Source organism: Rattus rattus, chromosome 6 (genome assembly GCF_011064425.1).
Source record: "Rattus rattus isolate New Zealand chromosome 6, Rrattus_CSIRO_v1, whole genome shotgun sequence".
NCBI lineage: Eukaryota > Metazoa > Chordata > Mammalia > Rodentia > Muridae > Rattus > Rattus rattus.
In genome coordinates, this window is record NC_046159.1 from 124,904,363 (window position 1) to 124,960,830 (window position 56,468).

General features: G+C 36.5%; 1 pseudogene; it reads left to right on the plus strand.

Annotated features, from left to right (window-relative positions):
• Positions 1-1,076: 1,076 nt before the first annotated feature.
• On the plus strand, positions 1,077-45,443 carry LOC116904446 (annotated as a pseudogene).
• Positions 45,444-56,468: the final 11,025 nt, after the last annotated feature.

The following is a 56,468-nucleotide window of genomic DNA, read 5'->3' on the forward strand; positions in this document are numbered from 1 at the left end:
TTCTATTCAGAAAACCTGAGTAGCAGTTCAACTGTTAGTGTAACCTTAGAAAGAGAATTGTTATATCTCATTCAAAGTTCTGTGTGAGGTCAAGTAAAATAATCCATTGTAAAGGATAATCTTATCTATTTATTTCACTCAATAATGAAAAGTACATGTACATTATCAAGATAACAAAATATTCTGAATGAAAAGTATTGACTCATGTCTAGGCCTTGAAGTTTTGGCTGGGCCCAGTAACTTGTATTGAGTAAATTTTCCTAATAGTTTGCTAGACTGGCTGCTCTGAAATGTTCTTGAATTGATTTTGGCAACAAAAGGCAGAATGATAAAAAATGTGTTACTACCCTAAAACTTCTCTGTGAGACCTAAGGCCAGTCACTTAACCTCTGTAGGATAAGATTTTCATTTGAAGGAGCCTGAAGGGCTTGAAGATGACCTAATTCCTTCAAGTCATTGTTGGTATTGAAGTCTGGAAAGGCATACTCAGAGTTATCTCCAGACTCAGCATTTCCTCTCTGGATGTGGCTGAGAGCCCATACCTGGCTTCCCTGTCCAGTTCATCTTCACTTTCTATCAGGATTCTGACTTGTTTGTGCCTGGCTTAAAGAAATATGAGTAAATATTGAATCAGTTGAAAGTGTCCTTAAGCCAACCACTCTTTCCTTTTCTTGTTTTTCCTGTTTGTAGGACAGGTCTGTTATAAAGCATGTGTAGAGGTGAGAGGGTATTAGCAGTCTTGAGAAGCTATGATTTGAAAGATCTCAAGAAATAACTATTGTGTGTCTGAGAGGACCGTGATTTCTCAACCACCACAGTATTTTCAATTCAAATTCTTTTTCATGCTTGCATTGTATGTGTAGAACAAATATCCACACAGATACACACATGGACACATACACAGACAGACAGACAGACAGACAGACAGACTCTAATAGGCAGACAGATACAGGCACAGAGACAGACATACAGACAGACAGACACAGACAAAATCAGGCACAAATATAGACACAGACAGACAGACACACAAGAGACACAGACACACAACTAATGAGGTAGACCAGTAACCTGTAGACATGGAGGCACAGAAAGTGTTCCCATTAAGCAGTCTGCTGGCAGAAGCTCTCTTCTACAGAGGTGAGTTCTCTTTTTATTAAGGCTTTCCATTAATTGAATAAGGCACACTCCTATAATGAATATTCTGATTCATTCACATGTTAAAATTCAGGATTTCGCAGCAAAAACTTACATTCTCAGGTAAGTGGGAGGTAGAAATTTGGCTGAACAACTGAGTGAAAGCCTGCCACAAAGTCAAAATAAAAAAAGGGGTGTGGGGAGGATAAGAAAGGTACACAAAGACAAGCTCAAAGACCTCCGTCTCTCCCAACCCTCCATTCCCAATAAGGTGACACAGGAGAACACGCACAAGTAGAACAAGCGAGTAACAAATACAGTCAGAAACAGCAAGAATCGTGTTTGCTCAGATACCCAGGAACTGAGATCTAGTCAAGCTGGTACTATTACCACACAGCCTTCCTTTGATTGAGTGTTTTCTCTGGGATTCTGTTCTTTGTCCTTCAGCTACCTCTGAGGTATCTTTACCATAGGACAAGTGGGACTTTTTAATGTATATTGTTGCTTCTCAAAATCTTTCCATAACTCCAGTTTATAGTGTCCTGAATATTTACCCCTTAGAGGCTTTCAATTCCTTTTACCTTGAGTACCCTGCAAACAGCAAATTATTTTCCTCTTTCGTCTGCTGCTCTGTTTAATGATAACGTCATTCAACTTAGAAACCTTAGCGTCAAGTAGGTATTTTTCCTTCTTTTCTCTATTGAAAGTCAAACTCATTAACTGAGAGAAATTTATTATCTTCCTTATAGAAGTCAGGTCATGTTCTTCATATTGTACACACAATAACGAAGAGTACATAATACACACAATCGCCCAAATAATTTTAGCTGTGATAAATGCCAAGAAGGAAATAAACAGGGTGCTAGAAGATTGGAAAACTGAGGAATATCTTGCACTATGGAAGGATCAGGCCAATCTGGGAAGGCGATCCTGGAGTGAGCCAGACAGAGTAAAGAGTGGTGGAGAGAATAAGAGCAGAGGCGCTAGACTGACAGAGCAGATGCTAAAGATGCTTATCCACGGGTGAGGAGAATTTATTTTCACAATGACTCTTGGTTAGCATAACAGAGGTGGATACTACATTGCTGTATAAATTAATTATGTATTATATTATAATCATTTTATATTATTGTATAACCAGGGCTTGACAACTGCCTGTTCCATAAATGAATTCTTATGTGAACTGAGAAAATGGTGGTCAGAGAGAGTTTCTAGAGTTTAAATTCACTTATGATAAGTGGGCCAAGTGAGGACTTTGCTCTCTTCAGGTAACCTTGAAAACCACTGCCTGCAGCTGACATTTTACTGTTCTACCAGGAGTCAAAGAACCACCAATAAACTTCTAAAATATGTATAAATCCTGGCAAAGCACAGCGCAATGTTCTGATTTTGCTAGACTAGGAATTCCTTTTCAGTGTTTGGTTTAAACTGTCTTGATCACTTTGGAATATATTCACACTAAATAACCCTGGAGATTGATTAAAAGATTAAGCTTTTACTCTCTTAATTAATCTCAGCATTCACTTATTGCTTTATCTACTAAATGTAATGTAATTTGCTCAATCTACCAAAATATTTGCTTTAATCTAAATATGAAGAGGTTATGAATTTAAGAATTTATCTAGAGTTCAGAATTAACTTGATGGACTCTCCTCCTTCACCAACCCTGTAGAAAAAAGGGGGATCTAGTAGTTTATAATATAGCAAATCATGAAGATGAATCAAAATTTGCAGACTCCAAGAGGATTTTTTTCCCACATACCATGAATAACATTTACCATACAAAGAATCAGTTTATTTATAAGAATAGTAACATTGATTTTAAAATCTATCATATATTTACAGTATTGAAATATAAATTCAATATAAATTCTTTGTCAAAGAATTTGGACAAAGGTAAAATTTTTGAAATAGAACAGGGCATTCTAGATGGAAATATTCACTGGCAAGTGAGAGTGGAGGTGCTTGTGTTCTGTCTGTAGCTACTCCAGACCATGCAGCATCACAGATTCTGGCCCTCCTCTCCTATGTGATGTTTTTGTATGAAGCCTCACAGATGCCTAACTTGCTGAATTCAGTGACAAATGCTCAATAGCCTTCAATAAACAGCAGCTCATTTGACTCTTTTCACTATTATCTAACTTACTGGAGAATCCATTCAACATGGACTTTGTGTTGCATCCAAGTGTGTGTGCATGTACATGTATATGTGTGTATTTGTATGCAATTTGTATGCATATGTATGTATGTGCATATGTCTGTGTTTGTATGAGTGTGTGTCTTGCCGGTCTCTCTCTCTCTCTCTCCCCCCCCTCTGTATATGTGTGTATCTGTGTATGACTCTTATATCATATTCTCCCCTGGTCCTTTCTTACTCGGTTTCTGAATTCTGTAATGCTACAGGTTGAAGTCATACTGCTCTATCTTCTTGAACAACATGCATGATCATGTTCATTACCATCACTTTAAACATCATCTGTGCATCCAAGGCTACTTAAATGTCCTTGTAGTCCAGATCTTATTCAGGGCTTCAGTATCATTCAGGCAATTTTAATTGCCCTTCATTTATCTCCTCTTTCAAAGACTCAAGTTAATCTTATGATCTAATATGTTAATTACTCTTACTTCATTTTAGCGGTCCCCTGTCATAAAGCAACTGTCCCCTTTGCATGGCTCTCCTTGTTTCACTCTTGCAGTTCTTTGTCCTTAACAGAGAGACCGTTTAGAAATGTAGGTCATTGTTTAGTGGTTAAAACTCTTTTATTTGAACTTAGACTAAACCTAACGTTGTTACTTGGCTTCCTTGGTTCTATGTCCTTGTCCCTATCATTTTAAGAGCCTCACACTTTATCTAGTGTATTCTAATCCTGCTGGTCCGCCTTCCCTGACATTTTATAAATGCTAGGATGACTTGCTGCCCTAAATAGGCAATATCTCCCTAAATCTTTTTGACTTTCCTATGAGATACTCTACCTATAAAGTTCTTTCCACTTGCACTTAAAAACTGGTATCTAAATACATAAACTATCCATAAAAATATTTATATTTTAAAAAAGATTTTATATTTAAAATTGTAAATGCATGATTTTCCCCTTTTTCTTTTCCTCCTCTTATTCTTCCCATGAACTTCAGTTACCCTCTTTCATGGTTTTTTTTCTTTAATTGTTATATATGTATATTCCTAACTATATAACTATAACCTGTTCAGACTGTATACTGTTACCTATTATCTGTATGTATATGATCTTGGAGCTGACCACCTTTGATTTACTAAAAGTTTCTTTCGTTAAAAAGAGACATAGGAGTTTCCTCAAGTCCCAACCTCATATTCAAGTCTTTCTTTTAAGTCTCTATTTATGACTTTCGTTCATTTGAAATTAACCAGCTTGTTTATTACCTTTCTTTTCTAGCTATATTGTAAGCTTATTGATGTTAGAAATTGTAGTTTCAAAATGTGTTCTGCCTACAAGAAGTGTAAGGACAAAGATGGGCAGACACTTAGGGAATGGCCTACCAATGTCTAGGACAGTTTGAGACCTGTCCCATGGACACGGACCACTGCCAGACACCCGTAGTGATCCTCTGTTTTGCTTGCAGACAGGAGCCTAGCATGGCTATCCTCTGAGAGGCTCTACTCAGCAGCTGACTGAAACAGATGCAGAGACCCACAGGCAAACATTGGATGGAGCTTTGGGAGTCTTCTGGAAGAGCAGTGGGAAGGATTGAGAGACCCGGAAAGGATAGGAACTCCGCAGGAAGGCTGACAGAATCAACTAACATGGACTCTTAGGGGCTCCCAGAGACTGAACTACCAACCAAAGAGCAATCCTTGACTGGATCTAGCCCCCATCCCTGCACATATGTATCAGATGTGCAGCTTTGTTTTCATGTGGGTCCCACAACTTGAGCAGGAGTCCCTAAATCTGTTGCCTGCCTGTGGATCTATTGCCCTAACAGAGCTGCCTTATCTGGCCTCAAGTGAGAATGTGCCTTGTCCTGCAATGCCTTGATGTGCCAGGGTGAATTAGTACCCACACCTCCCTGCCTTCTCAGAGGGGCTGTGTGAGTGGGGACTGGAGGAGAGGGGGCTATAATTAGAATGTAAAGTGAATAAATAAATGAAAAAAAAGGAATGTATGGTTTCTTGAATTTTTTTTTATCAAAATTTTCTTAATTTGGTTTTGTTATACAGTACATGAATTAAAAATATGTTGACTAAGTTAATTTACATTACCTTTAACACAGAAAATAAAACAGTAATATAGTCTATCTATAAAGAAATTGACTAAGGGCTTTTCCAAGACAACCAACGATTTAAGTTTAGAACCAAAACTCAAAACATGTACTCTTTAAATATGATACATATTATGTCCATAACACACACACACACACACACCATTTCAATTGGTCAGGTTAAAATTCACAGAGGACTTCTATAGATTAGAACAGAGGTAGAAGGAACACCCATTCAGAGCCTGCCCCACATGTGGCCCATACATATACAGCCACTCAATTAGACAAGATGGATGAAGCAAAGAAGTGCAGGCCGACAGGAACCGGATGTAGATCTCTCCTGAGAGACACAGCCAGAATACAGCAAATACATAGCTGAATGCCATCATTAAACCACTGAACTGAGAACGGACCCCCTGCTGAAGGAATCAGAGAAAGGACTGAAAGAGCTTGAAGGGGCTTGAGACCCCATATGAACAACAATGCCAACCAACCAGAGCTTCCAGGACTAAGCCACTACCCAAAGACTATACATGGACTGACCCTGGGCTCCAACCTCATAGGTAGCAATGAATATCCTAGTAAGAGCACCAGTGGAAGGGGAAGCCCTTGGTCCTGCTAAGACTGAATCCCCAGTGAACGTGATTGTTGGGGGGAGGGCGGTAAAGGGGGAAAGGATGGGGAGGGGAACACACATAGAGAAGGGGACGGGGAGGGGTGGGGGGATGTCGGCCCGGAAACCGGGAAAGGGAATAACACTCGAAATGTAAATAAGAAGTACCCAAGTTAATAAAGATGAAAAAAATTAAAAAGAGATAAAAGAGTAATGATGATACTTATTATAACCATTTTCAGTTTATGAACTACTATGGTCCATATTATGAAAGAAATAATGGCCAAGAATTTTCTGATATCAATGACAGAAAACAAAGCACAGATGTAGAAGTTCCAGAGAACATGAAAAAGAACAAATCTCAAAACAGTTGATGCCAGGTGTATTAGAGGGTTTTCTGTTGGTGTGATAAAACACCATGAACAAGGCAACCTGTAGAAGAAAAAGTATGTTTGGTTAGGGCTTGTAATGATGGGGACAGTATGGCAACAAGTATCAGTCATGGCTGCTGGACATAGAAGCTGACGGCGCAGAACTCACATCTCCAACGGCAAACAGGAAGTAGAGAAAGTAAACAGGGAATTAGACATGGCTTTTGAAATCTCACTGCCTACCCCAACAAGGACACACCTAAACTTACATGAATAATGCCAACAACGAGGGGCCGAGTATTAAAATATGCCTGAGACTGTGCAGAACACCTCATTTAAATTACTACATTAAGGCACATTAATTTAAAATGTAGAACTGGAGATATGTATGAAATATTAATTGTGAAAGAGGATGGGAAATTTTTCTTACATATAGCTTAAGAACCATAGCATCCACTAGTGAGAAATTAATGTGAACTGATTTCCGAGGTTGCTGTAACAAAAAAAATTATAACAAAAGAGCGGGATTTATTCTTGTCCTAGTGTGAAGTCTAGAACTCTGAAGTCCAGAGGTGGTTGGGACCACGTTTCTTTTGAGTTCTAATCTATATCACTATAAAATCCTTTTCTGTACTCATATGGACTTTCTCATGTATCTTTAGTAATATGGCTGAGTATCACCATATTACTTCCTTTATCGGGGCCCAGGTGACAGAATTTGGAGGGCATTATATTTCAAGGTGACATCTTATCTTGATTCAGCTGAAGGTTCCTATTCCCCAATAGCATTATTTCTCAAATACTGTGTATTAGAATGCCCACACATCACACTGTGTGGATATTTTTACTTAATGTATAACACATTAGAACCAAGAAAAGGATGGAATATAATAAATTTTGAAATAAACAAGTCACTAACTTATAATTTTACACACACACACACACACAGAGAGTGAGGGGTTCATACAGCAAATTCTCTTTGTCTTAGAAAGGCATCTTTGAGTCTCTCTGTGTTTCTTGGTGAGTGTTGTAATACTGTACTGTACTGTATTGTTTACCAAGAGTGTCTTTTCATTTGAGCCACTTCTTACAATTGTTTACAGTAAAGATAAACTAGGAAAGTGAGGAAAAGTATACCATTTTACCACAACTCTCAGCTGCTGTTTACCTGAATAAAGACTAGCCTTGATTACCTCTTCTGCAAAGACAATAAGTTTTTTAATCCAAGCTTCCTGTCTGTGGTACCCTCTACATGTACAGCCTCTACTTCTCTCTTTCTATTTTGAGAAATTTGGGCTTCAGGGAACCATACCACTGTGCTGGACAAATTTCTACAGTGTTTGTTATAATCATTTCATTTTCTGTCTTGTCTATAAGCTTCCACATGGCATTGGACATGTAGCATACTAAATTGTGTTGGTAGAAATTATGTTTTTAATGTCATCATGTTCATCCCAGTAGCATAAAAAAATCTCAATGAAAGAATCAATCCCCAATTCTCTCTTCTCTTCTGAAACTGATTATACATGTATTAGATTTTGTACTGTATACTTTTATGCTTTAATTTTGGTGTTATTGTATTATTATAACTATTACTATTATTATTATCATCCAGAATATTGAATATAGGGACCCCTGGTTTCTTCAGTTATTTGAAAAGCTCTTATTTTGTCTTTTGTTTTGCTGAGTCTATTTATGTTATTCAATATTTAACAGTTGTTTGTATTGTGTTTCTTTGAATTGATGATTTTGTAATATCAATAATTTCATGTTTTTATAGAAATCCTATTGGTGCTATTTTCAAAGCCAACAGAACATTTTGTAAAATGCTTTCATTCATTTTTTTAGATTTTGAACGTTGTCTTTTAATTCCTGAAGTATTTTGACTATACTTTACATTTGATAATTCTGACAACTTAATTCTCTGAGATTTTACTGCACGTCTTATCTTTGTTTGTTTTGTATTTTTAAAGTATCTATTAAGCCGGCCTGGTTTGTGAACATATCTGAGATTATTTCTTTAGAAGGTATTTAAAGACATTTCAGTCATTAACACACAGCAGCTGCATCGAAACAAATTTATTGTAAAATTCCAAAGATTCTTCCCATCCAAGCCATCTGCTTAGATATCAGGTACAGAATCTAGAAGAAGATGAAAATGTTTCCTCTAGCATAACATTTCTAGTACATGGAAAAAATTTTCAAAGGTCACCATGCCATTGAGATTGCATCTTTGAAACATTCCTCCTTTGGAACTGTGCGGGATTCCACCTTAGTCTGGCTCAAATAGTTTCTTGCTCATTTACAGGTAGTTGTACTATGATCTTGTTTTTTCTTTGAGTATATACATATACATTTAATATATGTAGATAATATATTCTTGATTTTATATAACATTTATAATCTTTTGTAATATGCATATTTAAAATATTCAAGCTGCATAATTTATTTCCTTGTTTACACTAACATAAGCTCATCAGGCAAGTAGAACTTTCAGTCTTTCCATTTTCTTATGGTTTTGTTTGGATTGTTTGAAACTAATAATGTCGCTGTGAACATTTCCTATGTCTTTCTTGGCCATTTGAGTGGAGTTCTGCTAGAAGAGTTACTGGAACATAGGAAAGCATAAGTTTTCTTGCCAGACACTGCCAAGCACTACTCTCTCCAGAAGCATTTGTGAATATTATTTATTCCACATCTTTGCTTTCACTTGGCACTGATGGTATATTACACATGGGCCATTATAGTGTGCATGGTTGTATTTCATCATGCACTTAGTTTGCAGGCTTTTGACTATTAGTGACATCAAGTACCCTTTTAGACCCTTATCAATAAACACTTTTACGTTCTGAAAGTCACCTTTCAAGTGCTTTTCCCTTGAAACATTGCTTCGCTTCTTTTCAGTTGCTAACTTGCTGTTCTACCAACACTCTTAATATACATCCCTTTTCTGTGATTGGAAATGTATTCTCTTAGTTAATGGTTTCCTTTTCAGCTTCATAGAAGTATTTGACAATAATAGAAGCTGTTAATTTGATGTGGCCTAATTTGCCATTTTGTACTATTTCAGAAATCTTGAGATAGAAGTAACATTAGATGTATTTCCACATTACCACACGGCATTGTTTTATCCTTCACTTATTGATGAATAATCCACCATTTATTTTAAACTGGATGATATATTTTCTTCCCACAAAAGTATAAAATTAATATGACATTGTTTCATTTAAGGATCATCATCTTCCATGTTTCATAGAAAATTTCCCCTACAAAGGTAGAGCTGAGTCAGAACTTTCACTTCTGTTCTAAATGGGTTTGTCCGTTCTTGTACCAACACCATCATGCTTGATATGCTTGATTAAAGTATTAGTTAATAGGTAATCAAATACAGTTTACCCTTTAACTTTTTCTATATACTATTTAAGGAGGTTTTAATTTTATTCATTCCTTGTATTAAAATTATCTCACTAATTAAAAGTATTGTTACGATATTGATTTAAAATTTATTAAATTTTGAGGTCAGTTTGGAAAGATTTTATATCTTTACTGTATTGAATTTTCTAATCCCTGATCACAGCATATCCTTCTATTTAGGCCTTAGGAGCATAAGATGAATTGTGGCCTTCATATTCCATAAGATTCATGCAACAAATTGAAACTGGAAAAATATCCAAATAGCCAAAATAATTAACAAATAGTGGGAAATAGTTTAAAAATGAATTAATACTGGTAGTTGTTTCCAAGAGTTATTCAAAGGAGAAATGAAATAATGAGCAATTAGAGAGCATGAAGAAGGAAGTGGTGCTCTGATATGTGGAGGTAATTTTTAATCAACTTTAGACATTTCCAACTAACTTGAGAGGTGTTAACATTTAATCTATGAAAATAATATAATGAGGTTTATTTTAAAACTCAAATAAACTTAAAAGCAAAACACATATCAGAGAAACCAAAAATAGAATAACAATTTTTATTATTCAGTGTTTCAGACTAATTAAGAGAAAAGCTTACCTTGAAATCATAAGCATCTGAATAGTAGGCTACTCTTGAGACCAAGGTTTATTCTCTTTGGTGCATACGGTTATTTAAATCTGTTCTTTTCAACTTCTCATATACCTTCATTAAAGAATTAATGAGGCTTGCTGGTAATTAAGAGCATTCATTTATATAAGCACTTGTTTAAAAATACATAAATATGACTTTAGTTTTTTGGGAACCAATATTTTCCCTTATAATTTTAATTTGATTCAGCCATTGCTTTTTCACTGTATGGATACCTGCTTTAATTATCATAAAATTTTAAATTGCTATAACTCAAAATAGTTTCCAGTATAGTTAAAACAATTTTAACTATACTGAATAGTAATTAATTTATAATTAATATTTTCAAATAATATAATCTTCATCTAAAATGAAAAGAAATAGATTTCTAGAAATATATGTTTGCCATCCAGTTTTTGAAAAAATTGTTTGACATTGTCTTAATTTTTTATTGCTTAGGAAGAGACTCTATGACCAAGGCAACTTACAGAAAGAATCGCATATTGAAGCTTACAGTTTCAGAGGGTGAGTCTATGACTATCATGGTTATAATAACAGTTAGCCAGGAAGGTCTGGCACTAAAGCAGTCACTGAGAACTTACATCCTGATGCATAAGCTACTAGAATGACACTAGGAATTGAGGAATTGAGTGTGTTTGAAACCTTAAAGACTGCCCCAAGTGACACACCTTCTCTAACAAGGCCAAATCTCCTAATCCTTCTCAAACAGGCCAACAAACTGGGGGCCAAGCATTCAACCATATGACTAACCTTTGGGTCCATTCTTATTCAAACAGACATTGGCATAATAGTTATTATTGTTACAGACTTTTAGGTATGGAATTGATTTTGAGGTTAAATATTCAAGCCACATAGACATAAGTCTTTCCTTTAAAGTATACATTTATATTTATTTACTTAAGTCAAAAATATTGAAATTCTTTGCATACTGTATACTATTTTGAATATAGAAGATACCCGAATGGATGAAATAAAAATCTCCCTTTTGTCTTGGAGTTTAAATTCTAATGGAAATATATAATGCACAAGATAACTGTCTTAATTAAGGTTTTACTGCTGTGAACGAATATCACGACCATGTCAATTCTTATAAAGGACATTTAATTTGGGCTGTCTCACAGGTTAAGAGGTTCAGTCCAGTATCATCAAGGCAAGAGCATAGCAGTATCCAGCCACACATGGTGTAAGAGTAGCTGAGAGTTCTACATCTTCATATTAAGGTTGTTGGGAAAAGACTGACTTCCGGGCAGCTAGAATAAGTATCTTAAAATCCATGCTGACAGTGACATACCTACTCCAAGGCCACACCTCATAATAGTGTCACTCTCTGTATATCCAAACCACCACAATAACTAACTTATTAGCTGCAAGAAGTGTATATGTGTATACATATATGTATGTATATATTAATGTATGTATGTATACATGCATTTCTATAGATAACCATTTGTGTTTAACTAAGGTACACATTAATTAATATGAAACTATGCACCCTAGGTTTCATATGAACCTCATGATTCAATCCTGCTTATCAGTTATTTCCTACTCTAGAGATGGGAAACAAGGATGACAGGGCAGATGACTTACACAAGGTAGAATAGCCGTTTTTCTTTTAGTGGAAGTGACTCAGAGTTTATATGGTAGATCCATGATGTCAGAACACTAGACATTGTTTTAAATTTAAAATAATGTCAATGATCACAGTGGTTCTTTTGTTATCTTTAGAAGAAAAATGTTTACTCAAACCCACTGCAGTTGGACTACAGAATGCAGAAAAAAATGGTAGAATTTGAAAATGTTCATTTTCCAGGTCATGGTGTAGAAGAATTCATATCATTTCTGCTTACACCATGTTCATGGAAATTTAGTCAAAGGATCATACCCACTATATGAGAGAATGGGAAATAGTGCCATCAGTAATTGTATGTAACACATTCAAGGGTTGTATAATAAAATGCATATAAGAAAAATATTGTTACAAAATACAAAAATCATTAAAAATTACTATTATTTGAAGGAAGAATTGAAATACATCATGAAGATGATACAAGCAAAGTTCTTTGGTAATTAAAAGAGATAAAAGTTGTCTATGAAAACCTTAGATATACCATTATAAGTATTGAAGTTTGAATAAAATTTTTAAAGATTAAATTCAGACAAAAGTAAGAAAGGTACAAAGTAGAATTTTTGATAAACAAAACATCCAGTCTAGTGTTGAAACATTCTTTAAAAGTAGAAATATTAGCAGCCAGCCAAGAATTGCATTAACAGAGGTCATTCAATTTCAGGATATTCTCTATGTTATTATTAATGTATGGCATTGTAAATGCTGTTAGTTGGCTGTTAGTTGGAGTGTTTATTAGAAATTACTAGGCTATTATTCTTCAAAATATGTTTCCTTCTTATCTGTCTGTCTTTTACTTTTTTTTTTTTTTTTTTTTTTTTTTTTTTTGAGCTGGGGACCGAACCCACAGCCTTGCACTTCCTAGGCAAGCGCTCTACCACTGAGCTAAATCCCCAACCCCTACCTTTTATTTTTAACTTTTGTCATTTTTTTTTCAATCCTAAGTTCTCTGGAGGTAAGAGGAGAACAAATTTAGACCCAGTGTGGGTTACAGTAACCAAATGAGACCTCCCTCTCTCAATATAATATGTTAAAAATACTAAGATATGAATTTCAGTTATAGACCACTTAATTAGCATGCATAAAACACAGAATTTACATTTCAATTTGGAGACAAGCGAGGAAGGAAAGGGAAAGAAGGATGGAGTAAGTGAGCAAGAGAAAGACAGAGAGAGAGAGAGAGAGAGAGAGAGAGAGAGAGAGAGAGAGAGAGAGAGAGACCAGAACACTTTAATTTTGAGAGGTTGATAGTTGTGTTAGCGGTGAATTTTTTCTAACTACAGAAAGAAATCACTATTTAAAAATTGGATGTTTGGGACCACAAACTTTCTTTAAAATGCTTAATTTTCAAATAACAATGACAAGATTGGAAGTAAAAGGGCAGTAAATGACATTCACTATGACATCAATCAATTGACATTAATTCTGAGTGGATTCAGATGAACTATAAGAAATACTTCAAGAAAACTACTGTGAACCATGTTTTATTTTAAAATATACTTAAAGACTTCATGGAAAGTATGTCACTGATTTTAAAAAATCAGAAACTCTTAATAAAAAATAAAATGAAACATATGTAAATTGTTAGTGCCAAATTGTAGAACTGGGGTAGCAAAAGAAAGAAATCACAACCTGCATGCCAAGAGAAATCATCTAGTTTCAAGAACAGAGTCAAAATAAGTATCAAGAAAGAGAAGCAGGATGGATTTGACATCATCCTATGAAAATATTACATAACAATAATATAGGTAATTGGATTTCAAGAAACACTGGGAATGTCGAAGAAAGTCGTGAATCATTGTAAACAATAGACAGATTCATGAAACTTACAAATGCCAAAGGGAATTTGAATGATCATAGCCAAGGAATTAAACAAAACCATCTAGGACCTAAAATTGGACATAGAAATAACAAACAAACCACAAAGAGAGACATCCCTGAAGATAGAAAACCTAGACAATATTGATGAAGCCAAGAAGTGCATGGTGAAAGGAGCCTGATATAGCTGTCTACTGAGAGGTACAGACAGAGCATGTCAAATACAAAGGCGAATGCTAGCAGCAAGCCATTGAACTGAGAACAGGATTGAAGGAACTGAAGGGGCTTGCAACCCCATAAGAACAACAATACCAACTAACCAGAGCTCCCAGGGACTAACCCACTACCAAGAGTACAATGGGCAGACCCATGGTCCAGCTGCATTGTAGCAGGGGATGACCAAGAAGTATTGGGCACCAATTCGGAGAAGCCACTTGGTCGAGAACCTTTGGTCGACCATAAGAACAACAATACCAACTAAGGCTAGAACCCCAGTGTAGGGGAATGTCAGTGTTGGGGTGACAGAAAAGGTGGATGGCTGGGGATGGGGAATACTCTCATAGAGTAATGGGGAGGGGGAATGAGATGGGAAACTGGGAAAGGGAATAACATTTGAAATGTAAATTTAAAATATCCAATAAAGATAGATATGATCTTATGAAAAGTGTAAGAAAACCAGGAACAAGAGAAAAAAAAAAGAAAAAATATCATCCTGAATAAGGTAAACCAATCACAAAAGAATACACATGGTATACACTCACTGATTTTTCAGATATTAGCCCCAAAGATTGGAATACACAAGATACATTTCTCAAACCACATGAAGCTCAAGAAGAAAGAAGATTAAAATGTGGATGTTTCAGACTTTCTTAGAAGGGGGAACAAAATTACTCACAGAAAGAAATATGGAGAGAGCAAGTGTAGAGCGAGAATGAAGGAAAGACCATACAGAGACTGCCCCACCTTGGGATCCATCCCATATACATACAGACACCAAATCCAGACAATATTGCTGATACCAATAAGATCATGCTGACAGGAGCCTGATATAGCTGTCTCCTGAGAGGCTCTGCCAGAGATGCTTACAACCAACCACTGAACTGAAAACGGGGTCCCCAATGGAGGAGTTAGAGAAAGGACTGAAGGAGCTGAAGGATTTGCAACCCTATAAGAACAACAATATCAACCAACCAGACCCCCCCCCCAGAGTGCTTAGGAAATAAATTATCATTCCAAGAGACCAAAGGGATTGACCTATGGCTCCATCTTCATACATAGCAGAGGAAGGAGAGGCTCTTGGTGCTGTCAAGGCTGGATGTCTCACTGTACAGGAATGTCAGGGTGGGGAGGTGGGAGGGAGTATGTAGGTAGGTGAGGGAGCACCCTCAAAGAAGCAGGGGGAGGGGAATGGCATAGCAAGTTTCTGGAGGAGAAACTAGGAAATGGGATAATATTTAAAATGTAAATATTTCCAATAATTAATATTAATATTCCATTAATATTAATTCCAATAAAAGAAAAATAAACACAAAGAAGAAAAAAACTAAAAGACAAGAAAAATATGTGAATCGAGATAAAGGAGATAACTAAGAGATATAGTCAGAATATCCTGTGTATGAGGTATATCATACTTTTCATTATAGAAAAAGTGGAAAGAAGTGGAAAACAAGTTAATTGTGAACACAATCTCTTTAAAATAATTGAGAAATGTCATTAGATGATGCTACAAATGAGCATTGTAGAAAAATTATACTTCAGTATATATAAAATTAAAAGAGCAAATACTATATAGATTTATTCTTTCTAATAGTAAAACTACTAGATTTAAATATTGTGTCTTTAAAAACCAATTACTTTTGTGTTGTAGTATGAATCATTGGGAGTTTCCATTATTAATTTTTCCTCATTCCGTCAGTTTCTGGTGTTGTTTCTATTACTTAATTTTGTGCTTAGTTCAACTTAATTTGTTGTTTCCTTTCAAGAGGACAATGTAAAATAATTACTTAAACCATTCTTTTAAAGATTCTAATATACAGCTGAAAAGATGTCTCTGCTGTTAAGAGCATGGTCTGACAGCCAGAATACAGCAAATACAGAGGCGAATGCCAGCAGCAAGCCACTGAACTGAGAATAGGACCCCCGTTGAAGGAATCAGAGAAAGAACTGGAAGAGCTTGAAGGGGCTCAAGACCCCTTATGAACAACAATGCCAAGCAACCAGAGCTTCCAGGGACTAAGCCACTACCTAAAAGACTATACATGGACTGACCCTGGACTCTGACCTCATAGGTAGCAATGAATAGCCTAGTAAGAGCACCAGTGGAAGGGGAAGCCCTGGGTCCTGCTAAGACTGAACCCCAGTGAACTAGACTGTTGGGGGAGGGCGGCAATGGGTGGAGGGTGGGGAGGGGAACACCCCTCAAGAAGGGGAGGGTAGGGATTAGGGGGATGTTTGCCCGGAAACCAGGAAAGGGAATAACATTCGAAATGTAAATAAGAAATACTCAAGTTAATTAAAAAAAAAAAAAAAGAGCATGGTCTGCTCTTCTAGAAGTCCTGAATTCAATTGCCAGGAACCACATATGGCCCCAAACCATCTGTAATTGGATCATATGTTCTCTTTTGGTATGTGTGAAGATAGTTACAGTTTACTCATATACCTCAATAAATGAAAAAAAACTTATTTAAAAATTCTAATATAAACATTGACTACTATAAATTGAATGTTTTCACTGATATCAATATATTTAAGGTTATCATTTTTTTATTTTCTTGCAAATATTTTCTCTTTGATGAATATTTTAGAAATATGTCACTAACTCTAAACTTGGGGCTTAGAGTTTTTCATATATTCTTCTGTCATTCATTTGTAGTTATATTTTGTTATAGACTTACACAGATTCAACATGATTCTTTGATTCAACGTGATCTGTTATTCGAGTTGTTGATTTGCTTTATGGCCTAGAGCAGTAGTTCTCAATCTGTGGGTCACACACACACACAGCTGGGCTCTCAGAAGTGTGGATAATTCTGAGACCTTAGAGGAGACCAATACATTCCTGGACCAACAGGAACTGCCTAGTGCCCTCTGGATAAAGGAACCTAGGAGCAGTCTGGAGCAGATCTCTTCCTGTTTCTGCCTAGGGCCAGAGCTGCAAGCCAGTGCCCTGGAGTGCAGACACACCTGAGAGCAGAGGTAAGATCAACTTTTCTGCTCAAAGCAACCAGCCTGGAGTCTTCAGGACACACAAACCCAGGTGCAGCTCTCTGTTACCAGATCCAGCTGAAAGAAAACAGGTCTACAGGAGTGATGATACACAGGCTTATTGGAGTGTCAAGCCACTGTCAGAGACAGCAAGACAAGTTAACACCAGAGACAACCTGATGGCGAGAGGCAAGCACAGGAACCTAAGCAACAGACACCAAGACTACTTGGCATCATCAGAACCCAGTTCATCCACCAAAGCAAATACTGGATATCCAGACACATTGGAAAAACCAAGATTTGGGTTTAAAATCACAACTTATGATGATGATAGAGGACTTTAAGGAGGACATAAATAACTCCCTCAAAGAAATACAGGACAACACAAGTAAACAAGCAGAAGCCCTTAAAGAGGAAACACAAAAATCCCTTAAAGAATTACAGAAAAACACAACCAAACAAGTCAAGGAAATGAATAAAACCATCCAGAATTTAAAAATGGAAATAGAAACAATAAAGAAATCACAAAGGGAGATAATCCTGGAGATATAAAACCTAGGAAAGAAATCAGGAGTCATAAGCACAAGCATCATGCAAGGAATACAAGAGAAAGAAGAGAGAATCTCAGGGACAGAAGATAACATTGGAAACATTGATAGAACAATCAAAGATAATGTAAAACACAAAAAGCTCCTAACCCAAGACTTCCAGAAAATCCAGGACACAACGAGAAGATCAAACCTAAGGATAATAGATATAGAAGAGAGTGAAGACTCCCAACTTAAAGGTACAGTAAATATCTTTAACAAAATTATAGAAGGAAACTTCCCTAACCTAAAGAAAGAAATGCTTATAAGCATCCAAGAAGTCTTCAGAACTCCAAATAGATTGAAACATAAATTCCTCCTGTCACATAATAGTCAAAGCACAAAATGCACAAAACAAAGAAAGAATATTAAAAGAAGTAAGGCAAAAAAGTCATGTAACATATAAAGGCTGATCTATAAGAATTACACCAGACTTCTCACCAGAGACTATGAAAGCCAAAAGATACTGGGCCAATGTCATACAAACCCTAAGAGAACACAAATACCAGCCAAAACTATATTAAGCAAAATTCTCAAATAACAGAAATGGAGAAACTAAGATATTATGTGACAAACCGAAATTTATACAATATCTTTCTACCAATCCAGAGCTGCAAAGGATAATAGATGGAAAACTCCAACACAAGAAGGGAAACTACACCCTGGAAAAAAAACAAGAAAGTAAGCTCCTTGCAACAAATGCAAAAGAGGAGAGCCACAAAAGCATAATTCCACCTCTAACAACAAAAATAATAGGAAACAACAATCATTATTCCTTAATATCTCTTAACATCAATGGACTCAATTCCCCCAGTAAAATGACATAGACTAACAGACTGGATTCTGAGAGGACCCAGCATTTTGCTGCATAAAAGAAACACACTTCAGAGACAAAGACAGACACTACCCCAGAGTAAAAGGCAGGAAAACAACTTTTCCAAGCAAATGGTCCCAAGAAACAAACTGGAGTAGCTATTTTAATAGTGAATCAAATCAACTTTCAACCAAAAGTTATCAAAAAAGATAAGGAAGAACACTTCATATGCATCAAAGGAAAAATCCACCAAGTTGAACTCTCAAACTTGAATATCTATGCTCAAAATACAAGGGCACCTACATTCATAAAAGGAACCTTGCTAAAGCTCAAAGCTCACATTGAACTTCACAGAATAATAGTGGGAGATTTCATCATCCCACTCATCAATGGACAGAGCATTAAAACAGAAACTAAAGAGAGACATAGGGAAACTAACAGAAGTTATGAGCCAAATAAATGTTATTGATTAATTTAATAGGACATGTCATCCTATAAATAAAGAATATACCTTCTTCTCAGCACCTCATGGTACCTTCTCCAAAAGTAACCCTACAATAGGTCACAAAACAGGGCTCAACAGATACAAGAAGATTGAACTAATCTCATGCATCCTATCAGATCACCAGGAACTAAGGCTGGTCTTCAATAACAACAAAAGTGATAAAAGTCAACATATACATGTAAACTGAACAATGCTCTAATTACTTAATGAGAACTTGGTCAAGGAAGAAATAAAGAACAATATCAAAGTCTTTCTAGAATTTAATGAAAATGAAGGCACAACATTAAACAGTGAAAACAGTGCTAAGGGGAAAACTCATAGTTCTGAGTGCCTTCAAAAGGAAACTGTAGAGAGCATACATTACAGTTTGACAGCATACCTAAAAGCTCTAGAACAAAAAGAAGCAAATACACCCAAGAGGAGTAGAAGGCAGGAAATAATCAAACTCGGGACTGAAATCAGCCAAGTAGAAACAAAAGACTATACAAAGAATCAACAAAACCTGGACCTGATTCTTTGAGAAAATCAATAAGATAGATAAACCCTTAGGAAGACTAACCAGAGAGCACAGAGAGTGCATCCAAATTAACAAAATCAGAAATGGAAAGGGAGAGATAACAACATAATCTGAGAAAATTCAAAATATCATCAGATCCTACTACAAGAGCCTATATTCAACAAAACTGAAAAGTCTTGATGAAATGGACATTTTTCTAGGCAGGTAACAGGAACCAAAGTTAAATCTGTATCAGATAAACCATCTAAATATGTTTATAACTCCTAAAGAAATAAAAGCAGATTTTAAAAGTCTTCCAACCAAAAAGAGCTCAGGACCAGAGAAGTTTAGTGCAGAATTCTATCAAATCTTGATAGAAGACCTCATGCCAATACTGTTCAAACTTTTCCACAAATTAGAAACAGAAGGAATACTACAAATTCACAATTAAGCTTATACATAAACCATACAAAGACCCAAAAAAGAAAGAGAACTTCAGAGCAATCTCCCTTATGAATATTGATCCAAAAATACCCCCAAAATTTGTAAACCCAATTTAAGAACACATCAAAACAATCATCCATCATGATCAAGTAGGCTTCATCCTAGTGATGCAGGGATGGTTCAATATATAGAAATCCATCAATGTAACAAACTATATAAATAAACTCAAAGACAAAAACCACATGATTATCTCATTAGATGCTGAGAAAGCATTTGACAAAATTCAACACCCCTTCATGTTAAAAGACGTGGAAAGATCAGGAATTCAAAGCCCATACCTATAAACATAGTAAAAGCAATATACAGTAGATCAGTAACCAACATTAACCTAATGGAGAGAAACTTAAAACAATCCCACTAAAATCCCACTAGACAAGGCTGCTCACTCTCTCTCTCTACTTATTCAATATAGTACTCGAAGTCCTAGCCTGAGCAATCAGAGGACAAGAGGTGGTTAAAGCATACAAATTGGAAAGGAAGAAGTCAAACTATAACTATTTGTAAATGATGATACTATATATAAATAACCCCAAAAGTTCCACCAGAGAACTACTAAGCTTGACAAACAACTTCAGTAAAGTGGTTTGGTATAAAATGAACTCAAACAAATCAGTAGCATTTCTCCACTTAAAGAATACGCAGGCTGAGAAAGAAATTAGGGAAATGACATCATTCACAATAGTCACAAATAACATAAAATACCTAGGTGTGACTCTAACCAAGCAAGTGAAAGATCTGAATGAGAAGAACTTCAAGTCTCTGAAGAAAGAAATTGAAGAAGATCTCAGAAGTTGGAAAGACAACCCTTGCTCATGAATTGGCAGGATTAATATAATAAAAATGGCCATTTTGCCAAAAGCAATCCACAGATTCAATGCAATCCCCATAAAAATTCCAACTCACTTCTTCATAGACTTAAAAAGAACAATTTGTAAATTCATTTGGAATAACAAAAAACTCAGGATAGCAAAAACTATACTCAACAATAAAAGAACTTCTGGGAGAATCCCCATCCTGACCTCAAGCTGTATTACAGAGTAACAGTGATAAAAAACTGTATGTTTTTTGTACAGAGACAGACAAGAAGATCAGTGGAATAGAATTGAAGACCCAGAAATGAACCCACACATCTATAGTCAGTTGATCATTGACAAAAGAGCTAAAACCATCCAATGGAAAAAAGATAGCATTTTCAACAAATAGTGTTCATTCAACTAGAGGTCAGCATGTAGAAGAATGAAAAATGATCCATTTTTATTGCCCTGTACAAAGCTTAAGTCCAAGTGAATCAAGTACCTCCACATAAAACCAGATGCACTCAACCTAATAGAAAAAAGTGGGGAAAAGCCTCGAATACATGGGCACAGGGGAAAATTTCCTGAACAAAATACCTATGGCTTATGCTCTAAGATCAAGAATTGACAAATGGAACTTCATAAAACTGCAAAGCCTCTGTAAGACAAAGGGCACTGTCACTAGGACAGAAACCAGTAGAGTGGGGAAAGATCTTTACCTATCCTATATTTGATACAGGGCTCATATCCAATATATACAAAGAACTCAAGAAGTCACACTCCAGAGAGTTAAATAACCCTATTAAAAATGGGGCACAGAGTTAAACAAAGAATTCACAGCTGAACAATATCAAATGGCTGAGAAGTACCTAAAGAATGTTCAACATCCTCAGTTATCAGGGAAATGCAAATCACATCAACCCTGAGATTCCACCTCACACCAGTCAGAATGCCTAAGATCAAAAATTCAGGTGATAACAGATGCTGGTGAGGATATGGAGAAAGTGGAACACTTCTCCATTGTTGGTGGGATTGCAAGCTGGTACAACCATTCTGGAAATCAGTCTGGAGATTCTTCAGAAAATTGGACATTGAACTACCTGAGGATCCAGCTATACCTCTCTTGGGCATATACCCAAAAGATGCCCCAACATATAGCAAAGACACGTGCTCCACTATGTTCATAGCAGACTTATTTATAATAGCCAGAAGCTGGAAAGAACCCAGATGCCCTTCAACAGAGGAATGGATACAGAAAATGTGGTATATCTACACAATGGAATATTACTCAGCTATAAAAAACAATGACTTTATGAAATTCGTAGGCAAATGGTCGGAACTGGAAAATATCATCCTGAGTGAGGTAACCCAACAAAAACCCACCATGGTATATACTCACTGATAAGTGGATTTTAGCCCAAAAACTCGAATTACCCAAGATACAATCCATATGAAGCTAAGAAGATGACCAAAGTGTGGATGCTCCAGTACTTATTAAAAGGGAGAACAAACATATTCATAAGAGGGGATATGGAGCAGAGACTGAAGGAATGACCATTCAGAGCCTGCCCCACCTGAGTATATATATATATATATATATATATATATATATATATATATATATATATATATATATATATATATCTCCATATAACTATATAGGATATATATATCTCCATATAACTATATAGGATATATATATATATATCCATATAACTATATAGGATATATATATCCATAAAACTAGACAATATTGATGAAGCCAAGGAGTGCATGATCTCACCCAGAACATGACAAATACAGAGGTAAATGTTAGCACCAAACCATTGAACTGAGAATGGGGTCCCAATTGGAGGACTTAGAGAAAGGATTGAAGGAGCCGAAGGGTCTTGTAGCCCCATAGGAACAATGCCAACCAACCAGAGCTCCCTGGGACTAAACCACTACTCAAAGACTACACATGGACTGACCCCTGACTCCAGCTGCATTGTAGCTGACAATTGCCTTGTTGAGCATCAATGGGAGGAGAAGCCCTTGATCCTGTCAAGCTTGGATTCCCTAGTGTAGGGAAATGTTAGGGTTGGTACTCAGGAAGGCAGGGTGGTTGGGGAGAGGGAACACCCTATAGAAGAAGGGGAGGGGATAGAATAGGGGGGTATGGATGGGAAACTGGGAAAGGGAATAACATTTGAAATGTAAATAAAAATATCCAATAAAAAAACTAATTTTAGAAAGTATTCCGGTACTTGCAGTATGCATAGGCATATGACAGTCCACTTTAAAATGTTATTACGCCATCTATAGAAATATAACTTAAGCTTCTTTCAATGCTGAGTTTCAATGTTTTTTCTTAATTTTTTACTTTGTTTTATTTTGCTTCTTCATATTTCAAATACATAATTGTGTTACTATTTTTGGTAGACATTTAACTACTTCTAAAGTGGCTGAAAAAGTGTTCCATGATTACACTTTTTATAAAAAATTTCTAATTCTCTACTTCCGGAATTCTGAATCAATAAATTTACTTTTTTAACTCTCAATATCATTTGTGGGCACCTGTGTGTGTATGTGGGGGTGCATGTATGTAAGAGGGGTGCTTTGAGGTGTGAGCATATGTATATGGACATAGATAGATATGGGTAATCTTTTTCAGTAATTTTCAACCTCAAGTTTTTAGTTTTATTTACTTGTGTTGTGTGTATGTGTGTGTGTATGTGTGTGAGTGTGTGTGTGTGTATGTGGTGTGTATGTTTGTGTGTGTGTGCTGGTCTGTATATGTACTATATGCATGTGGTACATGTGGATCATAGAAGAATGTGTCAGTTGTGTTACAGGTGGTTTTAGATGCTATGTGGTTGCTAGCAACTAAAACTGGGTCCTCAGCAAGAGCAAACAGTGCTCTCAACTTCTGAGCTGTTTCTTCAGACCCTTCTTACTGTATTTGACACAGGGTCTTTCTCTTACTGATTGGACCTTAGCAATTTGACAAGATTAATTTTCCATGGAGCTGAGAAATCATGCTCCTACCTGGGTATCAGAAATCTGGATTCATACATATCCTCAAGCCTATGTGACATGTACAACTAAGATAAATATGTAATTCTTCCATGATTGAGTGAGGCATGTACAGTTTCATCTTGGAATTTTGGGATCCCCATATTCTTGAGGACTCTATATGTGTTGTTGTTGTCTGCTTTTTCTCATCTTAATTAGTTGAGAAAATTAATTTTGCTTTAGCCCCAGCTTTTATATATATATATATATATATATATCACACACACACACACACACACACACACACTGAGAGGAAGTACACCGAAGGGAGTTTATAATTTCTATTTCCATGAGTTTTAGCATTTTTCAGTGTTTTCCATTAATGCTAATTTTTGCCGTTTTCATCTGTCTAATGAAATATTTTTATATTCTACATGCTTTCTAAAATTTCTATTACATATTTTCACATATATATTACAGTTATCATAAAGCCATTTTTGGATGGCTAAGGGTCAGAGTCAAATATAAGTCTGGTCCTTCAGTTGCTTTGTCTTGTGACAGTATGACATTGTTTCCTTATGACTTTCATTAAATGTTGACATAACAACAGGAATGTGGGTGTGGCATTTATATTGACCTCTGATGTGAAAGAGTTTAAAATCACTGTGGGCACAAATCTCTGGCCATTTCTGTGAAGGAGTTTTTGACTAGGACAACTAGAGTGAGGAGATGTACCTACCAATGGTGACACCCTTCTATAGACAGGGTTGACAGACCCCTTCAGAAGAGAAAGGTAGCCCAGCACCAATTCCTCCCAGCCCAGCACTTCCTGTACACTTCTCCCACTTCCTGACTGTGCACATATTTTGATCATATACCTCATACAGATGCTAACAGTACTGTTCTAAAGTAATTCCACTTAACCTATACCCCAAATAAACCCAACTTTTTAAAGTTTGTTCTCTTCAGGCATCTTCTCATTACAAAAAGGAAAAGTACTTAATCTAAAAGGTTGATCCTGGATATTCCTTTGCTCTCTGTCAAATCCTTAATAATAAACCAATAACACCAGGAATTGAGCTGATCATCCTTTGACAAAACAAAGAAAAAGACATTTAAAAAGGAGCAAAACCAACATTGAGAAACTTCAGTAGATCATGGGCTTTGATGTTTCCCAGTGACTGGCAAGGGTGGTCTCAGGAGTTTTGTGTCTTTGTACCCAATTCATAAGGGAGAGGCTTTCTGCTGGTTGTTGTTTCTTCTCTAACAGCCTACTGCTAAGACTTCTTATTTAACATGAGCCTCATAGAAATGATCAGGAGGGGCTTCTCCTACCCTGTGATCACATCCTCCTCTGATTCTTTCCCTGTTCCCCTTCTCCCTTCTATGCTCCTTCTTCCTCATCAACCTGCTCTCCTCTTGCTTCTTCCCCATTTATCAACAATGCTGGCACACTGCATGTCTGCCTCTCAAAGGTAATTACATTTCTTCTCCTTCCTTACCATGATTTTGCAGTGTTTGCTTTTGGGTGAGGATAGTTGCTAATTGCTTGCCCTTAACCAAGAGTTTACAGCCTAGTTGTTGTTATTGTTATTAATTCTGGGATTAAAAAGCTGTTCTCTCTTTCCCAGGGGCATAGTGTTAGGGACTTCTCATAGCACTGAAAAGTTCTGTGCCTATGTCCTGAGGCATGAGTAGGTTCTTATCCCAAACCTTGTTGCCATGGGCATTTCTTTTATTCCTGTACCAAAACAACAGATCTTGCCTTTCCTCTGAGGGAGGAAAGAGTTTGTTGTTCTCTCAGTGTTGTAAAGTTTTTAATTCACAAAACAAAAGGTATAGAATGGAATGATGTTGCTTGACTTTGCTCAATAATTAAGTAAATCTTGAATCCCTGTGGCTTAGCCATGAATATTCTCTCTGATAGCACTTCCCAAACAGCCTCTGCCTTGAGCAGGTGGGCCTGGACACCAGATAAATGAAAGCTTTTAAATGAATGCAATGTTGTCTTATTTCTGGAAATTCAGTTGCAACAATGGCTTTGAAACTTTATTCAAATTTAGGTTGTTTACTTTCATGGATTTAGTTCATGGCCTTTCTTACTTCTGTGCTCTGAATATTATATATATATACATAATGGTCTTATCAGCCTGTGGAATTTGGTTTCTTTAACTGCTTAGATACCTGAGTTCTCTGATGGACTGTGGAAAAGTTAGGATATGGTGGGGTTTTGACATTCCTCATTATTAGTGTGAAAGCAGCATTCTCTCATAACATTTCACATGTCACAGAAACAGGAATGGAACCAATTCTGACAGCCATAGATATCTGTGCTTCGTTTAAAAAATCCACATAGGTTATATAGCTTTATAAGTGACTTGGGAGGGGATCTTCCCAAAAGGGAAACTAGAAAGGGTGATGAAATTGAGAGAGGGTAGAGAATTGAGAGTTGGGTAAAGAAAGGAATGTGAGAAGACAAAGCTAGCCCTAAAGGTCCTTTTAACAATCATGTGGAAACTGATTACTGTAGAGGCTCCAAAAATATATACACAGATACTAGAAATCTAAACGACCCCTCATACAATGTGTGTGAGTTGGGGGCGGGGGTACAATTACTGCATGAGACATCAGATGCTATCATGTAAAATTTTAAGTTTTGGTCAAGTACTAGGTTTTGGTTTTTGTTTATTGAGAAGGAGAAAGAACATGAAATTGACTGGGAAGGGAGTTGGGGAGGATCTGGCATGACTTGGAGAAGAGAAAAGAGTATCAAAATACATTTTATATAACATTTAAAAAATAATAAAAATAAAAAGAGAAATAAAAATTTAAAAGTTAAGAATGTTAATGTATTTTCTGTTTTTGTTATTTATAATTTCAGTAGCTTTTCATGTAAAGCTCTTAAGTGTTTTACAGAAATGTATATTTCAATATGAATAGCTGAGAAATTGCTAGATGGAGCATTATGACTAACATGAAATTTCAGTGCACTGGATGGGAGCAAATCCATAGACTTCAACTTGCTTAACAAAAAACAGAGTGGGTAATGTACTGATTTTCATAAACCGAAAGGAAAAAAATGATGTGCAGATATTAGGTTATGAAATATTATTGAATGCAAAACTATCTTACATATAATTTTTATTTAAAAATAAGATTTTAAAAAGAATATAATATTTTCCTGTCTGAAAGAAATATTCAGGGAAAGCTCAGCAGTTAATAACACTGACTGCTCTTCCATTCCCATCATCCACGTGGTAGTTCACAACCATCTCTAGTGGAACCCACTGTCCTCTTCTGGTGTGTCTGAAGACCATATATATATATATATATATATATATATATGTGTGTGTGTGTGTGTGTGTGTGTGTGTGTGTGTGTGTGTGTGTGTGTGTGTGAAATCTTAAAAAGAAAAAAGAAATATGCAGGAAAATTTTGTTTCCTATTATGAGCACACTGGTTAATTGGACTTAACTATGATGGAGTTACTTATTTTTGGTGTTGTTGTCTTCACTGGTCTTTTAAAAGTATCTAGTTTTAAATGTCCAACAGTATGAAAAAATTATTTTACAGATAGTGATTTTTTTAGGACTTTATTTTTTTGCTAAGAATCATTGATGGTTGACGCTTTTAAGTGCCATGAGAATATATTCTATTTTCATGTTTGAGCCCCATGACTCAAAAATAGAATGAATAATAGCCATTTCTAGAATGATTACATTATGGAAATAGTAAAATATTACCTTCTATTGTATCACAAATAATATAAATGTATCACAAATTATACATATATATGTACATATATACATATATGTATGCAAATATATGACCTCTTATGTATTATAGACTTTGAAATATTCAATTCTGTAGCATACCTTTAGGGTGTTTTTGTTCATCACCCCTGTAAAAAACTAGAGCTCCCAGGAAAAAAACCAATATCAAAAGAGTACACATGGAGGGACCCATGGCTCCAGCTGCATATGTAGCAGAGGATGGCATTGTCTAGGTTCAAAAGGAGAAGAAGCCCTTGGTTTTGTGAAGGCTGATTACACCAGTGAAGGAGAATGGCAGGATGGTGAGGTGGGAGTCAGTGGGTGGGAGGGGGAGCATCCTTATAGAAGTAGTGAAGGGGGTTATGAAAGGGGGTAACTGGGAAATGTAAATATGTAAAATATTCAATTAAAAATAATGTTAAAACATTTATCTCTTTAAATTCTTGTCTTATGACAATATTTATATCCTCATGACTGACTATTGTCTCCCAAAGTTTTCCTTTCATCCACACAGGTAAACTACACTCTAAGTATAGTTGCTCTGTAGGGCTGATATAGTACAAATCTTTGGCTCTCATTCCAGGAGTTCTTCTAATCAGGTGGAATCAACAGTGGTCAGATGCAAAAGTCTCCCAACCAAAGCAAGCCCAGGACCAGATGGGTTTAGTGCAGAATTATCTCAAAACTTCATAGAAGGCCTAATAACAGTACTGTCCAAACTGCTCAACAAAATAGAAACAGAGGAAACACTACCCAATTCCTTCTACGAAGCCACAATTTTGTTTATTCCTAAACTACACACAGACTCAACAGAGAATTTCAGACAAGTTTCCCTTATGAATATCAATGCAAAAATAATACAGTTCTTGCAAATCAACTTCAAGAACATATCAAAAAGAACATCCATCATGATCAAGTAGGCTTCATCCCAGGGATGCAAAGATAGTTCGATATATGGAAATCCAACAACGTAATCCACTATATAAACAAACTCAAAGAAAAAAAGCACATGATCATCTCATTAGATGCTAAGAAAGCATTTGACAAAATTCAACACCCTTTCATGATAAAAGCCTTGGAATGATCAGGTTCAAAGCCCATATCTAAACATAGTAAAAGAAATATACAGCAAACCAGTGGCCAACATCAAACTAAATGGAGAGAAACTTGAAGCAATTCCACTAAAATCAGGGCCTACACAAGGCTGCCTACTCTTTCCCTACCTGTTTAATATAGTAGTTGAAGTCCTAGCCAGAGCAATCAGACAACAAAAGGAGGTCAAAGGCATACAAAATGGAAAGGAAGAAGTCAAAATATCACTATTTGTAGATGATATGATAGTATTCTTAAGTGACCCCAAAAATTCCACCAGAGAACACCTAAACCTGATAAACAACTTCAGCAAAGTGGATGGATATAAAATTAACTCAAACAAATCAGTAGTCTTTCTCTACTCAAAGGATAAACAGGCTGGGAATGTAATTGGGGAAACGACACCCTTCACAATAGTCACAAATAACATATAATACCTCGGTGTGACTAACTAAGCAAGTGAAAGATCTGTATGACAAGAACTGCAAGTCTCTGAAGAAAGAAATTGAAGAAGATCTTAGAAGATGGAAAGATCTCCCATGCTCATGGATTGGCAGGATTAATATAGTAAAAATGGCCATGTTGCTCAAAGCAATCTACAGATTCAATGCAATCCCCATCAAAATTCCAACTCAATTCTTTAGAGTTAGAAAGAGTAATTTACAAATTCATTTGGAAAAACAAAAAACTCAGGATGGAGAAAACATCAACAATAAAAGAACTCCCTGGCCTCAAGCTATATTACAGAGCAATAGTGATAAAAATTGAATGGTATTGGTACAGAGACAGGAAGGTAGATCAATGGAGTAGAATTGAAGACCCACACACCTATGGTCACTTGGTCTTTGACAAAGATGCTACAATCATACAGTGGAAAAAAAGATAGTATTTTCAACAAATGGTACTGGTTCAACTCGAGGTCAGCGTGTAGAATAATGCAAATTGATCCATTCTTATCGTTCTGAACAAAGTTTAAGTCCAAGTGGATCAAGGACTCATAAAACCAGATACACTCAAAATAATAGAAGAGAAAGTGGGGAAGAACCTCAAACACAAGGACACGGGGAAAAATTTCCTGAACAGAACACCAATGACTTATGCTCTAAGATCAAGAGTAGACAAATGGGACTTCTTAAAATTGCAAAGCTTTTGTAAGGCACAGGACACATTTTGTCATTAGGACTAAATGGCAACCAACAGATTGGGAAATGTTCTTTATCAATCATACATTTGATAGAGGGCTAATATCCAATATATACAAAGAAATCAAGAAGGTAGACTCCAGAGAATCAAATAACCCTAAATTTGGGATACAGAGCTAAACAACAACAACAACAACAAAAACAAAAACAAACAAAAACAAGCAAACAAACAAACAAACAAAAACGTAACCAGGGAGTATGGAATGACTGAGAAGCACCTACTGAAATGTTCAACACCCTTAGTCTTCAGAGAAATTCAATCAAAACAACCCTGAAATCCCACCTCACACCAGTCAAAATGGCTAAGTTCAAAAATTCAGGTGATAACAGATGCTGGCAAAAATGTGAAGAAAGAGAACACTCCTCCATTGTTTGTTGGATTACAAGCTTGTAACAACCACTCTCAAAATCAGTCTGGAGTTTCCTCAGAAAATTGGACATAATACTAACTGAGGACCCAGCTATACCACTCCTGGGTATATAAAACAAAGACACATGCTCCACTATGTTCATAGTAGTCTTATTCATAATAGTCAGGAGCTGGAAAGAACCCAGATGCCCCTCAACAGAAGAATGGATACAGAAAATGTGGTACATTTGCACAATGAAGTACTAGTCATCTATTCAAAACAATGACTTTATGAAACTTGTAGATAAATGGATGGAACTAGAAAACATCATCCTGAGTGAGGTAACCCAATCACAATAAAACACCCACAGTATGCCCTCACTGATAAGTGGATATTAACCCAAAAGCTCAGAATACCAATGATACCAAGGTTGGAGCAGAGACTGAAGCAAAGACCATTCAATGACTTCCCCACCTGAGGATCCAGTCTATGTATATACAGCTACCAAACCCAGATAATATTGCTGATGCCAAGAAGGGCATTCTAACAGAAGGCTGATATAGCTGCCTCCTGAGAGGTTCTGTCAGATCATGACAAATACAGAGGTGAATGATGGCAACCAGCCATTGAACTAAGAACGGGGTCCCATTGGAGGAGTTAGAGAAAGGATTGAAAGAGCTGAAGGGGCTTGCAACCTCATAAGAACAACAATACCAACCAACCAGAGCTCCCAGGAACTAAACCACCATCCAAAGAATCCACATGGACAGACCCATGGTTCCAGCTGCATATGTAGCAGAGGATGGCCTTGTTGGGCACCAACGGGAAGAGAAACCCTTGGTCCTGCCAAGGCTTGAACCCCAGTGTAGGGAATGTCAAGGCGGGGAGGCAGGCAAGGGTGGGTGGATGTGTGGGGGACCACGCTCAAAGAAGAAGGGGGAGGGGTTGGGATGGGGGTTTATGGACAGGAACTGGGAAAGGGGATAATATTTGAAATGTAATTAAATAAAAAAATCCAATTAAAAAAACTTCATTGCCTTTTGTTACAGGCTTCCTTAAATAAAAGAAATCCCTTTATTTTATACTCCAATGAACAATTTATATCATACTATTTGCAGTCTCTCTCACTTAGAATTCTACAAGAAATTTTTGTCTATAAATTACATTTAATATGCAAATGTATTCAGAAAGGATTTGCAGAATATTCAATTTAGAACACGGATTTAAATCTATTTTATAGAATAATTTTCTGAGTTAGTTTGAGTTTTTTTAATCTATCCTCACAAGTACACTAAACAATAAAGAGACATTCATTCCTTGAATAGGTCACTGTATTTCCACAGGGGCCTTTATAATGTCAGCTGTGCATTAAACACTGTTGATTTGAAAGAAACATAACTCCTAGGTAGAAGGGGATAATACTATTTTGAGGTAAATTAAACAATTTGTAATGACATCGTTATTCGAGTATAGCTAAAATACAATCAGAGCACTGGCAAGAGAAATTCTAACTGTATTTTAGAGTATTCGAGAAGACATCACTTAAATGTATCACAGAATTTTCGAATAAACTGTTAAAAGAAGAAACAAATATTCAATGGTTAAAGTTCAGGTCAAGAGTTTGGCTAATCTTCAGGCCAGGGATTCATTAGAGAACAGAGCTTTCAAGGTACGTATTATAGTTTATTCTACTGCTAGTTTTTCTGAAATTCTGAAGTAGAAATTGAATACAGAGGTGGAACACTGAGGTGAAAGAAAAGCGGCATGGGAATGGTGACAGAATCATTAGCAGAAGGTAGTTCATATTTCTATAAGAGTTTAAAGTTTCAACTCTAGAAAGAGGTCATTAGAATGTTACAGCAAACTAAGGAAATACATTTCTGAAATACGATGGTACTCAATTGTCATAAACAAATTCCAATACCTAAAAGTTATCCAGTCTTTGCTTCACAAACTGGTTAGAAAATAAATTATGTGCTGAACACTGGGAAATCTGCTAGCCAAGTGCCTAGGTCCCGAGCGCATGCAGTATAGTTGAGTAGTGAGAGAAACTCCAAATTGAAATAAAGAGAATTTAATAGAAACGTTCAAAGTAGGATACGTTACTCCTCTTTCCCATGGATTGTGCACTGCTGGTGACCAGCTATCTAATGTGACCATATTGTCACATCCTGTGGGATTATAGCAACTGAAGAACCCTGACATAGCAGCCAAGCTGGAATTTCTTCTATATTTTGGACTCATGATATTAAAAATGTTTTATTACAGTTGTACAGTGAAGAGATATATTTTGCAATGCTGGTCAAGAGGTGAGTTAGCAAAGATCAATACTTGTAGAAGTTGTTGCATTTGTACGGCTCATCAAAGTTCAAAAATAAAAATTAGTACTTAATAATTTAAACTTGAGCAATTGCAAAGTTATTTAAAGACCTCTTACTGTAATTAGTGTATTAGGTTTGCAGGATCTGTGTAACATGGTCCTGACGGTTATGAATCATGTGTTGTAGCGTTGTACTGAAGTGCAGCAGGGCACAGTATAGAAAAGAATACACCAAAAATTATCTGTTAGGGAGACTTTTTTGGCAGTTCTTTGGGAAATTTATGATTTGAAACAACCACATCCTATTATTAACATTTGGTTTTCAGTGTATATAAATGTGAATTTGTTATATGCTGCAAACTTATGAACGTTTTTTATAATGTACATCATATTCTTCAACTAAACCTTTGTTGTCTGAAAGATAGAAGGTATCTTTTACAATTTTCCTGAGCAGTTATATGCATGCATAAGAAACAAATTTTAATAATGTGAGTGTGAAATGTAAGTGTGACCTACATCTGCCTGGCACCTGTATAAATATTCACTGTTGTTGCTCAAGGGATATTCATGTGTTTATACTTTTTGCCTTTGGGGATATACTTATTTGTCGCAGAATATACAGTATATGAGAGGCTACCTAAAACTCTATTATGCTTTCAAAAATATCTTTAATCTTAAACTTTGAGGCAGTTTGGAACCTGCTTTCTTCTTTTGTATTAAAATAAATTGCCACACATAGTGTTCTGATTATGGTTTCCAGTTCTCCAAATCCTTCCAGATTCTCCCAACTCTGAACTCAAATTCCACACACCCTTTCTTTCTCTCCCACATTAGAGTACAAAGAGTACCTAAAGAAAAAATGAGATAAAAACAAAAAGCGAACCAACCAGAAAACAAGCCAGAGTAGGACAAAACATAAATAAGAGTCAAGCAGAAAGCATAAGAAATACGTATAGACCAAGAGACACATATATCCACAACACAGTAATCCCTCAAAAACAAACAAACAAAACCCCAGAAATCATAATATATACACAAGGGACCTGTCAAAGGTTGGGGGAGCCCTGACAAAGCATTATAAGACAGAAATCCTCTAGAAATGTCATTGAGCTCATTTGGTGCTGACAATCTACTGCTGGGCATAGAGGTTGATGTGAAGAGCGGTTTGTATACCCAGTGAAGACTCCATTTGTGAAATCTAATCTTTCATTTATGGTTGGTTTATAGGTGGACCTTTGCAAACCCTGTGCATGGTGCCACAGTCTCTGTGAGTTCCTTAGTCTGCCAGCCCTGATGCTGTCTAAACAGACTTAATTCTTTGGTGTTTTCGATACCCTTTGGCCCTTCCAGTCTTTCCCTGAGTCCTAAGTAGAGTGATTTGATGGGAATATCCTTTTTAGACATGAGTTTCTCCAGGCTCTCATCCTCTGGGAATCTTATTTGTTCCCACCTACTGCTGGAGAAAGCTTCCCTGACGATGGCTGAGAAGATTAAAATACATAAGTAAAGAAGAATGACATTAGGAGTCATTGTATTGCTACTTTCCTTTAAAAGAACAATAATGTTTGGTTTTCCATTAGGTCCCTAGCTTAGCTAGCTTCATGTTCTTGGACACTCAAGCAGTTTTGGGGTTGGTTAATTTCATGGAGTGGGCCTTCATTTAACCAGTTATTGGTTGGTTGCTGCTCCAGGCTTTTTGCCACTTGTGCAGTAGTGTATTTTGCAGGCAGGTCACTACTGTAGAAGAGTTAACAGACGGTTTGGCATTGATCTTTGTCCTTTTGTAGCATGCAGAGTACCTTCAAGTGCTATGAACACTAGTCCGTAAGGGTGAAGGCACCAGAAAGAACAGTGAGACTTAAAGGAGCCACAGGAAAGGGGAAAGCTGGGTCTGCAAAAGGATCCGTGGAAGCCCAAGCAATGGAGGAAGAGAGAGAAGACATAACACTCTCCTGTCCAGAAGACAGGAAGACAAATCTCCAAGGCAGGAGATGAGACTGGGAAATGGAAAATGGAGGACAGGAAGGAGAACAAAGACTGCGTACCTGATTCCCAGGCTGCTTGCTCAGCAAATCTCCAAGGAAAGGATTTCCAGGTGTTGGTATCAGACATGAAGGAGTAGAGTGAGAGAGGATGGCTATATAAAAAAAATCTGCCAGAAAATGACTTTTCATAATTAATATGTTCTGCATGTTTGTCCTTCTTTAGAGGGTTGGATTTCAGTTCTGCCTGGATCTAGAATTTATTATCTCAAAACTTTAGCATTATATAACATTTCTAAGTCTTTCTTAGAAAGTCTCAAGCATATTAGGGAGGAAGATTCTGTCTATACAATAGACTTATCTTAAATGTTCAGTGAATTAATCTACATAGAATTCTGTGCATGATCATAACATGCAGTAATAGTTTGATGATTTAACTTGATATCTACTATTATAATAAACATTCCGCGGACCTCCCTAATGAAGCATAATATAATGGCTAAGTCAAAAGCGAGCTTAGAGGTGAGCTATGAAGATGACTCAGTCAATAAAGTTGCTGTGCAAGCATAAGAACTAAATTAAGACCCCTGCACCTAATTGAAAAGTCCCTCTAAGCCATTACATGTGAAACCTCAACAATGGGGAGACAAATAATTGGCCAAGTCATTTTATTGAGCACCTAATTCACTCAGAATTGTAAGGTGCTCAAAATCCACCTCTGGATGTAGCCCCAAACAGTGTGTGTGTGTGTGTGTGTGTGTGTGTGTGTGTGAGAGAGAGAGAGAGAGAGAGAGAGAGAGAGAAAGAAAATTTGCATGTGCACAAAAAATATATACAACTGGATATGTTAATTTTATTTTGTTTTAAATACAATTAACAAATCTGCACATTTATAAACTAATTTCAGGATGGAAAGGAAGATTCATGATCATTTACAGAAACAAAGATTTTATTGAGGAGATGGCTAAATTGTGTGGAGTATATATCTAAGTATAATTATCTTCTTTAATTTCTTTATCTAATTGACACATATATAATGTTTACTAATGTTATGAAGTGTAATTACTAATATCTTCAACCAAAATCATTAAATGTTTCTATTTCAGAACTTTGAGTAACTTTCCAAAAATCAAAGCTTACTTTGATAAATTGGTATATTGATATAAGAGGATACATAATCTTTAATTTGATGAGTTGTGTACTGAGACTGAATTTGGTTAAAGTCTCTTTAATGAGATATATGTGTCTAAAGTTAACACCAATAAAGACTTGTGTGATATAGAAAAATGCAATACAATTATTAAAATTATTATTTCAAACTAATGCTTAGTCATCAGGGAAAGGCACTATTTGAAAGGATTAGAAGGCTTAGTAGGTATGGTCTTGTTGGGGGAAGTGTCTCTTCACAGCAATAGAGCACTGACTAAGATACAGCACTTTAGGCCCGTATGCTTGCATGCTTAGTCCCCAGTTTGGTGAACTATTCAAGAAGGGCTAGAACATGTGACCTTGTTGGAAGAATATGTCACCGGGAGTGGGCTTTAAGGTTTCCAAAGCCCATGCCAGGTCTAGTATTGCTCTCTCTGCTTGATGCCTGAGTGTCAGGATGAAAAGTTTTGTTACTACTGAAGAACTATGACTATCTGTTTCTACCACAATGATCACTAACTGACCTTCTAAAACTGTAAGGAAACTCCTAATGAGTTGCCTTGAACTTCTGGCCAAGTCAACTCACAGCAATATCATCAAGTTTGCCCCTCCATGTGTGATCAAGGAGGATAAGATCCAGGAGTCAGTGGAAATCATCAACAAAACCATCTTGTTCTTCTGAGAGTAGGAACTTTGGGGAGCCATCTTCAGACAGAGTTCTTGTGAAACTCTGCTTGCAATGGACAGATTCCACTCGTCTATCTCCTAAAATACATTTTTTGAATATATATTATATATTTCAGTTGATGCATAGTAGAGTGATACCTAGGAACCTGCAAGTGGCTATGTGACCAAAGAGTGAGAGTGAGAGGCATCTCTGTTAAAGTTTGACTGTGTGGGAACTTTCTATGGAGAAACAGATCCATCTGTATACAACCTGCAAATCGAGTAGTGCGGTAATTTACATTCATTTTTACAGTTTCCTTGCTGGTGTGAATGTTTTGTATTTGGAAGTTATTTCTGAGCTACTACATAAGAAACTAGCTTGACCTTGTGCTAGTTGAATCATTATAATCAATGATGAGAAGATGTTAAGATGATTGAAGATTAAGCATATATAAAATACTTGTTTAAAGGAAACTTTGCATTGGTCAATACCAGAATATAGAACATAGATTCTGAGAATTCATTTCTAAATTATACTTCAAGTGCTCAATTTCAATTTGTAAAACATTTATTTTCAGTATTTCTTTGAACAAAGCTTAAGTTTTTTAGCTCCCCTCCCCCCAAGAAACACACACACACGCAAAAAAAGAAAAACAGAGTTGCCTTGGTCATGTTGTCTCTTCACAACAATAGAATAGTAACTAAGGCAGGAATGGACCCAATGCTTTGCAGTTCTCTTACTTGGAGCCTCTCAAGAGTTCAAGTAATGATGCTGTCTATGCAGTGATCTGTGTGTATAACAGAAGCCTTTTCGATTGTTTTGAGATCCTGTTTTTACTTTTATTTAGAAATGTCTGATTCGATGAGCAACCTTTAAAGAAAACAGATTCGGAGAAACATTATTTATATTCGACTAGTATTTCAACACTGCCTTTTTGTGAAAAATATTAAGAAAAACCCTGTTTTTCAGGCTTAGACACCATAGTTTAAATGTGATCATTTTGGCCCCATTCAGCTCATATGGAAGCTCATGCCAAACAACTGAGGTGACAATTACACAGCTGGCAGTCGTGAGATATTTTAAAAATGTACACTCCATTCTGAGCAGACACAGAGATTGTTAGTGCTGTCCTTGTTCTAAAGCCTGATATGCTACAAAGGGATCAGGTTCCTATTATCTCTGGTAGAGGTAGCACTGACCTGACCTCAAACCACAACATGTGAGTGCCCTTGGCTGATAATACAATTCAACACTTACTATTAGCTTATTGTCATCTGTGACATTGACATTCTGAAGCCCATAGCATTTCCCCTGTCTTACGTGTGCACTCACATATTCCAATTGTCCTCTCGGCACTGGAACAGAAAACTACACATCCAAATAATTTGAACTAAATGCAACTAGAAGTCTACAGTTTTGAAATGTGTCATTTTCCCACAGAGAAATTTCTGGGAACATTGCCCAAATCAGACTTGTATCTTCAGATACCAACTTGAAATGTAGCAAAGATAAAATTTCTTGCCATACTTGCATACTATTATATATCTATCCACATATATGTATACATATACATACATACATACATACATACATACATACATACATACATACATACAAGATATCACATAATCCCCACATTTAGGTATATTGACTTATTATGGAATTTTAAATGAAAAGGGATCCAGTAAATTAAGAGCTCTCATTCCTTCCATCTCTATGACCTACTTATAAATTTCCCACAGCAGAGAAGAAAAAAAGATTAAATAACAAATAAATTTTCTTTTTAAGAAAAGAGACATTATCATTAATCCTAAGTTCATTCAAAGGGTCAGGTTTTTACGCAGCACTAGTTGACCTAAAGCTCACCATGAGCAACAGTCTAGCCTTGAACTTGTGGCAATCCTCCTGCTTCAGCCTCCTTAGCATTGGAATTAGAGGCACATGCCCCATGCTTAAATTATATCTGAATTTAGATGACCCAAAAAATAAAATAAAAAGTTAGTTGGTGGTTTAATTTTATCATATATTGAGAACATTCTCTACACATCTGTATTTAGATCTTTTATTGGTCTTTGTCTTTATTAATATTTATGCCACAAGCCAATATATGCTCAAACACTTTACAGTAATTCTATGCTGAAAGTGTCCAAGAATTTAATTAAGAACACAAATTCATGAGAGAACTTAAATAGGACAGAGATAAACTGATCAAAATTTAAGCAAACACTGAATGGAATATGAAAATTTAGAAATGAAAACTGAATTCAATAATGAGATAGAAATATTGAAGAGAACTGAGATGAAGTCTTAAGTGAAAAACCATCATCAATGGAAGTGGAGAGAATACTGTCCAGGAAGAGAATATTGAGGCCTGAAGATAAAGAGAAGAACTGGATCATTCAATTAAAGTTATGATAAATTAAAAAAATCACGAACAGAGTATACAAGACCCTTGAGACAAAATAAAATAACCAAAATCTAAGAATTGTTGACAACGAAGAGGAGAGGAGGAGGAAGGAAGGATGATGACCTTTTATTTCAAGTCAAAGACATAGATCATAGCTTCAATAAAATCATGGAAAAAGTGTTCCTAAATCTAAGGCAAGAAAAGCCCATTAATATACAAGAGGCACACTGATAGAACCAGAAATGAAGCTCCTCGTGCTACATTGTAAGCAAGATACTAAGTATACAGGACGGACAGAGATGAGCAAAGCTCACGTGAGCTCACAGAGATAGAAGCATCGAGCTCAGGGCATACCACTGCTCTGCATTAACTCTTCTGCATATGTACTATAATTTCCAGTTTAGAGTTCTTATCAGATTTCTTAGTGTGAGCAGGCCTTTGATCCTTAGGAATGAGGTTCTTTTCCTTCTGTTGGTGTGATGTGATTCATTTTTCTTATTACATTTTATTTTGTTATATTTTAAAATGAATGAATGAATGAATGAATGAATGAATGAATGAAAACCTAGCTACTCAGCTAAAGGTTAACTATTGAATTGTCACTTATATCAGCTGGGAGAGGAATAATCAATTTTTTTCCAATACATAATACTGTGTTTATAGTCTAGGACAGGTGTCATGTTTAGTAGTAGTTGACCAACATAAAATTGAACCCCACAGCTTGTTTTTTGTTGTTGTTGTTGGTGGTGGTGGTGGTGGTGTTGGTGGTGTATGTGTATGTGTGAGCACATGCACTGTTATTTCGTGAGTTTGGTGAGTTTGGCACACTTTGGTGAGTTTGCTACCTTACTTTTCAATGTCATTTAATTTGTTTATATTGTTTTCTTGTTTGGGGTCACTTTTATTTTTGTATTGGATTTTTATTTTTGTATTGGGTTTTTGTTTTGTTTTTGAGAAAGAAATTAAAATTGGGTGTGTAGGGAGGGGGAGAGGATCTGGAGATCAAAATATTTCACATATATATCAAACACATTTTAATTAAAAAATTTTTAAATAATGAAAAATATAATTAATAATAAATAAAAAATAAAAGAAAGTTGTATATGTGTGTGAGTCTGTATATGTGTGTTTGTGTGTGTGTGGTGTTTGTGTGTGTATGTGTGTGTGTGTGTGTGAGAGAGAGAGAGAGAGAGAGAGAGAGAGAGAGAGAGAGAGAGAGAGAGAGACCTCCAGTTACATGTAAGGGAAGAGAATGGGAGAAATACCCTGTAATTATATTTTAATTAAAAGTAAAGGTAAATTGCACTTTTAAAATGAATGAATTTATTCTATAATGATCTTGAGTTTTTATTTACTGAAGTCTGTTTTCTTTGGATATTTGGCAGCAATGAACACTAGGAAGAAAGTCTGTGCATTCATTAGGTAGAAACCAAGTTCTTTATCTTCTAACAAAGGCTTCCCTTTACAGCAACGTACTAACTTATTCTGATGCCAAAACAGAGGCTCAAAATAAGGTGAGAAGAGGGCAAGTTCTAAAACTAAAAGAGTAATCCTTTGCCACTTTTCTTCATTCCTTCCACAGTAATCACCCATAAGCATTACCAAGTCATAAATCACATAAAAGGAGTCCTAAGTTGTAAGTTAAAATCCAAGAAAGGAGATAGAAAGTTTCATAATTATATAATTCATCTTTGTGAAGATTCTTTTTTTTTCTTTTTTCTTTCTTTTTTTTTTTTTTTCAGAGCTGGGGACCGAACCTAGGGCCTTGCTGCTAGGCAAGTGCTCTACCACGGAGCTAAATCCCCAACCTTTGTGAAGATTCTTAAGAAAGTCTAGATCTGGGTAATTCTGTTCAGTCTCGTGAGGCTAATCAAGCTTAATCCAGAATGTGTGTTGATTTCTAAAACAACAGTTTATTTTCATCATTTTTAACTATGCATATTTTATTTGCCTGATGCATTTGTCTAGGAGGTTCACTGCCTCCATCTACAAACCAAGGCTTAGTCCTGGAAGCTTCTAGCCTCTGTACCTTCTTATTTGGCCTAGAATGCTTTCAGCCTAAGACTTAGTGCTGAATAACCTAACCCTTTCTCACTCTTTCTGAACTCTGGCTGCCCGGTAAACTCAGCTGTTCTGTCTCCAAAGCCTCCTGTCACCACTGTGAATGACATCGTATATGTGACTTGAAGCTATAGAATATCGTAAAATGTAGAACCATGAAATTATTGTTAGTCATTTAAAGTTGTGTGTTCTTTTTCAGACAAGGTTATTTAGAGCACAGTGGAGTGGTGAGATTTACAAAGAACTTCATTATGTGAAGTCATGCAATGTGAAAATGTATTCAAGGTCCAAGACACAGAAGGGACATGTGGTCTCCTATGCTGAGCTGAGCAGGCTGTTTCTGGGCAGTTACTATAAAAAGTGTGTGGAGAAAGGTCAGAAACACACACTGTTGTGGTTTGGGTGTGAAGTGTTCTCCCTGGGCTCATGTGTGTGAGTCTTGGTCCCCAGCTGGGGTCATTGTTTGGGAAGGTTGTGGAACCTTTAGAAGGTAGAGCTTCACTGGAGAAAGCTGGTCCCTGGTGGCAACCCTTGAGACTCTATACCCCGGTCTTACTTCCTGTTCACTCTTGTCCTCCTAAGTGGAGGCACAGGTGTGAGCAGTGAGTTATGTCTTCCTGTTACCAAGCCTTTCTTGCCTGTTTCTGAGTTTTCTACACCATAATAGAATGATCCCAAATTGTAATCCAAAGTAAACTCTTCCTCCTTTAAATTGTTTCTTTCACAACTTTTGGTCACAGAAATGGGAGAAGGAACTAAGAAAGATTCTTTATTTCTGATTATAGAAACATTGTCTTTAAAGAGGCAGTATACACTAGATTGCAGTGTCTGTATACATAAAAGATCAACATACATCAAGTTGTTTGTTGGGACTAACAGAAATCCAAGAGTTTAATTATTTTTTTTTCCAGGTAAGACCATCCATGTTTATCTATTGCTTCACACTGAACTTTTAGCAACCTTAAACGTGAAACATGTTATTTGTTCAGTTTTACATAATAGCCAAAACTTTTAAATGTCAGTTCAATGGCTTAAGATCACTCAGAATGTCCTAGGTGTTCGAGACATTGTGACTTAACTGAGCCAACGGTGACGGTGACACCTGCTATGGTTCCTAGGTTTGATCAAATTGTGTATGTTTACTCTGATGCATTAACATCTGGACATCAAGACAGATTCTTGCTCATTAAAAAAGGCCTCAAAAGGAAAAAAAAAAGGATTTCAGTACTTCTTCGGGCATTTAAATTCCCTTTGGTGTTGGAATTAGCAGTTTAGTGTTTTGCACAGCTCCTTCTACTCTCTGATGTCAGATTCACTGTATAAACCACGCTCTGCTGGTTGGCACCTCCAGCAGCCTCAGCATACGTACCCTGAACTAAAGTACTGTCACACCTCTGCGAGGAGAGCTGAGAAGACTCAGGAACATTCTTGCCAAGTGGCTTCTGAGAGACTTGCAAGTAGATTCAGAATGTGTAGTTCCTCTGGCAATCAAGAAGCGTGGCAGTTTTCCAGAACTTGCCACAGAGAAAGCCCTGCACTTTATGTGACAACTGGCTCTTAAAGGCGAGTGTACTGCGGGTGGATAGCCTATGTGGCACTGTATGGTCACTATTGCTCAAGTCCCAATCTTTTCTGTGGGACACAAACTACAGGTTTCACTGGAAACTGTCCTTGTAAATAGATTTACAATTTTTGTAACTGGAGTTTCCGGACCCCAATGTTATTTTTGAATTCCAGTTTCTATGGGTGAGTGATTCTGCTGTTATGAATCTTGGGCAAAGCGAAAGGGTTTTAACTAGAAGCATTCCCTGGAGTTTGAAATATATTTATTCTACCTAATGATCATTAGGCACATTCTTATTTAAAACAGAGCAAAACAAACAAATATTCAAACAAAAAACTATCTGTGGGCAACTAAGGACTGCTGATAGGAGGAAAAAACTGTAAACAGTCTTCCCTAGGGAAGATTTCCCCAATGGTTATCCAATACTAAATGGTCATCCCTAAAGTCACATACATACAAGTAACATTATACTGGCTGAGAAGATCATATTTACATATTCAAAAGTATATATGTCCATATATGTATATATATTTTATATTTATTATACTATATGACAACAATTAAAGTAAAAGATACCACAAATTGGAGGTGGGTACATGGGCAGGAAGAAGAAAAAAATGTAATTATTTATATTTTAATTTCAAAATGTAAAAAATGGAAAATGATACGTTTCTACAGGGTTCTTGTTGAACTGAATGGCTGGCCCATGGTACCCTTGTTACTCTTTTGTCTTATTTCCGTTAGATGATTTCAGAACTCAAAGATATCAAATAGCACTGTGGGAAGTGAAAAGTCCCAACATTGCTGGCCAAATGGAAATGCTGTGTTCAAGAATGCATTAGGATCTATACTAGTGTTGGCTTGGCTTTTTATAAAAGTGTCAGCTAACCCTTTGGGAGAATCATCTCTTCCCACTAATCTAGGTAACATGAAGCAGAATCATTAGCCCAGTGGATTCATCACTAGATAGAGATTGCCACGAGTTCCTGAGAGTAGTTCATTGGTGTCTTGTAGTTTAGGTATAGCTGTTTTGGGGTTCTGAAACAACTATAATGGGACAGGTGTTCTCTAAGTGAGAAGATGGGGGTGTTTCTTCAACTCTGTCCAGTCTTCCTTCTTCCTTCCTTCCTTTCTTCTTTCTTTCTAACATTCTTTCTTTTCTTTCTAACATTCTTTCTTTTTTTCTTTTTTCTTTCTTTGTTTTTGATTTCTTTTACATTTTATTTTACAATATAATAATAATTTATTATTATTATTATGCTTATTTTCTTTACATTCTTCTCAGTGCCCCCCTTTCAGTCACCCCCTCCCACAAATTATTCTGCCCACCTCCCTCCCTTTTTTCTATGCATTGTTTGAGGACCCCTGAATATCACCACACCCTATGTGGCCAGCATTTTTAATCCAAGTCATTCGATGTCTTCGTTGATTCATTTTACCTCCCCTCTTGATCCCATGACCCCTCATGCCTCTCAGTGAAACATTTATTTTCTTTTTATTTAGACAACATCCTCATCCTCATGGCTTTTTTTTTTTTTTTTTGCAAACATCCTTGAAAGAGTCTTTGGTCTAATTTTTTATTAGTTTTTTTTCTCTAAAATCTAGTTTTTGATTTTGTGTATTGTTTGTTTTCTGCTGTCACCTCCATTAGTTTTATAATTTTTAACCTTCAAAACATTGTCTTCTAATATTTTGAAATCAATATTTATTTTTAGTTCATTCAGGGATATAAATTCATCCCTAAAAATCAGAATACCTTCATAAAACGTAGGCGAATCATTATTATCTTTACATTTGAAAAGTTACATATTTATTCTTTTATTATTATTGCATTTTTCTTTAGTAATTTAATTATTTGTTATTTGTTTGGGTTTTTTTTGAAACAAGGTATCTTGTGCCCCATGTTGACTTCAAACTCTCTATGTAGTCAAAAATGACCTTGAATTTCTGGCTCCCCTGCCTCTACCTTCTGAGTGCTGGGGGATAGGCAGGTATTGCTCAGGAAATCATTTTAAACATGCGAATATATAGTAGTCCTACCCTTTTGTCTTCTCAGTTTTTAGTGTAAAGGGTTTGTGCTCAGAGAACCAAGTATATAGTTGTTTTTTATGAGGCCATTAAGAACTTCCTTAGGGGGAACGTAGCAACTGAGTCTTTTGGAGTGGGGTCTGGAGAAAAGTCACCACTGGTACTGCCTTGGCTCACTTAGAAGCTGCTTGAGAATGGCTTGAAAATGGAGGCTTCTCACCCAGGAACTCACTTTCCACATGAGTATGCTGCTCAGTACCCTCCAGCAGCATTCCAAGGACCTCCAGAACACTCTGGATGCCTCACACTCTAGACTAAGTAGCAAGGCCCTCAGTCTGGTTATCCAGGCTGGCTACACACTCATAACAGCTGGCTGTGGAACTTATGATGCAACACCATTTCCTTTTCCAAACAACAGGCTGTAGTCCTTGTATTCGTACATAATGGATGTCGGCATCACCACCTCTTCTGAACTGCCAACTTGGGCTAGAACACTTAAATTAGATAGATCAGATTCTGATTCACCAGTAAATTGAATTTCTGAAAGTGTTAACAGGCTTTGAAACAAATAATGTTTGAAATTAAAAAGCAAAAACAGCCTTGAACAGATGGTTTGCATTGCTGTGGAAGATACTGATTGTTGCCCTTAAAAGTGCTAAGAAACATCTAGATCTTTCACCTTGACTACTGGATAATCTGTGCCAATAAGTCATGACTCTGGAGAGATCCCTAAAATGCAATAGTTGTTGCTTCTCTGGCTGTCTCAAGCAGACAGAAATCCAAACTATTCCTGGTGTGCTGATAAGTTATGTGACTTAGAACTGCCAAAGCTTATTCTTCAAGATGAAAAGAAGGAGGATGTTCTAAAAGTTGGTGGTCTGTGTGCTGCTTCCACCTGCTGTTGGGATAATGGTTTTGAGATCAAGTCTCTTGATGAGGTGTCTAGAGGTGACAAGATCCCCAAGCAGTGCACTCATTCTGTGAGAGGCCTTCGCAGATTCAGATAACTTTGGGTTCCAGTTCCAGCTATAACTTGATGTGACAATGAAAGCCGTGATGCTTGGAGCTTGCTTCCTCAGAGATTACATGTTGTGAGTAGGGAACAAAAATCATAAGCGTGGTGGGAACTAATGAAAGAAGACAGAGAATGTTTGAAGTATACATGATGAGACTAAACGGGAAACTCATTGCTCTTTTTGTTTCCTCATTGAGATTTGTCAGAGTTACAGTGTAAAATTTGAGGCATAGTATGTTCAATTTTGCTTTCTAAATGATGGTTTTCCTTCTACATAATTGGAATAGACATGAATAATTATCTTTACAAACTTCTAATAAAGTTGATGAATTCAACATAAAAATAAGGAGAAAATGTATGATTAGAAATAAAACATTTTTTGGAAAAGTTAAAAAAAAAAAGCTTTCTTAGAAGGTAGCTCAAGGTCATGCTTCGTGCTTATCCCACGTAGATGTAGAAATAATCTATATTGTGTGTTTGCTTGGGACTTTGCTTTGTGTTTATCTATTGGTTGCACATGTTGTTTTTTTGTAAAAAGTTGCTATACCTTATTCATTTTGTACGCTTGAGTTGTCTTCTGAAGGAAAACAATGCATCATGATTATGGACTTAGAAATTTTTGGTAATCATGACAATGGTTTTGCTCCTAGATTTTGAAGATAGTCTTTAAAAAATGTTTAACTTTACCCATCTGTTGCTGGGTTGCTTACGTTATGATTAGGTATTATCCAGTCTTACCCACATTTAATTGGTTTTCTACCTTAAACTCAAATTTTTCTTGGGTGGCAGTTTTCTTAGTGTTTGTATAATTTTTTTATGCACTCATTTTCAATTCTGTATTTTTAACTAATTAATTTATTCATTTTTAATTTCTGGAGAGTCCTTAGGACGTAGCATTAAGCTAAATTGTATCCTCGCCCATTTTGTTCTCATAGTGCTGAGTTTAAACATTTATATTTCTTTCTATTATTTATATTGAAATTTTTTTATACTTGGCTTTGTGTTTCCTGTTTATCATGCCTATATGTATCTTCCTACCACATCTTTCATACCTCCTGCTAGTTTTATAGCATTTTGTATTTAATTATATATGTAAATGTATATCTATATTTGTATAAAACCTAAAAATTTACTGATTACATTTGAAGTCTAGTATCTGAGCTTATGGAATATTTTTTTCTAACAACTTTTAGAGTGGTAGAGTATTTTTAGCCACATTAGACTTCATCAATGTATCTTAAATACTTTACAAAAGAAATGACATAGTGGCCTATCTCTTTATAATCACTATTGTAGAAATTTTTAATCCCAATCTGGGGTTTCTACCCTGCCTTTGACTATTTACTTCCTGGGTAAAAGGCACACACAGCCTTTATATTTATAACAAGCCTTTAACAACACAAGAGCTGGGCAGAGAGCTACCCTCTATGCTACTAAAATCTATTTCCTATGGAGAACTGAGTTATCAATTACTATGTTTTACCTGGGCTGCTCTTAACTCCAATTGGCCAACCCTCAGGGCCACATTTTCATGACTAGTCTAACCCATGATAGCTTCTCCTTCCTCCTCTACCTTTTCCTATCCCTTGAGGTCTTTCTTTGACCCCAAGTCTGGGAATCCTAAACTCCACCTATCTCTTCTTCCCAACTATTGACTGTTGGCATCTTTAATTACCAATCAGAAATAATTTGGGGGCAGGCTCACTTGGGTCTTCGTGCAGACTCCAGGTCTTGGGGCCCACACATAACATTAAAATAGACAGCAATGCCAAACCTCAACCCTCTACTTAAATTGTTTATTTCACTGCCTTATTATTATTAATTTAATAATAAAACACTATTATTAAATTATTTTAATTTATTTAATTAATTATTTCACTGTCTTATTATTAATTTAATAATAAAACAATATTATTAAATTTATTTAATAATTATTATTTTAATAATAAAACATCATTTGTTTCCAATTATCACCTTGTTTAAAAAAATGACATCCTTCATGTCTGGGTCCACTTTCAAGTGAAGGTCATTCTTTGAAGATTCATTAAGTTGAGGTCAGTGAATCTATAATCAGTTTGCTACTTTGTATCTTAATGTCCTTATCCCAACTCAGAAATATTGATTTGTCATTGTGTAATACTATAAGAGCATTTACTTTTCTCTTCATATTTTAATAATTATTCATTTCAGTATTAGGGGAATGGGGAAGCCATTGAAAGAGGGGGATATATTGAAAGGCTAGTTTAAACTCTAGGGGAGCTTGTGGGACTCCACAGAGTGCACCATCATTTAAAAGGAGAATTTGCCCTCTAGCTACTTTTTTCTCTTTTTTTTTTCTCCTGCCTCTAATTTTGATTTGTTTTGACCCTCACATAATAATTGTCCATATCTGCAAGGTTTCCAATATTTTTTATTGAAAAATTCATAAAATATATTTTGATCCTGTTTTGCCCTCCCCCTACTCCTCCCAGATTCTCTCTACTTCTCCACCCATCCAACTTTACACCTTCTTTCTCTCATTAGAAAACAAACTTTTCTCTCTCCTCCAGCCAAGCAAGATGCCTGAAGGAAAGAAGGCCAAGGGGAAGAAGGTGGCCCCAGCACCCGCCGCTGTCAAACAGGAGGCCAAAAAGGTGGTCAATCCTTTGTTTGAGAAAAGGCCGGAGAACTTCGGCAATGGGCAGGACGTCCATCCCAAAGAGATCTAACAGGCTTCGACAAATGGCCCCTCTACATCAGGCTGCAGTGGCAAAGAGCCATCCTCTTTAAGCGGCTCAAAGTACCTCCTGCCATCAAACAGTTCACCCAGGCCCTGGACAGGCAAACAGTGACCCAGCTGCTTAAGCTTGCCCATGGGTACAAGCCAGAGACAAAGCAAGAGAAAAAGCAAAGGCTACTGGCCCGTGCTAAGAAGAAAGCTGTGGGCAAAGGGGACATCCTAACTAAGAGACCACCTGTCCTCCGAGCAGGGGTCAATTCAGTCACCACCTTGGTGGAGAACAAGAAGTCTCAGCTGGTGGTGATTGCCTGTGATGTAGACCCCATTGAGCAGGTGGTTTTCCTGCCTGCCCTCTGTCGAAAGATGGGGGTGCCCTACTCCATCATCAAGGGAAAGGCCAAGTTGGGGCGCCTGGTCCACAGGAAGACATGCACCTTCATGTTGCCTTCACAAAGGTTAACTCGAAAGACAAGGGTGCTCTGGCTAAGCTGGTGGAAGCTATTGGGACCAATTATAATGACAGATACAACCAGATCCGCGGCCACCAAGGAGGCAACGTCCTGGGTCCTAAGTCTGTGGTTGTCATTGCCAAGCTGGAAAAGGTAAAGGCTAAAGAACTTGCCACTAAACTGGGTTAAATGTACACTTAAATTTTCTGTACATAAATATAATTACAAAATTTCTTCCAAAAAAAGAAAGAAAACAAACTCAAATTTGAAAAAGTAGCAAACAAAGCAGAAAAGAAAGAAGGAGGAGGAGGAGGAGAAGGAGGAGGAGGAGGAGGAGGAGGAAGGGGAGAGGAGGAGGAGGAGGAGGGGAGGAGGAGGAGGAGGAGGAGGAGGGGAGGAGGAGGAGGGGGAGAAGGAGGAGGAGGAGGAGGAGGAGGAGGAGGAGGAGGAGAACGACAACGACGACAAGGCACAAGAAACATGCATAGAGACACAAACACACACAAGTGAAACCCATAAAAACACAAATTAAAATTAGAAAACAATCAAAAGGCCAGGAGGATAAAAAAGATGCTTATATAATGCAATCTGAGGTTTTAAAAAAAAGTCTGTGAAACACCTGCTTCCTCTTCTTCACCTATAAAATTGCATTGAAAGAAAGGTCAAAGAGAAGAAATGAGGTGCAGGATGTACTAAAGAAATTATAAATGCTCTCCATATTACAGGAGTCAGATATGTTTATGGATTTTAATTTTATGAAGTACTCAGAAAGCCTCCAGATTCTTGTTTTGTAATTTCTTTTACTTTAAAAATATTACTGTAATTATTTTAACCAAATCCTCCTTGTATATAAGACATAAATGAGTTCACTTTGTATTGGCCATTTGCTTGTGATCAAGGAGCTTGTCCTTACGTGTGCTTTATATACCAAGGAAGACTATATCGGAGAATACTAATACTTTCTTTGCAACCAGCTGTTGATTAGATAGCTTCTGGATTAGAATAAAAGTCAAGACCCCCTTTTCCTCTCAGTGCTAGACTCCATCTGGCTTAAAATTGTGTAGGCTCTGTGCATGCCGCCACAGTCCCTGCGAGTTCATGGGTATGTCAGTCATTTTGTTTCTGGGAGATACCGTTTCCTTGCTTTCATCTATCTCGGCTAGTTCTAATAAATGCCTCCTTTTATGCAGAGTTTCCTGGGTCCTGAGGGGAGACTTGATGATGTCCTGTTTAGGATATGTACTCATGTCTCAGTAGTCCATGGTCTCTTGACTTTCTCAATACTGTCCACTGTGGGTCTCTGTGTTAGCTTCTCAGATAACTGAGCAAGGCACTAATCTATTAGAGCAGCTTGTCTTTAAAAGTCATTTAATAGTTGTATTCCCGCAGAACAACAGTATTTGATTTTTTCCCTGAGGCTCTTTGCCTACATAGTCTCTTGGCCATCTGAGCAGTGTCTGTACTGCTGCTTAAGTTAAGGGTACTCTGAAAGCCCGCAATTTCACCCATGTTGGTTAGTACCAAGATTAGGAATGGACAAGCTGAGAAACATTGATTGTTTCTGAATGAAAACACTTCCAGCTCACAAGACTAATTGTGCTTCTGTTTTGTGGTGTGACCACAAAAACACTAATATTTTAATTTTTCTCAGTTATTATTTTATGTATTTTCCCTTAAAATTTACCCATCAGCTGTGTGTGATTATAGTAGAAGGGGATGATACTGCTCTGACTTACTATAACGGCTTTACTGCAAACTACTTCGCATATGTATTTTAAACAAGGAAGACATTGTAAAAATAAATGTAGTCAGTGTTGAAAACAAAGTAAAAAGAAATTACAGAAGGAGAATCTGAGGGTTTTCTGAGTTTCTAATACGTTAAAAACAATAAACATATCTGGTTGCAGAAGTATGGAAGAAAACATTGATACTTTCTCTGTTACCACCCTGACCTCGTTTCTTCTTGTTGACCTTTCTTCCAAAAGTATGCAGTGATCCATGTGGAGAAGAGGAGATTGGAGGCCCGGCTTACCTGAGAAGTATTATCCCCAAGACTGTGAACATCAGAGTTATTTGCTTTGTACCTGTCCTTTATGTAGAGGTGAGTATCATATCACTGAACTAAACAACAATCGCATCTTATCCAGGATTTTGAAGGCACAAATCAACTCATTTTCAGGCATATATATGCTCAGTCTGCACCTCCTGAATTTGCGGATCAAGAGTAAAACAATAACTTCTTAGGTTAGTATCATTTTTGTTACTGACATTATATTATTGTTTGTCTAGACATTCCTAACCTCTGAAGCTTTTTCCTTGTAGTCAAAGAAGAATTGCTTTAGCAATAAAAGGCTGTACCCTCAAGTGGCATATAGAATGAGGAATGAATAACCTTCCATATCCCTAATTTCCTTCCTAAAATCCCATAATTTTCCTTCTCCTTCTCCTCCTTCACTTCCTCCTCCTCTTCCCCTCTTCCTCCTCCCTCTTCTCCTCGTTCTTCTCCTGTTTAACCTCCCCTTTTTCTCTGTATTCATATTCTTTATAAAGACATGCTTGAATCTCTTTCGTGAGTTCTTCCAGTTTCTGGAAGTTTTCTTATTCTAATCATGCTTTTTTAGCCTTAGGATTTTGCAAGTTTTGTTCAATTTTCAACCTGAAAACTTGTATCTTTTTTCTTGATTAGCCTAGTTTATCCTTACTGGTAATATTAGAATTTTGAGAAAGTTCCAATGATAGTTTAATTCTATGCTTCCATGTCAGTTGCTCCTTCTGACCACCATAGTGTTTCCTGTATCAATTAATATGAACTGCACTTGTGACTCTCTTAACATGTAGAGGAGAGAGAAACATTGAAGGAGTCATAGGGGATGGAGGACACCAGGAAAATAAGGCCCTCTATGTCTGCTGAGCAAAGAAAACTCACAGAGATTAAAGCAGCAAACACAGGGCCTACACAGGTCTGCACTAAGTTCTCTGTACACACATTCTAAGTTTCAGTGTTGTCGTAAAAAGCCGTGTGACCAGTTCCTGCACTTTCTGCTCCACGCTTCTCTCCTGGGCTCTCTGACCCAGGTGGTCGCTCTCTCGATAGTTTTGGCTCCTTTTGGGCCATAGGAACTAGCACTAATTTATCTCAGCTGCCCCATGCTGCCCCAAGTACTCTCTGACATGGTCAGTCCTCCAGAGACATTCTAGTGCCACACTGGTCCCTAGAGTTAGTTCGACATCCATGGGGCCAAATGGAACTAACCATAATTTATCTCTAGTTAGTATCTCTCCTGACGGCTCTCTGTTAGCTGCAAACTCTCTATTATCAGCTACCAGGTAAAATCAGGGGTCTAGGAGTCCAGCATGAGCTGGCCTATCACGGCTCCCTGCCACGGACTCTACTCGCATTCCCAACAACTCAGTGAATTCAAGACTCAACAAACTGCAACCCAACAATCAGATTTATGTGTTAAATTCTCAGTCCACAATACATCCACACAATAAACTCACAACCAATTGATAAGGATATAAACTTCCCACCTAGATAAGATAAATTTGCTTACAGAAATCCACCTCAACTACCTTGGCAATTCCAGACCACCCGGATCTGGGGCATCCCTCTCCGTCTCCATCTTGATTCCCCTTCCCTTCCCCTTCTCTCCTGTCTTACAAAAGCTTTGTTCCCACCTTACTTTTTACTGTCCAATCATGGCCTTGACCTAATTTGTGCCAACCCTCACCTGCATATAGATATCAACCTACATTTCAGTTTTCAGTGGGAATCCAGAACTTGTGATCAAGTGTCTCTGATTCTTGTGTCTCCTCTTGGGGATTATTTTCTCTTGTTGATTTGCCTTGTCCAACTTGGATGTGGTGGGTTTTGTTTTAGCTTATTATATTTTATTTTGTTACATGTTGTTGCAACCTCTTAGAAGCCTATTATTTTCTAATGAGAGACAGACGGGAATCATTCCAGATGGGATGTTGGGGAGGTTAATGAGGAACTGAGAGGAGTGGATAGAGGGAAAATTGTAATCAGAATATAAAGTAAAAGAAAAGTTTCTAATTTTAAGGAAAGAAAAAAATAGCAAAAAAACAAAATCAGTCAAACAGACAAAAACTCCAACTCTACATATGTAGGAACTGCATCAGTCTTAGTTTGGTTGTTTATAATAAAACTGTAATTCACTGAAAGATTATAGATTATTTCCATGTTCTCAAAAGAGTTCATTTCAGGTCAGTCATAAATGAAATTCTTTGATTGTTTATGCATTTAGTTATTCTCTTCTGATATATTACATATCTACCACAGCTTGTCCTCCTTACTAATCTCATAGTTCCTCACCCCTCCAACTCCACTTCCATATCCACTTCTCAAACATTTTCCTTGAGGAAAGAGCAAACCTCCCAGGGGTATCAACCAAATATGGCATGACAAGTTATAATAAGTCTAGGTACATCCCCTCATATCAAGGCTGGTTGAGGTTACTAAGTAGGATAAAAAGGGTCCCAAAGTCAGGATAAAAGAGTCATAGACAGCCTCCTTCTCCTTCTGTTAAATATTCCTCAGTGACACTGTCCTGGTTGGATAGAAATGGACCCCAGAGACTTGTGTGTTTGAATGCTAAGCACATACAAAGTATGTCACTGTAGGAACAAGCTTGAGGGCTCATTTGCTCAAGCTATGTCTACTGTGACTCACAGTCATTTCTGCTGTCCACATAAGAAGATGCAGAACTCTCAGGTCCTTTTCCAGAACCATGTCTGCCTGAACGTCACTGTACTTATCGCTATGACTATAATTGACTAAACTCTGAATCTCTAAGCCAGACCCAATAAAATATTTTCCTTTGTAAGATTTGCCATGATCAGGGTGTCTCTTCACAGTAATAAAAACTCTAAGACAGACACCAAGCTACACAAACATAATATATGTGCAGAGGACCAGAGACGCCTCCCTTCAGTCTCTGTGGGTGCCTATGAGCCTTGGTTAGTTGATTCTGTGGGTTGTATTCTTACAGTGTCCTTGACTCCCTGGACTCCTAAAATCTTTCTTCCCCTTCTTCCTCAGGACTCCCAGAGCTCTTCCTAATGTGTGGTTGTGGGTCTCTGCATCTGCTCCTATCAGCTGCTGGATGAAGCCTCTTTGATAATAATCATGGTAGGCTCTGATCTGTGAGTATAGTAGAATATTATTAGGAATCATTTTATTGATTTTTATTAAAATTTTGTCAGTCATATTTGGTTCTATTCTAAGTTTCTGGGTTACTAAGCCTCTAGGAACATTTTTAAATTGTAAAGTTGAAGAAGCAGCTGTAAGTCTTATCATTTCCCTTTGATCATGTCAATGTAATATAAGAAGAGACTCAGACCCTACTTGATAGCACCTTATGGGATAATGTTATTTAAGACACATGCTCTTTACAACTTAAACTTTGTTAAGAGATGTTGTCATAAATTATTAATCGGGTGTTCAAAAAATATGGAAGCTACTGTTCTACAGATTCTTAAGTTTCCTGAAACTTGAGACCTTAAATATAACAATACTCAGTGTCTTTGCTACATTTGTTGAAGTTATTTCATGGGATGGTCTATGTAGTTATGGTCGCAAATCTCTTTCGAAGCTATTATAAAGTTATTATATGGACATATAAACAATTTTAAATTTTAATCTTACTAGGAAAACATAACTATAGAAAAAAGCTATATGAGTCAACTAAATGTGAAAGAAGAATCTTAGAGGAGGAATAGGAGTATGTGTGCATGTGTTTGTGTGTATGTGTGTGTGAGAGAGACCGGCACAGAGACATAGAAAAAAGATTGAGTCACTGTTTCATATCAAATTTAATATTTTCCATGTTTTCAATTGTTACTTTTACAAAATATGAATTAAATATTTTTATCATGAGAAAGCAGACATGAGTTTTATGTTTTTGATATAGTGAACCAGGCTACTAACAGGTTGTTTCAGCCTTCAGCCCATAGGTTTTAATTTATAATAGCCTGGGGTAAAATTTGAGGATTGAGATCTATTTCAGTGTGTGAAGATCTTGTTTGCCTTAAATGTCTTAAGGAAGATGAAAATCAATAGATGATTGTAAAATAATACACAGAATTACCTGCGTTCACACAAAGAAAGGCTACAGAGAGAGCTCTAGGCCTCCGGAGATTCTTCTGATTTTTCTATTCCCTTTCCTTGATTTAAATTAAAACAGGAACATACAGTTAATTTTATTACCTTCACTTTGTATGTAAAGAATTCTACATTAGGAGAACTACACTTAGGTGGTTGATACGGTCTTCTAAATCAGATTGTGTGACTTTACTTTTTAAACTGTAGTAATAATACACATGATTTTTTTACATCTATGATTTAAAATTGTATTTGACTTGTAAGGTTTTTGTAATAATTTTTCTGTCATGTGTGCTTCTTGTGAGCATCTGAATTTTAAGAATTGCACAAACAAAGGTAAAAATAGGAACAAAGATTTAGAAATACTAAGTAGTATTGTTAATGAAGTCATACTCTGTTTACGGTATCTTTAAATTTTTTGAAATGAAAATATATAGTTTTTTCCTTTCTCCTTTCCCTCTCAAATCCTTTCCACATACTCCCTTCATCTCTTTAAAATACATGACTGCTATTTCTTTGACTGTTATTATATATATCTCTATATGTATAATACATAAATTCATAAATATATAAATACAACCTGCTTAAGGCATATCAGTTTCTTGTGTGTATATAATTTCAGGGTTGACCACTTCATCAACTTGGTCAAATATTCACTGGATAATCAATTATAACTAAATTCTTATTTTTTCAATTTGATCACATTAATTATTATTCTTCCCAAATATTTCTAAATGGGAATTCAGGGTATATCTTCCTATCTTCCTGAGGAACTTTTTTTTTAAATTAGTGTTAAATCAATTTCTCAAAAATTCCATGGATAGTTCATTTCAATGAATTTTGTTTGTTGGACCATCCCATGAAGTTACTGTCATGTTCAAATAATGAAACTGAATAAAATGGAATAGTGTAACAATTTCAGTTTACAGCAAGCCACCTTTCTCCCTTTCTGAGTTCATGGTAGACAATAATAATCAGTGGTGGCGTGTTTTCTCAGAGTGTGAATATTGAGACGTCTGAGTTTTCATTTGAGTCAAAATACATTTATTGGTTTGATGTGAAGCAGAGATTACATTTCCAACCCTGGTCAGCTGTTTTGCTTAGGAGAGGATTCTAGTAGGAATTAATGCAGATGAATTCCTTTGTTAGAAAATTAATTCTGAGAACATGCTGTATGGATATAGAGTCAGAAGTGCAGCTGTGTATGTAAAGGACACAATGTTATTAGTGACCCAAGATAAGTGCCTTTATCAGAGTCCAATTATGTATAAGCCTAGCCTACAGAAGGTTCCTCACCAATCACACTCCTAAATGGCATAAGATTAGTGGAATACCACAGAGGCATGGTTCTTTCATTTATCATATAATTGTGCTAAGATTTGAGGCAAGATATTGAAGTGGGAAAAAAAGAGAATCTTTAGGGCAGCTGTGGCTGATGTTTTTCCCTAGCCACAAAATGTCATCTGAAACTTATGGCCAGCCACTTATTACATGGGCGTAAGTTAAGCTTATTGCTTAAGCTTGTCAGCTGTATGACTGGTATCCCTAGTACAGACCAAAGAATTTCTTTGCTCAACTTTGGACTGAAACATCCAAAGCCAAAATGGACCTTCCATTTTTAGCACCCAACGACATTGGATACTTTGCTATATTAAGAGAAGACTAAGGCAGTAACTACACTACCTCTTTGATTTAGCACAGTGCCACACACAATAGACAATTTTGAATGGATTTAGTCTTAGAGATGAAAGCATAAAGCTAATAGCCATGTGTGACATCATTACCTTTGTAGTCCTGTCATCATGTGCTTTTT